The sequence below is a fragment of the Arvicola amphibius genome, chromosome 14, assembly GCF_903992535.2.
Source record: "Arvicola amphibius chromosome 14, mArvAmp1.2, whole genome shotgun sequence".
Taxonomy (NCBI): Eukaryota; Metazoa; Chordata; class Mammalia; order Rodentia; family Cricetidae; genus Arvicola; species Arvicola amphibius.
Window position 1 is genome coordinate 17,630,540 of NC_052060.1, and position 72,089 is coordinate 17,702,628.

Below are 72,089 nucleotides of genomic sequence, written 5' to 3' on the forward strand. Positions count from 1 at the left end.
TAGGCCTGATGAAGGTTTGGTATACAGAGAGAAAGAGAGAGGGCTGAAGATGGCAGTCCAGCTTTTAAAGGCTGCCCGACACATGCGCACAGGGGGATAACGTGGTTATGTCATACGCAGATGACAGAGCTCACCCATGTGTGCAAGGGTTCACGCAGTTGCGTCAGACATAGGTGATGCAACCATGTCACGTGTGGGTCACACAGTGTCCTTTAAGATCCCTGGGGCCATTAGGCACTTCTGCCTGAAGGCTTGTCCTCACATGTGTGGCCCTCGGACCCAGAAATGTCAGCCATGTTGGTTTGGCTGAAATCATAACAAGACCCTTGTTCAATTACATTTTCATCGGTTTTCTGTTTTCAATGGTTACTTATGACTGTCCTCCCCAAAAGCAGGAGGGGTAGTATGCTCAGCACATTCCTGAGGAAGCTTAGAGGCAATACTTCTGGGAGAATTCATAAACAATTCAATTCATAAGAAATTTTCCATCAGTCCAATAACTCTAAGTTGTACAAAAATCAAAAAAGTTTCCCAATTATGCAAAATGTGAAAATCAAAATCAAAATTGTCACTGAGGCCATGTGACTCAGATATTTTGAATTTTTGTCAAACACCTATACTGGCTTTATGATTTTTACCATTCCTATCAGATACACCAACCTGTTTCTACTTTCCTGTAGATTTTGTAATTGTTTATAATCACATGCATACCAGATTGCAGAAAGGTTATTGACATCTAGCACACTCATTTACCAAGATGCTGACAAAGTAAGGTAAAGCAAAATACGTTAAAGCACTTGGAAATAGTTGAATAGTCTGAAAATGTTTAGGATTAAAAGATTAGAAATGGACTTCCTAACTTACTCTATAGGAAAAGCTGGAGGGCAGGAGGAAAGTAAGAACAACAAAAGTAGGTTGATGGTAACAATCTCAGGGTCTGCTCCAATCTTCAGCATCCTGATTGACAATGAGATTCCAGTCACCCCTGTGGGAGATTTACTGCATTCTTGAAAACCTGCAGATGTTCAGGCAGAAGACATTTATTCTTGGAATAACTTCCTGCTCTGGAACTTTGTTAGAGGCTGTGGAAGAGTTTCTTCTGTTTGCACTGAACTGGTAAATTGCCATCATAAATGATATTAAAAGGAGATGGATCAGCAATTAAGAACACTGGTAGTTCTTCTATTAGAACCCTGCTCTGATTCCCAGCACTGACATGGCACCTAATAAATGTCTGTAACTACAGTTACAGAGGATCCTACAATGTCTTCTGGTTTCCTTGAGACAAGCTGTACAGCTGTACAGGCAGAGAAGCAAACATACACACATTAAATAAGTTATAATGTTTTTTAAAAATTAAAAATTATTTGAATTTCTTCTCCTGTATCAAAGTCCTTGGGCCTTCTCCTAAACATCATCTATAATCTGTGGGGCTATGGGTGTGTCTGCTCTGAAGAAAATAACAATCTTCAAGGGCTACAATGTCTACCTTAATTTGAGCAGAGTACAGACAGATAAAAATTCAAACTAAGGATTATATAACTCATATGAATTTCAGAAACTAAATATATGTTGTTTACATATTGTCCTCTTTGGTCACTTGTCATACTCTGTTACCTATGATGTCATTCAAAACGTGATGGGGAGACACACAGTATAATCCATCTTTCACTAGCAGCATATCATTTGACTTTTCAGAAAAGGGAGTCATCATAATACAGATCAACTACTTAGTATAACTTATAGCTAAACTAAAAAATATAGCATTGCTTCAGCAAAGACTGAGAAGAGATGGGGCTATGGCTGAGAAGCACATAGGGATAGAGTTTCAGTTTGAATGACTCCCCCCCCCCCATCAAAGGGATTTGGCATCCCTATCATCAGTGCTAGCCTTCCAAGACCCTACACAAAACAGTTTGGGCTCTTAATGTGTTGCATGTTATTAGGTTCTCTGTATAATACATGTCAAATTTTATGCACAGAGGTGAACAATAGTCATTTTTAGAGAATTTGCTGTATTTGATATTCCTTGTCTTGTACCTACCTATTCTAAACAATGTTACTCTGAGGGCTAAAACTTTTCATTGCGCACATCTGTACTTAATAAAAATATGAAAAATAGTAGTACACAATATCCCTTACAGTAACATATATAATTTTATCATCATATTTTTATTAAGTGAGTTCCAGGACTGTTACACAGAGAAAACATGTCTTGAAAAACAAACAAACAAAAAGCTTCATCTCTACATATTGCTTTCCAAAATTCCAGCAAGGAAAATATGGGTAAGATATGAAAACTAAGAAAATAGCAACAGTTAGGTTTGTGTCCTTGTGGCCACTTGACCTTGGGCATGTCTCTGAATTCAGTCTGCATCATGACAAGGATTGATAAGAGATTACATTGCCCAATGTTATGAATCTTTTTACAGATGTTATACTTATTTACAAGTGCAACATTCAGGATGCAGAAGCAGGTATACAATTGTTTTGAATCCAATATACTATACATTGCAATATCTTCTAAATATTGAGGTTTGTTCAATTTTATGTCTGTTATTATTTATCAAATATTAATGTCTTCACCTTTAGATAAATACAACTTCATGAATCTTGGAAACATTCAGGAAATGTCCAAAGAATATCAAGGCAGGAATATGTTGGCAAATACAATATCTGTTGGTCAATTCCTGTGAGGTTATTACTTGAGCCCTGTGTTCCAGGAAATGATTCTGAGTTTCCCTCTGTTCTTAAACCAGTTAATGGCTTAAGCAAAACATCTTTTGGTCTGCCATTATCTGGATCATCAATGTGGATTATTTCTCCAGATCTTTCTATTGGCAGACAATTTCCCACATTCTTTCTCTCTGAAGAAGGCTTCAGCTTGTATAATCTAAAGTGCCTACTGGGAAACCCCAAGGGATGCTATGTTACTTTACAGACACAAATACAGTCAAAATACATGCACACATTCTTTTCTAGTATTTTTTTTAGCACCATTGCTTAGAGGATCTCTTCCCTTTTCATCTCATTGCCCTTGGCTGTAAAAGAAAACACAGCCTTCCCTTATCCAGCAATTCCATGCCGGGAGCTTTCACTACAATGGTAAGCCAGGTCACCCTGGGATATTTTGCAGATTGAATAAGACTTAATTTGGTGGAAGTACCGTGCTTAGTTTCCATGTAAAAAAGCCTACTTTTCTCTGATGCTTTTCTTCATAATATGTTTCAGTTTTACCACACAATGACAGTTGTATGGCTGGGGAAGACTGGGGCCCCTGGCAGTGAGACCACAGTTTATCCCTACTGAATGTACTGGCTTTCTGGATCCCATTTTCTATGGAGGGATACCTTGTTCAGCCAAGATATAGTGGGGGAGGTCCTTAGTCCTGCCTCAGAGCAATGTGCTAGACTTGGTGACTTCCCATGGGAAGCTTTACCCTCTCTGAGGAGTGGATGGGGGTGAGGTTGGTGAGATTGGGAGTAGGTGGAAGAAGCTGGAGGAGGGGTGGGAGTGGGAACTGGAATTGGTATGTGAAATGAGAAAAGATATTTTTAAAAAAATAATTAATTAATTAAAAAAGAAGTAATGCAAACTCCCCCTACTAACTCAGTACTTAATAGGTAATGCTACAAGTAAAACTTCCTTGATGGGATTTCTACTAGACATTGTGTAATCTTGTAAATGAGAATGAAACCATCAAGTACTACTTATTCTTGAGTGATTACATGCATTGAACTTGCAAACTTATTCAACAAATGAAACTCTCTGGACTCATCAGAACTTTGCTAAGGAGTCTATGTACCCTAAAAAACACAGATGTATTTTCATTAGCTGAGTATAGTGTATATTATCAAGTTAACACCATACACAAAATATAGACAATATTACCTAGAAACATTAAGAGGAAAATGCTAGCAAGGGGTGATAAAGAGAGAATCTGAACTAGAGTATGAAGAATTAGTATGATTGGGATTAGGACAGAAATTCACAATGGCTCAAGTGTGCCATCTAGAGGAATGACACACAGAGGACATTTGAGTGTAGTAAGGGTACCATTTTATGGATTTTGAAATTTAATATGATATTCTAGTAGCGTAGAGGGTTTGGAGGGCTAAATTGGAATGACTTTAAAGCACAGAAGTCAAAAAATGAGTGGCCAATGTTCTACAGAAGGAGAAAATTTAAGATTCCCATCTCTCAGTATTAATAACTAGGAATAGTTTCTATTACTTTGTTGATGTCAGCATACACATAGAAAACTAGAGGGTTTTTAGCCATTCTGACAGGTGTAAGATGGTATCTCAGCGTTGTTTTGATTTGCATTTCCCTGATTGCTAAGGAGGTTGAGCATGCCCTTAAGTATCTTTTGGCCATTCGGACTTCTTCTGTTGAGAATTCTCTGTTCAGTTCAGTGCCCCATTTTTTAATTGGGTTCATTAGCATTTTAAAGTCTAGTCTCTTGAGTTCCTTATATATTTTGAAGATCATTCCTTTGTCTGTTGCGGGGTTGGTGAAGATCTTTTCCCAGTCAGTAGGCTGCCTTTTTGTCTTAGTGACAGTGTCCTTTGCTTTACAGAAGCTGCTCAGCTTCAGGAGGTCCCATTTATTCAATGTTGCCCTTAATGTCTGTGCTGCTGGGGCTATACGTAGGAAGCGGTCTCCTGTGCCCAAATGTTGTAGAGTACTTCCCACTTTCTCCTCTAACAGGTTCAGTGTGTTCAGATTGATATTGAGGTCTTTAATCCATTTGGACTTGAGTTTTGTGCATGGCGATAGACACGGATCTACTTTCATTCTTCTACAGGTTGACATCCAGTTATGCCAGCACCATTTGTTGAAGATGCTTTCTTTCTTCCATTGTGTGCTTTTAGCTCCTTTATCAAAAATCAGGTGTTCATAGATTTGTGGGTTAAGATCTGGGTCTTCTATTCGATTCCATTGGTCGACTTCTCTATTTTTATGCCAATACCAAGCTGTTTTCAATACTGTAGCTCTGTAATAGAGTTTGAAGTCAGGGATGGTAATGCCTCCAGAAGTTCTTTTATTGTATAAGATTGTTTTGGCTATCCTGGGTTTCTTGTTCTTCCATATAAAGTTGATTATTGTCCTCTCAAGATCTGTGAAGAATTTTGATGGGATCTTTAAGGGGATTGCATTAAATCTATAGATTGCCTTTGGTAGTATTGCCATTTTTACTATGTTGATCCTCCCAATCCAAGAGCAAGGGAGATCCTTCCATTTTCTGGTGTCCTCTTCAATTTCTTTCTTCAAAGACTTAAAGTTCTTATCAATGATAGCCTTTGCTGGAGAGGATGTGGAGTAAGGGGTACACTCATCCATTGCTGGTGGGAATGCAAACTTGTGCAACCAATTTGGAAAGCAGTGTGGAGGTTTCTCAGGAAATTTGGGATCAACCTACCCCAGGACCCAGCAATCCCACTATTGGGAATTTACCCAAGAGATGCCCAATCATATTACAAAAGCATCTGTTCAACTATGTTTATAGCAGCATTATTTGTAATAGCCAGAACCTGGAAACAACCTAGATGCCCTTCAGTGGAAGAATGGATGAAGAAAGTGTGGAATATATACATATTAGAGTACTACTCGGCGGTAAAAAACAATGACATCTTGAATTTTGCATGCAAATGGATGGAAATAGAAAACACCATCCTGAGCGAGGTAACCCAGGCCCAAAAAGAGGAACATGGGATGTACTCACTCATAATTGGTTTTTAGCCATAAATAAAGGACATCGAGCCTATAATTCGTAAAAAATCCTAGAGAAGCTATATAAGAAGGTGAACCCAAAGAAAAACATATAGTTATCCTCCTGGTTATTGGAAGTAGACAAGATTGCCGAACAAAAAATGGGAACATGGGGGTGGGGTGGGATGGGGGAATTGGGGGATGGGGAGAGAAAACGGTGAAGTGGAGGATGGGAAGAGCTTGGGGGAATAGGATGGTTGGGATATAGGAAGGGTGGATATGGGAACAAGGAATTATATATCTTAGTTAAGGGAGCCATTCTAGGGTTGGCAGAGACTTGACTCTAGAGGGGTTCCCAGGTGTCCAGGAAGACGACCCCAGCTAGTTCCTAGGGCAGCTGAGGAGAGGGTGCCAGAAATGTACAGATCCTATTGTCATACTCATGAATATCTTGCATATCACCATAGAACCTTCACCTGGCATTGGATGGAGAAAATGACAGAGCCCCACATAGGAGCACCGGACTGAGCTCCCAAGGTCCTGATGAGGAGCAAAAGGAGGGAGATCATGAGCAAGGAAGCCAGGACCGCGAGGAGTGCTTTTACCCATTGAGACGGTGGAACAGATCTAACGGGAGACCACCAAGTCCAGTCGGAATGGGACTGATGGAACAGGGGACCAAACCGGACTCTCTGAATGTGGCTGACGGTGGAGGAGGACTGAGAAACCAAGGACAATGGCAATGAACATGAACTCTACAGCATGGACGGGCTCACTGTGAGCCTTGTCAGTTTGGTTGCTCACCTTCCTGGACTTAGGGGGAGCTGGGAGGACCTTGGACTTAACATAGTGAAGGGAACCCTGATGGCTCTTTGTCTTTGGAGAGGGGTGGAGTGGGGGTATGGGTGGAAGGGAGGGGAGGGAAGGGGAAGGAGATGGAAATCTTGAATAAAAAAATGAGAAAAAAAATTAAAAAAATAAAATAAAACAAAAAAAAAAGAAAACTAGAGGGTACTTGGGAGCTGAAGATGTAACATACCTGGTCTCACACATCCTTAGGAGAAATTGTCTTCTAACCTTACCTTGAAAACTTTCTTTTTTTAATTGATTTTTATTGAGCTCTATGTTTTTCTCTGCTCCACCCTGCCTTTTCCCCTTCAACCCTTCCCCAAGGTCCCCATGCTACCAATTTACTTGGAAGATCTTGTCTTTTTCTACTTCCCATGTAGATCAGATCTATGTATGTCTCTCTTAGGGTCCACATTGTTGTCTAGGTTCTCTGGGATTGTGGTTTGTAGGTTGGTTTTCTTTGCTGTATGTTTAACAAACATTATGAGTGAGTATATGTGATAATTGTCTTCCTGTGTCTGGGTTACCTCACTCAAAAATGTTGTTTTCTACCTCCATCCATTTTCCTGCAAAATTCAAGATGTCATTAATATTTTTCTGCTGTGCAGTACTCCATTGTATAAATGTACTACATTTTCTTTATTCATTCTTCAGTCAAGGGGTATTCATGTTGTTTCCAGGTTCTGGTTATGATAAACACTGCTGCTATTAACATAGTTGAGGACACATAGAACCAGAGTTAACAGAATATTTAGAAAGTGGCCCATAAAGTGAGAAATTTGCTCAGTCACTGACCTTAAGACTTTCATGTGAATGACTGAAGGAAGTAAAATGTTTGAAACTGATTAACAACTTACATGAAATTATATTATTTTTTTAGAATAAGAATTTCTGCTTGGTTAAGGAGGAAGTACACACAGGAAAAATGAGTTGCTGTACCTAAAGAAGTGATTCATGTCTTGGAATTGCCAAAATTATCTAAGCTAAAAGGTTGTTCACTGGGGTTATGGTCTCCACCCACTTCTAGAAGACATGACAAGTTTATCCATACAGGTCAATAAGGTATTGGCAAAATACTAAGAGAGAAGTCAGTAGTGTGGATCTATTGAGTTAATAATTAGCCACCTATCCACATCCTGGTGAAAACTTTCCACTGAGAAAACTCTATGATGACTGAGGTTTCAAATGATATAAAAAGGCAACTAAATGGAACACTTCTGTAGCAGTCCTGAAGGCACCATGGCCAAGCTCATTCTTGCCACAGGTGAGTTGGTACTCAGACACAGAGCCTCAGTCTTTCCTGATGCTTTCCTCACAGGATCTGACAAGAAGCAGTTTTGACATTATAACTCTATGCTTTGCCATTCTTCATTTGTCACTGAAAATTTCCTTTCTTTATTCAGTCTTTCCCTTGCTCTCATAAGTCCATAGTTGAAAGGATACTTTTTCCTCACTACTACCACAGGCATGACACTAATGTCTCACTTTGTTTGATGCCTCTTTTGCTCTTCTTTTTTCCCCAGTCATTTATTGCCCTGCTCCTCTCACTGTTCCACTTGCCTGAAGTTCACAATCTATTTATTTTCATGTGGTCATTCTGGAACAATTTTTTGACAGATATCACTAAAATCTGAGATAGAGCTATCCAAGTTTCTTTGCTCTTCTTTTTTTTTTTTCAGAATTATTTCACATCTCTCCTCTCTTGTCCTATTTTATTGATGACTTAAGTTGTCACATTTAGCCATTTGGGAATTAGATTTAGGTGTTTTAACCCAAATTGTTCACAATTTACCAGTTGCTGCTTTAAATATGTGCCCTACATACTTTTAAAGACTCATAAACTTAGTCAAATTAAGACTAAAGCTCAATGTGTAATAGGTTCACAGCAGAGATGCTCTAGTTATATGATAATGCTCAAATCCAAAATCTCAGTGCTTGAGAGGCCCAGTCAGAGTATTCTTCTATAGAAGGCCAGCCAAAACTACCTAATGAGAGACCCTGACTCGAGGAGCAAAGCAACACAAACAAAAAGGAAACATTCTTAAGCTTAAAATGTTCCTTAGCAGTTAAAAATGGCATATGAAGCAAAATGTTTTATATCCTCTGTCAAGAGCTCTTAGTAGATGCTTCCCAATAATGGCCAAGACTCCAGAAGATACTGAATTATGTACTTTTTTTAGAGGTTTTATTGGTTGGAGGGGTAAAGTTCTGCTCATTGCAGCCCTGGGAACTGAGGATCATGAACATATATGCTCACTTAGTAGAAGATATTTTGAGAAATTTTCATTCACTATCACTGGTAGAGGTAGTAGATTTCAAATTTAATAACAATTAGGACACATAAGATGGAACAGAAAGACATTACCACGTTTTACTAATCGGTGTAGAGGATTTTGAAAAACATTATAACTCCAAGATCCACACCTTGTAAAGCTTCAAAAATTTGTTTGGGGTAGTAGGATGGGCCAGAGGAACTGAGGATTTGATCCTTATGGTTCTAGCAACTGATCCAGACTAAATGTGCCTTCTGTCTCTCTAGGTTTAGCCATTCTGCTGAATATTCAGTTGGGTGAGTTATTGGCAAAAACATTAACATAAATCTCTAGTCCTGATTAATTTTTCCTAATGCAATCATCTGTCTGTCACGATTCATTTTAGTATTCCTTTCTCATTTTTGTTTATTGGCAAAAGATGTCATGAGGTAAGCTACTTGGGGAAAATGTAGGAGTTGACTTTGTGGGTCATAGACTCATGTCAGTTTTCACTGTTCTCCTCTCTTGTGAGATGAATTAAGAGTTTTGAAACTAGTAAATTCTGGGTTTCAAAGGAAAGGTATGTTTGTTTTCTCAAGAGACTCCAAAGGTTAGCTATGATTTAACCATGAATCTATATACTTTATGAATCAATGCACAAGTATTAATTTGAATAATTCTTTTTAGCTGCTGTATGAATAACAGCAAGGGAAAGACGAAAGGCAAAATTATTAGCATGTTCATGCAATCTACACAAGGACATTGTTCTTCCGATAACTTTCCACAGGCTCTGCCTACCAGTTGATGTGCTATTATACCAGGTGGGCCAAGGACAGGCCAGACTTGGGGAGTTTCAAACCTAATAACATTGACCCCTGCCTGTGTACTCATATCATCTATGCTTATGCTTCAATGCGGAACAATGAGATCACTCCAGTAAGCCCCGAGGACTTGAAGGAGTATGAAGCTATAAATAATCTGAAAACCAGGTAAGAGAAAGACCAGGTAAGAGATTCCTGGTTTGGTACATGTGTGTAAATAGTTGTTGCCTCTCAATCTTTCTTTAAATGTAGCTCAGAATTAAAGAAATTGAGCTGACAAACTGATGATATATTTTTCTTGAATTGTAAATTGAGACAGACTGCCTTTATTGTTTATAGCCTTTGATCACTGCCTATAGTACAGAACGACTCACAACCCCATTAGTGTGCGGGTTAGCTCACCTACTTACTTATATTGAACATGGTAAGAGTTCTTCTTATCCAACATTCTGTCATATATTCTTCGTATCTTATTAATTTTGATGGCCTTTGTCCCATTCTTTCTTTTCCTAATATTTTTTAAGATTTAACATTCTAGCCGGGCGGTGGTGGCGCACACCTTTAATCCCAGCACTCGGGAGGCAGAGGCAGGCGGATCTCTGTGAGTTCGAGGCCAGCCTGGTCTACAAGAGCTAGTTCCAGGACAGACTCTAAAAAAGCTGCAGAGAGACCCTGTCTCGAAAAACCAAAAAAAAAAAAAAAAAAAAAAAAAAAAAAAAAAAAAAAGATTTAACATTCTATTTTTACATTCTATGAGTCTGAGCATTTTAGTTTCCACTGGTAAGTCAGACCATATTCAATTTGTCTGTCAGTCACCTTTTGCACTTGATTTAATGTCCACCTGACTCACAGAGTTGCAAAAAGCAACCTTCATTCTTTTTATGGTCAAACAGTATGGCAGGGTTTATGCATAGCACACCATTTGTCCATCCATTCAGTGTCATTTACTTTCGGTGATAACATGTATTATGTTCTGTAAATAATGCTACAGTACCTGTCATGTGTTCTCATCCTTTGGGAAGAAAATGATTCCATGGAATTTAGATATAAACCCTGTGGTAGTATTTTGTTTGTGATGTAACAAATAAAGCTTGCCTGAAGATCAGAGTACAGAGCTAAGCCACTAACTAGCCATAGAGGCCAGGCAGTGGTGGCACATATCTTTAATCCCAGCACTTGGAAGGTAGAAGGAGACCAATTTCTGTGAGTTCAAAGCTACCCTGGGCTTCTCAAGATTAATCCAGTTTAAAAGAGAAACAGAACCAGGTAGTGATGGCTCACACTTTTACTCCCAGTACTTGGTAGTCATAGTTTTAAACTCAGCACTAAGAAGGCAGAGACAGGAAGGGTTGTGACTGGATAAAGAGAGGAATAAAAGGCAGGAGGAGACAGGAGCTCAAGCTATTCAGTCTGAGGATTTATGGAGACAGGATTCTGCCCCCTTTGATCTGAAAATTCAGATCAAAGGGGGCAGAATCCTGTAAAAAGTCTCTTCAGTGGCTGACTTCTATACTTCTTTCTCTGTTCTTTCTGCATTTACCCCAATATCTGTCTCTGGGCTTTTATTATTAAGACCAATTAGAATTTGTATCACAAAACTAAGCAGTGTGGTTGCTGGGGCATATGGCAATTTTATGTTTCTGAAGAATTTCCATAGTGCTTTCTCATGTGACTCTAATAACTATATTTTCACCAATGGTGTACAAGTGTTTTCTCTATTCACATCCCTGACAAAATTGGATATTTTCTTTCTTATTTTACCAATTGTGATGGACATGAGATGTTATCTCAATGTGGTTTTAAATTAAATGTCTGTCTTAGAAATAAATGTGTTGGATTGATTTTTATTCACTTGTTAGGTTTCATTTTTGGAGAAATGTCTACCTCAGAACTTTCCCCACTTTTTCAAGAATGATTCATATTCTTGATATGTAGTTTATTCCATTGCTGGTACATATATTCAAATTAATTCTTTAACATTGTATAATTTAAAGTATTTTCAACCAGTGTAGTGTACTCTCTTTATGCATTTGACTTTTCTTTTCCCTGATTCATAGGAGAAATCTTTTTCTTTTCTTTTTGATAGTAGCCTATAAATTTAGGAACATTTTCAAACAGTGCCACTTCATAGATGACTCCAATGGATACTTCATCATTTTCTTACAATAATTTGATAGATTATGTTCACATTCCTATTCCATTATTGGTTGACTTTTGCCTACAGTGTGAGACTGGGATACAATTTCTTTCGTGGCATATAGAGAAGGCTGATTTTCTAGTAACCTCTTGCTGACTGATGCTGCCACTCATAGTTTAGAATCATGTCAATTGCAAGGAAGTACACACTACTTTACAAATCCTGATGTGATCACTATGGTATCATAAGGGATGAATGTCTTCCTTTCTCTCTTTGGGATTGCTTTTGCATTGGAAGGGTTAAAAAATGGAAGAAGATTTCTAAGCTTTCTAATTTAGGAAGTAGGAGCTGAAGGTTATTAGAATTTAGATAGCACTACTTCCCAGAATCAGAAAATTTGATTTATTCGGTTACAGTTTCCCTTTGTTAAATAAGGCATGCTCTCATATTCCACAAACTGCACTTTTTAGCTTAGCCATAATACAAGGAAAACTCACGTGACTTCTACTTTCAGTAATGACACTTTCCTTAAGAATAATCAAAGGTGTGATTTCTAACTGAAAGTAAATTCATCTAAAGAAACTCCCTTTACTTTTGTAATTTATATTCCTTGCATCAAAACTAAACCAAACACTGAAAGCCATCCCTGACCCCATGTCAGATTACGGAATCTGAATCTCTAAGGAAGGGACAAGAAGCCTCTAACTCTGTCTTCCCACAACTGCTGATCATAGTTATTTGGAAGTGTATGGCTCAAAACAGCTATTCCCTTGAAGATGTACACTTCTAGCAGAATTTATTTGTATTTGTTTGTGGAGGTTGAGAAATTAATAAAGCTACAATAATCTTTCATTTTATAAGATCAGGAAGGCTGTGGGATAACCATGGTTCTAAGTTACTAGCACAGAAATTGCAGTCAGAATACCACATGGAAAACTTGTGTTGAGACCGTTACTTTAAGGACCTTGCACTAAAAGTGTAACAACAAATTTTGGTGCAAAGTTTTTAAAAGCAATGGAAAATTATGCTGAGCTGTAGTCTTTTTCATGGCATGACAGCACCAAATAACATGAGGAACCTACAAATCACACTGCTATTTTATATAAAGGAAACCAAGGGATTTTATGTTTCTCTTTTACTATTGACTTTCAGGAACATGGAGCTGAAAACTCTCCTGGCCATTGGAGGTTGGAAGTTTGGATCTATCCCGTAAGTTCTGTATATAGACTATTACTCTTTGCTAGTGTGGCAGCACAATCTTATTCTTCTGTTAGTTCTCATCTTTAGAAAGGTATTAAGAATATCCATTGAGGACTTATGTTAAGTCCTGATTTATTTCACTAGAAGCTAAAGTTGAGCAGAATGCACTCTTTATAAGCCCACATGTGACTTTCACAAGTTCAAATTGCTTTGGGAATTCTGGGCTGGCATCCTCTGTGTGTTAGTTACCAACTACAAAGAGCTATTTCTTTTTTTTTTTTTTTCCTTGAAGGGCAACATCTGATCCCTCATTTATTCCCCAAACAGTTTTTATAGCATCACAACAATTGAGCGGGGGGGGGGGGGGGGGTGGTGGGGGTGGGTGGGGGGGGGGAGGGACACATTGGGCCGTCTCCTAGGTAACCAGGTGAATGGCATTTTGTCAGGTCTGCATCCACCTGTCTGCTAGCCGTCTGCTAACCTGTTTGCTGGCTAGTCTGCTGGCTGTCACCTAGGCCATGAATTAGCATCTCTATAAGACAGCCTCCAAATTACCAAAGGGAGGAGCCCCAAACGTCCCGGCTCAGCTTCAGCCAACACCTCCCCTCAGGCGATCTCCATTAATAACAAAAGAAAATAGGAGCAGCAGAACCAGGCTGTTGTCGTTGGGCTGAGCCGGCTCGTCGGCAAAGCAATCCCCCAGGTCAGAGGAGTGTCAGGTACTTACTGCTTCTTTCTGCTATTTTAGCAACTGGATTGAGGGCTCTTCATACAGAAGAAACATTCTTTGCATGAATATGAACTGGAGAGTATTTGAAGGCACTAGATTGTTTAGCTAGGTTGCAAAGTTATTAAAAATTAAAGGGCAAAATAGTAGTTAGGGCGAGGTTCACTAATCTGAACAGCCCTGAATCAGATATTATCTATTAATTGTCTTATTCCAGTGTGGTAATTGGAAACAAAACTTCATTCGTCTTTTTTTGGTCCCCTCAGGTTCAGTGACATGGTGTCTACTGCTCAGAATCGTCAGACTTTTATTTTGTCAGTCATCAGATTCCTGCGCCATAACAAGTTTGACGGGCTGAACCTGGACTGGCAGTACCCTGGGTCCAGGGGAAGCTCACCTAAGGACAAGCATCTCTTTACTCTCCTGGTGAAGGTGGCGAAGTCAGGGAAAAATGTCTTTAGTCCTAGAAGATTCAAAGTCTCTGCTTTCCAATGAGGGTTGGGTTCCTTTAGAGTAGACAAAATTTGAATTCATAATTATACATTTTTAGTATTGCATAGGCCCTGAAATATCATTCATTGATTCTACCACATTCGAGTGAAGAGTGATAATGCATGTTCATATGTTGTCTACGGTGTGAGTTCCAGAGTCATTATGATCTTTAGGTTACACACAAATAACTAATATATAGAAAGGGCTTTAGTAAATTTGCCTGAGTCACTCAGATAATAGTATCATATCTGCCAGCTTTGTTTCAATGCAGAGTTCTAACCTCATATCAATTTCACCAGAACATCTACTATTACTGAGTACGGTATACTCAATGGTAGTTAATGGGTACAGGCTGAAGATGAAAATAAAGCAGAATCTTTTGCTTCAAATAGTTCTCATCTGAGGGATAACACTGTAGCCTAGGAAACAATTGAAGTGCATCTTGGTAATGGCAATGAGAGGGGTCAACAGGGTGTGAAAGAAACTCAGATGTGCGAGTAACTAACTGACTGTGTTTGAAGGAGGATTAGAAAGAGCTTCTGAGAAAGTCATGCTTGAATTTAGTCTGGGAAAAAAGTCTGTTGTCATAAAATTAGGTAAGGATGGGTCTGTCACAATGAAGTGATAAAAATTAATAAGCAAGTTACTTTGTGAGACATGTGAGTTTACAAAGGTAACAACTTCTGACAATGTGAGAGCTTTAGTCTCAGATAAAGATATACAATTCTCCTGCAAAAACATGGGATACTTTGAGGACTTGTAGATAGTGGGGAAATATGACAGAACTTGGACTTTTGAATAAATTAGAGTGAGCAGCCAAGAATTCATTGGAAGCTGTTGAAGTGAACTGTGGGAACTGTGGTAAGAAATCACCAACGATTTTACAAGAATTGCGGAGGGCATGTAGACAGAGAACGTAAACAGAACAGGGGACCATTTTCTGTTAGATTTGACAAAACATCCCACTTTTTAAACATAAGGTTAATATCAGAATTTATTACTTTGTTGAGAGTAAAATAGAATGACAGCTGATTTGTAGTAAGAACAGATTATTTTATCTTTGAACATACTGAATATGAAGTATGTATGTGAAAACACACACTGAAAGAAGGTTAATAATAGATTTCATGTTCTGAAGTTCTCAGGAAGAGTGGTAATCTTCAGGCAAAAATCAAAAGAATATTAACCAAAGATTGGAGGTTTTAAAAATGTAGTCCCTTCTATGATACTTGTATAAAAAAGAAAAAATTGATTAATTGTATATTTAATTTTTGATGTATTGATCTACAACTGATCTACCTAGCTATATAATCAGCAATAGATTCTTTTCAGTAAGATTTCTACCACTATATATTTGCCCAACTTCTGAAGAGTATCAATACTTTATACTTATTAAATGACAGATTGCTTCTATTGAATAGGTATGGCATAAATAATGGTATGAAATAAATTTCTAGGCACAATTAATAACTTCCAGCATTGATTCTAGGTGATTTCTCTTTAAAAGCACATGATTAAAGCAATCATGTTGCATTTATGCATTTACTATTTGGAGACAGCTAAAACACATTTCTTCTTCTGCTTCTTTCACCAGTAAAGTGATCTTACTATTTGATCCACTTGCCCATGGAAAATTCTGGAAGTTTTCTTTAGAAACAGTTTTTAGAACACCAAAAAAAAAAAAAAAAAAAAAAAAAAAACATTGATAAGAGATAACCCAAGTGTTGAAGATGGGAACAGAGTCACATAGAACCTAGGCAGATTCCAACAGGCACAGAATCTGACCTGTTACACCGTTCTTACCACCTTCCCAATTCATCAAATCAGCATATCATTAGACAGGATGTTCAGTCTGTGATCTAGTTCATCCAGTTTGCAATGGCAGCTGCTCTCAACAGGACTGCAAGAGGATACAGGGCACCGATGAAAGTCATTTCCAGAAAAGTGAATATTTCCAGAGAACAGCTCTGACCATATATTGGGGCCTGGATATTGATCACTACAAGTTACTAGATGTTTGGCTTGGTGATGTTTTAAAATGTCTATGAATAATATTAGGGATGCATATGTTTAGTAATAGCATCTAATCTCATGAATTTGTTGAAGTAACAGTGCATACCAAATTAAGAAAAAATAAGAGAATGTGTATTACAATAAATTTAAGTCTATATTGGTTTATTGTAAAAAGAACTGAAAAAATTGAAATGAAAACATCAAACAATTTTTTTGTAGGAAATGCGTGTAGCTTTTGAGAATGAATCCTTAGAACAACACAAAACCAGGCTGTTAATCACGTCCACAGGAGCTGGTATCATCTCCATCATCGAGGGTGGCTACAAGATCCCTGAACTGTCACAGTAAGGAGGGATCCATTTTCACAACTTCTGTGGATATTTACACAGAGTGCTTACTCCTGGTCTTTCTTGCTGCTCTAAGACTCTGATTATAAGCCTTGTAAAGGGAGTGTTTTGCCTAAATTGGCAAGAACAACAGCACTCAAATGAACTGAATTTGAACTGTTAAATAAGGTCGTTATTCGTTCTTTCAATATTTCATACATTTGTTTAATGTGTTTTGATTAAATTTATCCACCAGTGCCTCCCTCCAAATTCTTCTCATGCCTTACCTTTATCCCATTGAATTCCTTATTTCTTGTTTCAAGCTGTTTATGTTCTACTTTTCTTGTGTCTTTTGTTTGTTTGTTTGTTTGTTTGTTTTCCAAGGCAGGGTTTCTCTGTAGCTTTGGACCCTGTCCTGGAACTAGCTCTTGTAGACCAGGCTGACTTCGAGCTCACAAAGATCCACTTGCCCCTGCCTCCCAAGTCCTGGGATTAAAGGTGTGCATCGCCACCACCTGGCTTGCTTATGTTATTAATAAGTACCTAATGCAATGAGTTTTGCTCATGGCTTTGGGGTTATTCATAGCTTCACAGACATGCAATTGTTCCTGAGGGAGTTTGAATTTGTTTCCCAAAAGTAGCCTTTAATCACCAATAACATTTTCACCAAGTTTGTCACATGGAATAGGAACTGTCTTAAGTTTAGCTGATGCTATTGGTTGGACTTGTGCGGGTAACCACAGCCATTGAAAGTTAATGTGTGCAACAATCAAATATTGTCTGACTTATGTTAGCATTTCACAGTCTTTCTCCCCAGTAACCACCAGCACACAATATCTTTGTGCTGGTTCTTCTGTGATACACATTGAACCTTCAAGTAAAGAGGTTGTGATATACATATCTGTTCCACAGTTGAGAGTTCACAGTTACTTGAGTTCTGTAATTTAAATAATACTGAGTGCATAAATTAACTACTACACACTAAAGAGAGCAAATTCTCTGAGTTTGATAACACCCTGGATGTAAGCATGAATATTTAAAAGATAGTTTGACAGCATGACCATAAAGCAAACAATTTTGGTTCCTGCTTGTGTCTGTGAGTTCACTGGGTTTGTACATTTGTCCAAATTTACAGTGTCAGGCATGAGATCCATCCCATTACCGGGCATCTTATGCAATCAGTAAATGGTTATCATATCTATAACTATTATATCTGTAGTGCACAACTTGCCAAGCAGGGAAATTTTGTAATGTGCAGGGTCTAGCACTCAGTAAGCCTATGGTATTTTCTCCCCTACCAGATTGCATTTTTGGAAATGATGTAGGCCTGCCAACAGGAAAACAGTTTGTGTTGCCATTTCCAGGTTTACGCCTCTATATTTCAAGTTAATGTGTGTCCTATTCAACAATCGGGTTGTTTAAGGTGTCTCTGCACCTACATGGCCAATAAACTCTAGGGAGTTCTCTGTTACCTGAAATGGACTTACTCATTTAATAAACTAGGGCTCAATAAGAGTAGTTTGTATCCATGCTGGGTACTTCTCCTCAAACTCATTTTTTGGGGGTATGGTTTATTTTTAGCTAAAATACTAATTAGTTGGTTGGCACACATCTTCTTTCTATAATTGTATTTTTCCTAAACCACTGTTCACACTTTCCTCTCCCAAATCGCAATTTCAATTTAAAAACATTTAATATAGAAACCAAAACCCTTTCAATTCCTCTGTGTTTTTTTTTGGTTTTTTTTTTATATTTAAAAATTTCCATCTCCTTCTCTCTTCCTCCCCCTTCCCTTCCCTCCCCTCCCCTTCACCCATACCCCCCTTCCCTCCCTCTTCAGGCCAAGGAGCCATGGGGGTTCCCTACTCTATGTTAAGACCAAGGTCCTCCCAACTCCCTCCAGGTCCAGGAAGGTGATCAACCAAGCTGAGAGGGCTCCCACAGAGCCTGTCCATGCAGAAGAGTCAAAGCTCAGTGCCTTTGTCCTCTGTGTTTTTTATACTACTGAATTAATTTTTCAGTTGAGTAGAAGAAGAATGCAATTTTCAACATGGGATTTTCCAGAACCTTTCATTATAGATAAAATGAAATTAGAAAAGGAAAGTAAACAGGCATGAAATTTGAAGTCTTGATGGGGTGGGGACTGGTACAATGAAAGGCTTTCAGAAATTTAATTGCAAAAAAAGAATTATTCTTAAAACTTTCCTTTTTTCAGGTACCTTGATTACTTTCAGGTTATGACATATGATCTCCATAGCTCCAAGGATGGCTATACTGGAGTTAATAGTCCCCTCTTCCAAGGTCCAACTGACTGTGGCATTAGTGCCTACCTCAATGTGGTAAGACCCCAGACAATTTCAAATGAAATGAGAAAGATCTAATATCTTTGGAGATTCAAGGACAAAATAAATGCTAGCTGAACTTATGTAGTCTTCTTAAGCCACTTAGCATATCTGAAAAACCAAAGTCAGCAATATATTTTGAAAAGAGATCTAATTAATTTTCTATTACCATCACATATTTTTGCTGTCAGAGTGGGGGGGGGGGTCTAACCTTAGTAAGCAGACATTACCAGATCTTTTGACTCTACATCTAACCTTCTGTTACTGTAGGAAGACATCATGACCTACTGGAAGAACCATGGGGCTGATCCTGAGAAGCTCATTGTTGGATTCCCAACCTATGGACACACCTTCACTCTGAGTGACCCCTCTGACAATGGAATTGGTGCCCTTACCATTAGTTCTGCCCCACCACGGAAGTACACAGATGAAAGAGGATTATGGGCCTACTATGAGGTCAGTAAATTTTTATAGAGTGGCCTATGAATTGCAGGCTCAGTTCTTTAATATGAGCGCTAATATCTGCTGTAAATGAATGTTCATTATGCCCAATGCCTACATGACCTAAACTGAATGGCCATTCAAAATTGTGTTACTTTTATGATATTTCATTATTAATAATATACAAGATTCCTTGATGGGAGAGATCAGTGGTACTCAACCTTCCTAATGCTGTGACCCATTAATGTAGTTCCTCATGTGTGGTGTGGTGATCCCCGTAAACAAAAATTATTTTGTTGCTACTTCATAACTGTAATTTTGCTACTGTTATTAATTATATTTGATATGCAGGATATCTGATATGAGACCAATGTGGAGGTCACAAACCACAATTTGAGAACCTAGACCATACCCTTAAATCTACTAGCAAGACTATAGATATATGGCAAATAATTATCTATCATACCATATAGGAATTTATAGGATAATGAAATTACAGTGCAAAAATATGAACAACATATCTGTATATGAAATATCCATATCTTTACCATTTCTTTTTAGGTCTAACTTTGTTTGATGAACTTGCTCTTGTGTTCAGTTTTTAGTAGTATATATAAAAAGCAAAATTACATGCTACAAATATATACCATGTGTATTACTGTGATCCCTGGTTCCTTAAACTTGGAATCTCAGCTTGCAGGAGTCTGGAGCAGGAGAATTGCCAGTTTAAAGACTGTCTTAGGTATATATTGAGATTCTGACAGAATATAAAAATATAATAATAATAACTAGATATAACCCAGCTGGAGATAATCTATAAAGCCTGGGCAAAGTTCTGTATGTATGGCATGCCTAGCAGAAGTAAAAGAGAACAATATGTCAATTTTCTTTAAAACAAATAAAACTCATAAGAAAATGGTGGAAAACCCCACAAGAAAATGTAAAGGAATAAAAACAAAGTGCATGCTATTTTTCCTTATTGGTATTGATATTTAAATATTTGAATCTTCTGAATGTTTAAAGATTTGCAACTTCCTGGATGATGGAGCCACGGAGAAATGGTATGCCTCCCAGGAAGTGCCCTATGCTTTTAAGAACACAGACTGGGTTGGCTATGATAATGTCAAGAGTTTCAAGATAAAGGTAAGTTCAGTCCATTGGATGTGATGAGATCTCATTTCTGACTCACAATAATCAAGTAACTCACATCCTCTGTTTAAACAGGTCCAGTGGCTCATAGAAAACAACTTAGGAGGTGCCATGGTCTGGCCCCTGGACATGGATGACTTCACTGGTTCTTTCTGTAACCAGGGAAAGTTTCCTCTGACCTCTACCTTAAAGCAATATCTCCATGTCCAGAGTCGAAGTAAGTGACCACAGTGTTATATTGGTATATAACGGCCTTCATCAACTCAAAGGTAGTCTTGACAGTTCCACCTCCAATTCCCAGAGAATTTTTCCATTTTATCTCTGGTAAATTTGCAAGATGAGAGACTGTTTTCTTACCTTTCCAAACCCTTTTCTTCCAAAAATCTTTATTACATACTTATTGGAAAACAGGCCTAACTCTTGGGTTGTTTGGGATGTTCCATGTCTACTAAATCTTCAAGGCATACAATCAAGGTATAAGAGTCCATAGAAACTTTAGTCCTTTTCAGGTTTCAAATAGTCCACCCTTTATAGGTCTTCATTACAGTATATTTCTACTCTTTGTGGAGTTTTATTAGAAAGACTTCAACAGTGCTCCAATGAATTCTTGTATCCATATACTCTCTGATAAGTAGTACACATGGAGACTTTTGTTTTCTCAAGTTCAATTACTCACTGAGTATTCATGAAGCATTTCTAAGGTAAAAGAAGTAAATCTAATTACCAGTTCAACATGATTTCTGGTCAACAATGAAGACTTGGGAATGTAATAAATACTGGATTTCTGCTGGTAACTTTCCCTAACAGCTAAGTCTGGATTTGTTTACTGATCTAACATAAGAGGTTATAAAGTTATTTGCATCTTTAGTTCATTTGATAGTGTTAGTCCTTCTCTTTACTTCTAGGTATAGTTTGCCTTTTATCAAGGACCACAACTTTGTCTTTGTGCTTTATCTTCCAGGTTGTAAGCCAACCAGTCGTGAGGAGCTTTAGCTTGTAATTGGTCCTCAAATCATGAGAATAAATACGAGATCAGCAGCTCTGGGGCAGTCAGTTCTATGTGAGCCTCCTATGGGAAATAACAGAAGCAGCTTCTGGTCCTGCCTGAATTGAATGACACACCAGCACAACTGTTGAGAGGGTCTTCTCCTCAGCATCACTTGTGACGCAACCAGGCATGGTTTTCACGTGTCAGCTTGTCCATGCTCTTAGAGACACAAGTGTCTCTGCCTTCCTAGTGCTGGGATTAAAGGCATGTGCCACTACCACCAGGCTCCCATGCCTTTAAAAAAAATCAACCTATTTCCTGCATAACTTTTAAAAATAAAATTCACTGTGTATCTCTGCATCTACTTACATCATTTACTGGGTGAAGGCTCTATGATGACAGTTAGGGTAGTGACCAATTTTATTACAGGGAATGGCTGGTTCGAACACTCCCTCCACTATTGCTAGGAGTCTTAGTTGAGGTCATTCTTGATGGTACCTGGGAGCTTCCCTGGCCCCAGGTTTCCATGAAAGACTTTGGATGAAGGATATGGAAGAGACAGATTATGAAATTACATTATACTCCTAAATGTTTTTTGTTTCTTTTCTTTTTAATTTTGTTTAAATAACATTTTTTTTCATTTATTTTGCATACCGACCAGTTTCCTTTCTCTTCTCTCCTCTGGTTCCCTCCCCTTTCCCATCTGACTCCCTCCCAATTCACTCTTCCTCTTACAAACACCAGACCAAGCTCAGGGTATTGAATTGAAGAAAGGGAGGAGGGATTATATGATCAAGAGGGTTTAAGATCACAACAGAGATACCCACATAGATAGATGACCAAAGCTTGTGGAAGCTCACTGACTCTGTACTGATTGCTAGGGAGCCAGCTTGGAGCAAGGTAGGCCCTCTGCATTTGGGTTACAGTTGTATAGCTTGGTCTTTGTAGGACTCCTGTAAGTGGAAGCAGGACCTAACCTGCATGAGCAGTGCAAATTAGAGTCAGTGGGAAATAGTAATAATAGGATTAAGAGTTCAGACACTACAGGGTAATGAAAGGATATTTTTTTAACATGTTGGGTTGAGCAGTTGGATATGTATATGGTCAAATTAAATTGTAGGCCTGAGCAAATAACTTGTGAATGTAATTTTTTATATTTAAGAAATAAGTCCTTATTATTTAAAAAGTAATTTGAGTTCTCAGAGAATTTAGGGAAATGTTACATCTTTTTTTTATTGGTTTTTGAGACAGGGTTTCCCTGTAGTTTCTAGAGCCTGTCCTGGAACTAGCTCTTGTAGACCAGGCTAGCCTCGAACTCAGAGATCTGCCTGCCTCTGCCTCCCGAATGCTAAAATTAAAGGTGTGCGCCACCAGCGCCCGGCGAAATGTTATATCTTAACAAAATTATAGTACAAGTCATCTTCATATGTTTCTACATCTAAGCATAGAATATGCATTACACTTTGTATTCTATGAAGGATTAATTAAGGTACAGAAATACCATAAGTAACTCTCCTAAAGTCATACACCTATTAAGTGTTATAATTACCAAACTTCCTAGTTACAAAGTCTACTTAAGATAACAAAACACTGAACTCTCTATTGTTAAAAAGAAACTATAGATGTAATTTAAAATGCTAATAATGCACACTCTTATATTGGGATCATACTGAAGTATAAGGGGAAGACTGAAACATAATGAACTATTGCAATCTATTTTTTAAAAATGTCCAGAAAATGCCTACAGAGTGCAAAAATAACCCAGTATGTTTGTTATGGGAACAACTAGATGTTCAGCATGTTGCAGAGTAAAATAGCCCTTGGAATTCTGTATTCATTGTTGAAAAAATTGGAAATTGGAGAATGTTAGCATATTCAAGAGCTGTTAATAAGGTGATTTAGCCAATGGGCTCTCTATAGTCTGGCATTATTTAGCATTCTATATTGTTTAAAGAATAGCCCATTACTATTTAAAAGTTTGTTTCTGTCTAATACCCCCATACCTTTGATCAGACACTGTAAGCTATAAATCCTACTTTGCCCCAAAGCTTCCTATACCCTGTGACCTCAGAGGAACTCTGAAACACAAACTATCACTACATAGAGAGGACCAAGAGAGGAACTCTGAAGCACAGGCTATGACTGTATAGAGTACACAAAGACAGTGACCCAAGAGAGCAGGCCAAGAGAGCAGGGCTAGAGAGATCCCAGTGACTCCCTGAGAAGCATACAATGACAGTACAGAGTAGACCAAGAACAAAAGACACAGACAGCTACAACAAGGATTGGATCAAGAGGCAAAGACAATTTCAGTATCAATTGAAGAAAGAGATGTGTAGGCATCAATGCAAGAATTTATTCAACAACCTAAAAAGCAACATAGCAACACCAGAAACCTAGTCGTCATACAACAGAAAAACTTGATTATCCTAACCCAGAAGAAGCAGAAGAAAATGATTTTAAACATAATTTTATGAGGATGATAAAGAGCTTTAAAGAGGAAGTGAAAATTCCCTTTAAGAAATGGAAGAAAAGACAAAAATGAAAAGAACTCAATAAATCTCTCAAAGAAACCCAAGAAAACTAAGAAAAAAAAAACAATCAAACAGGTGGAGCAAACAGTTCAAGACTTGAAGACTGAAATAGAGGCTATAAAGAAAACACAAACAGAGGTAATTCTGGACATGGAATATCTGGGTAAATGAACAGGAACTACAGAGGCAAGAATACCCAACAGAATACAAGAGATGGAAGAGAGAACATCAGGTGTTGAAGATACTATAGAGAAAATACATTCATCTATAACATGAGGGCCTGCTTGTTGGTGTTTCTGTCCTGCCCTTTTCCCACAGCTGGTAAATCCCAATGAAAAATCACACAGAGTTCTCCATATGTTATAAACTGATTGACCCATTAGCTCATGCTTCTTGCTAACTCTTATAACTTATATCAACCCATTATTCGTATCTATGTTAGCCACATGGCTCAGTACCATTTTCAGCAGGGCAGGTCACATTCTGCTTCTTCTGTGGTCTGGGAAGGACTGCAGAAAGAGCTTCCTTCTTCCCAGAATACTCCTGTTCTCATTGCCTCTACTTCCTCTCTGGTTGTTCCGCCTATACTTTCTGCCTGGCTACTGGCCAAACAGTGTTTATTTAAAACATAGTAGACAGAATACAGACTTGTCCCACACCATCCATCAGTCAAAGAAAGTATTAAACCCAATAAATTTTTACCACAATCAAAACCCAAAGAAGGGAAACATATAAATACTACCATCAAAAATAAGAGGAATTAGCCGGGCGGTGGTGGCGCACGCCTTTAATCCCAGCACTCGGGAGGCAGAGGCAGGCGGATCTCTGTGAGTTCAAGACCAGCCTGGGCTACAAGAGCTAGCTCCAGGACAGGCTCTAGAAACTACAGGGAAACCCTGTCTCGAAAAACCAAAAAAAAAAAAAAAAAAAAAAAAAAAAAAAAAAAAAAAAAATAAGAGGAATTAACAATTACTGGTCATTAATATCCATAAATATCAATGGATTTAATTCACCTATAAAAAGACACAGGCTAAGAGAATGGGTATGCTATCAGGATCCAGCCTTCTGCTCTGTACAAGAAACATATCTCAACCTCAAAGAAAAACATTACCTCAGAGTAAAGGGTTGGGGAAAGGTTTTCCAATTAAATGGACCTAAGAAACAAGTGGATGTAGCTATCCTAATATCTAACAAAAAATTGTTTCTGCAGTGGTAGAGCTAGGTTCCACATCGTCAGTGTCTTTAAATGCTGAAATATGCAGTTAATTTGATTCTGTACACAGAGAAGGATTTTTGGTGGTCAGACTATCAGGGAACCCAGAGATCTTGAGCCATGAACATAAAGCATATGTGGGGCAGGTGGTGTGTGGGGCCTGGGTGCCAGTTGGAGAGGTTGCAGTGGCTGGTGGGCTGGATAAGGTAAGGATTGCTGTGGGGAAAAACATTCTAGGGCTGGCGGGCCCTGGGAAGACGCCAAGTCACAGCACTGGCAAGCCAAGTGGGCAGGGGTACCTGCTTCACCCCACATGGTTCATGGCCCATCCTGCTCTACCCACATTGGGGGCTAGATGTAGTGGATCTCAATAAACTAGTCCCACAGTAGCTCAGAATTGAGTATAAAAAAAGGTTCTTTATTTAGGGGTAGACTCGCAGACCATCAGTCCTCTTCATGAGCAGGGAATAGGAACCAAATCTAGCCACCAAGAGAGAGAATGTATGTTTCTACATCTGTTTTTAAACTACCTCAATACCATGCCCAAAGTGGTCCAGCAACTCCAAGGCCATTGGCTGAAGAAGTTCACACAACAGATGAGATCTTCTCTTTTCCTTCTACACAATTCTGTCTCTGTGTCTGTGGAGGAGAGCCTTCAGAAAAAACTCTCAGAATACACTCCAGTGACCAAACCCAGAAAAATGAAATTTATTATATAATTGATTTTATCAGTGACTAGTGGCTACAAAGGAATGTCATTAACTCTATCCCTTCTGAAATTCAAATTTTCATATTGATTCTGAATCTAACCATCTCTGATATATAGATGCAGCTATTCTTCTATGTTTTTCTCACTCCATCTCACCTATTCTAATCTAAAAGTCTTTGTCTCTAATAACCTAAAGCACACTCTTTTTTCTTTTACTCAAAAAGTTTTCTATCTCATACAATATATCTTGGCTACAATTTCTCCTATCTCTTTTCCTCCTCCCCCTCCTCTAGCTGTCAATTCATGATCCCTTTCTACACTCATTTTCATTCTTCTTCCCACATTGTGAGTAGTTAGTTCACATGGGAAGGATATTGTTCTTTAATGTTCCTTAAATTCTATACCCTGGAGGGAAGGTCCTTATTGAGAATATACAATAGTTCATTAGTACCAGCCCTGAGTAGAAGAGAGGCTTCCTTTCAATCTACCCATAGTCAACCTCTGTAGATTTTCTTTGACTATTGAACTGTAAATATATGGAGAGCTCCTTCTGTGATGTACTTGTTCTCCTTAATGCTGCTGCTATCACTACAACAGGCAAAAGAAAACTGTAGTTCCTTGTCACATGCCTGGCTTCTAGGAGAATGATAAAGAATATCTTTCCTAAATGTTCTTAAAGAAAAAAAAGTCTCTAAACCTAAATTCTTCTAGCCCTTTCTTGTCTCAAGGCCAATTAATGCCTTGTAGATAGTCATATCACTTCATAAGTTGGTCAGGACCTTGTCCCAAATCTCAGGAAAGGCACTGATTATGTGAGTACACAAGAGGGGGTTGATGTTTTCCAGGGTTAAATGTTCTAGTTCTTGCTTGGGGATCTTGTATCAGATGGTGGGCAGAGCTTGTAACTCAGAAGATTATAACAAAGAAAGTTGTGTAGGGATTATAGATTTCTTAAGAAACCACAGATTTCTAAAGAACTTTCCTGGTTGGGGGTAAGAAAGAAGAGAAGAAAACATGAGAACATCAGGCATAAACTTCAGTAAGAAAGACTGGGTACTCTGTGATAAAGATCTCCTTAGACATACCTGAATCTTTACAAGAGAAGCAATTAATTATGCTAAACTTCTGCAGTACTGCAGTTTGTCCACCCAGGTGCCCTGATCTCACAATCCTATGTGTCTCTGTTTCTGTTCTTTTTACTTTGTTCACTGACCAGCTAGATGAATCCCTGAAGCCATGAACACCTTGACATGTATGCATGAACACACATGTATGCATGTTATATATGAATTTTTAACTAAGCTTATAAATAATGTTTCCCTGTGACTTTTTCAAATGTCTTTGGTGTTACTTATCTCTCCTTAGTCCCTCTACTCCCAATATTGATTCGTCATCCATGTTCAACTATCTCCCTCTCTAAGCTCCTTCTCCTCACTTCACACCCATGTTTTTGGCTTCATTCCTGGTTTCTTTGCTTCAGATTTATATTCAAATCTAAACATCCAGAAACAGAAACCGCAAATCAAACCAAACAATACTCTTTCTGAGTCTCAGTTTTCTTCCAGTCCATCAATTTGCTTTTAATTTTCACGATTTCAATTTTCATTACACTTTAACAGAATTCCTTTTTTGAAATATTCCATGTTTTAATTATCTATTAACCAAGAAGTAGACATTTAACTTGTTTCCATATACTCTCTATAGTGAACAGAATGACAATAAGAATGGCTGAGGAAGTAGATTGGTCATTCCTTTGGTATATGACAAGGTATACCTGGATCACATGGTAGATATATTTTTAGCTTTCTCCCCACTAATTTGCCTGGCTGCTCATTGGTACAATTTCTAGCCTTACACTTGGGTAGGACTATTGTTTGCACTAGTTCTTTGCACTACTATTTTTTTAAATAGCTGGGGTAGTTTGAAAGAAAATGGCCCCCAAGAGGAGTGGCACTGTTATGAGGTGTGTTTTGGTTGTAGTATGTATGACCTTGGAGGAAGTGTATCAATATGGAGGTGGACTTTGTGGTTTCATACATGCTCAAACTTCACCCAGTGTCTTGGTGACACCCATTTCCTGTTGACTGCAAGATACAGGACTCTCAGTTCCTTCTCCAGCACAATTTCTACCTTCATGCCACCATATCCCACCAGAATGATAGTGAACCTCTGAACTGTGAGGCATCCCCATTAAATGATTTCCCTTGTAAGAGTTGTCATGGTCATGGTGTTTCTACACACCCATAGAAACCCTAAGATAATAGCCATTTCTGATATTTTGAGAACTACTCCTTAGGGAAGAGGCTTCCATGTCAGTACCAGCTCAATTCTTTGAAGTCCAGTGTCTAAAATGTGGCATCTCCAGCAACAGGGTCTAACTTTGAGGTTCTAGAAATCAACAAAGGACAATGGCAAGAGCCTCTATTGGTTTGGGAGTCTCTAGGATCCCTTTGGCAAACAACTTGAAGGGAGGTTTCCTATGTCTGTCACACAAGTTTTATTAGATAAGCTGTGGCTCTTAGGGAGAGAATTATTACTTCTTTTGACATAACTACACTGTGTGTGTGCTCATAAGTGTATATATAAAATATGCTTCTTAAGAAAGTTTATAAAATAATTTGCCCTATGATTTTCAAAAACGCTTAATGTTTTATTTTGCTTTTCCAAAATCCCCAGAAAAAAAGTCCCATTTTTTGCCCACTTCTCCTGAATAACATATGTGTTCTGCTATCCCCATCTCTAGAGCTCCTTAATAGCTGTCAATTCATGATCCTTTTCTACATTTTTAGCTTTTGCAGTTACTTGGGGCTATATGCTCAAATGCATGCAATATATAAAAACCCATAAAACACATTAAGTATTAAGGAGCTATTTTATTTGAGCAAACCCAATGAAAAGTAAGAATGATCTCAAATTAAATCCTAAATTATGACTTAAGGAACTAAATAAAAATAAGAATTTATGAAAGCAAAAATTAACTACTTCAAAATATTTTTAAAGCCTTGTGTAAAATAGCTAGATGTAGAGAAAATAGAAACTGAGAGAAAAGAATTAGAAGGTTAACATTAGTAAAGAAGGGACATTACTATAGGAATCCTATGGATACATAAAAGTTTATGAAAGATTAAAAATTGAACAAATTGGGAGAGCTTAAAGAAATGAACATGTTTCTAGAAATTTATTACCCACACAAGTTAATGATTAAGCATAAGACAGTAAAACTATAACCACTAAAAATATAGGACCTGTGATCAGGCATCTCCCAACAAAGGAAAGTTCTGGTTTTTATTTTCCTCTATGGAAATTCAACCAAATGTTAAAGAGTCACTATCAATTCTTTTTAAAAGCATTCAAACACTTTAGTGAGAAACACTTCCTAACTCATTTCATGAATCCAGCATTATCATGACATAAAAGCTGATTAACAAAATGGAGAGTTTATACTTGCTGAGTAAGGGCTACTATGGAATCAACTGCAAAAATTAATAATTAGTGCAAAAATGCTAGTTATAATCTGACCAGAATCTGTTTGCTTTCTAGTAAGATCCTGATGCAGTTCAAGGAGAACCTGTTGTCCAAAGTCACCATATCATGTCCCATGATAAAGGAAGGATGTGGAAGCAAGGGAGAGTTCTAATGAACTGAAGAAAAGTTTATACAATTAGAGAGGATAAAATGGATACAGGTAATTTTGAAGCGTCCTCTACTGTCTTGAAGAGAGGGATGCCTGGTCAGTAATACACGTGGGGGAGTGCAAATTATGCAATAAGCAATGAGTTCAAACAAAAACCAATGCCCACACCACTGTTGTTTCTCTCTACAAGTCCCTTTCTCAGAGATGAAGAAGAAGGGGGGAGAGTAAGAGATAAAATAAAGAGTAACTCACCTTAATCTAGTCTCCAGAGGGAATGCTATCAGCTTAGTCTCAAGATAGGGACAGGGTGCCAGCAATTACTTGCCATAGAGTTAGGAGTCTAACTTTTGCTTTCTGTAATTTATTTTAGGATGTTTTGTTTTCCTGTTTTTGTCAGAGTCAAAGATCCAGTCTGACCTAGGACATGGGTATGAAGGACATATTAAGTCAGACATGTGAAGACCAAATCCCTTATTCTAGAGTCAACTTCTTGTCTGAAACCACATGGGAGACTTTGGCATTAGTGACTACTCTGTACTGATGCCCAATAAGCATCTGAGAAAGAGTTTAGCAATAAGGGTTAGAACAGTGGTTCTTAACCAGTGGGTCACAAACACTTTGGGTCAAATGACTTTCACAGAGGTCACATATCAGATATTCTACATAGCAGACATTTACATTATAATTCATAGCAGTAGCAAAGTCACAGTTTTGAAACAAATGAAAAGAATTTTGTGGGTGGGGGTCACCACATGAGGAATGGTATTAAAGGTTATTAAAGCATAAAAAAGGTTGAAAGCCACTGGTTTAGAAGTTTAAGCTTGTGTGCTGAATACAGTAAAGTAAGGAGTTAAAATAGAGAAGAGGCTTGAACTTGTGAAACAGTTTCAACTTTTTACCATTTTGTTTTGTTGATTTGTGCAAGGCAGTCACCATCCAACCCCCAACCCATCTCTTACCATTGGAAGACACTTTTTCCTGAACTAGACTCCTGTGACCACCAACCTTTGGCCTCTCAATGCAGCTCCTTCAAGAAGCCAGCAAGAGTGAGGGCCCTCTGGAACTGCTGTGCCACAAGGCATTACTGGTCAAGTCACTTGTTCAGGAGTTGTTGATAGTGTTTTTTTTCCTACTACTCCATTTGCCTACAAAATCCCTTGCTATTGTAGAAACAATGCAGAAAAAAAATACATTGTCAGGGGACTCAGATTCACTCAGCTTACAGAAATAAAGGGTGGAGGTTTCTAACAAGGGATCTAATAATCCTAAATATGATAAAAGGGGAGTTTTTTTAAACATTACAGTGTACAAGTTGCTTTGTTACAATAAAACCAATGCACGCACACACACACACACACACACACACACACACACACACACACACACACACACACACCGAAGCTGCTTTCTTATCCCAAGGGTTTTTCCTCTATTATTTACTTATTTATTTTCTAATTTTTAATCCCCCTGTCTGTTTTGGAGAATATTGTCTGAAGCAACTTTGCTCTCTAGGTCTAAGCGATCTCTGATGAAATTCTACAGCACAAATCTATCAACAGGAAACCCATTTTGAACTCATAGGTGATATTTTGTATTTAAACTTTCACATACAGTTTCCCATATCTTTAAATTTACACAGTCTTCTGTAGGGAACCAAGGAAATATTTTTTGAATGAAAGTGAAAAAAATTCCTTAAGGTCTTTAGCAATACATTACAGGAACAGAGGTGAACAAGACATTTGGAAGGAGAAAAGTGGTCTTTGTAACCCGACTGTCTAATGAGTTACTTATGCTTGTTCTACCATTTCTCTTCTAACAGGTGGCTATAAGACTCAGTATATGTATATATATATATATATGTATGTATATATATATATATTATGGTAATACTCGCTCTTTATAATTTCTCCTCAATTTGAGCCCCAACTTGGGTATCACCTCACCAGATGTCACAGGGATAAGGGTCCTGAATGGCAGAGGTGCTGAAGGAGCGGTAAGACCAGAGAAGAAAAATAAAGAATTCAAAAGCAAAACCTAGGACAAGAAAGTTTTTCATAATCTTATGGATTATTCCAAACAAGTTTGAATAAATGTACAACATCATATATACTTCTTTCTAGGGAAGAATAGGCCAAGGTCAGCAAAGAGCTGAATCAGAAATTGTTGACAAAAACAACAAAGGATACCTAAGAAACATGACCTAAGGAAATAAACCAGAAAATACAGCCACTCATATAGGGGTTCCCAGTTATAGAAACCTTTACTACTTTGAGGCCCTGACCCCAGCTGCCAACCAAACCTTATCAAGTCTGTCCCTGGATAAGGGTCCCTTCATCATTTAATCAGGATCTTGGAGAAAGCCTTGGGTTGGTCTGACCACAATAAATGGAAGGTATAGGGTTGAAAATGAGTACACCAAAACTAAAGATATATGAAGAAACCACCAGTTTATAAATGAAATGTAAAATATTATATTTAAAGAAAGTTTGATCAATATGCATGAACAATATTCATCCCAGAAAGCATGAGTTATTTAATGAAAATCTCAGTACTAAGCATGTCGTCTCTTCCTATGAGTTACTGGTCAGGGATGTACCAAAGCACCACAAACCATATAGGCTATTACAATTGCTCTTGGATGCTCACCATAACTAAATGGAGTGCTAAGATCCTATTGCCAAAATACCCACTTTGGTTGTGGGGATCAGTATAAGACTAATCAGGAAACATTCACCCTGTTAGCTAGATCTCATAGCACTTGAATGTGCCAATCATGCTGATGGAAAGAAAAGACACCAGTGGTCCTCCCCAGTGCTGTACCCTGCATGCTACAATACCAAACTACCAGGCAAGGGGTACCCACTGATGCAATTATAAGCACAAATGACTTTTTGGTTGTATTTGAGGCCTATACACAGGAGGAATTTTTTGTTTGGTATTGTAAATCTTATCAGAAGCCCATCATTGGGTCAAGCATAGACACAAGGGTGATCCTACTGGTGTTGCTTCTCTAGTCATATGGTCAAACTGCCTTCCTAATGTTTATGCTGATACACAGATAATTGTGTTCCTTTCCATCTTCATCAGAGAAAAGCAGAGATGAATTAACTGGCTAAAGTGCTGAAGAAAAGCATCACAGTGAGTGATTAGATGTAGAGGGGATATCTGTCTTAACATACTTCTATATGAGACTGAAAACTTTGTGGAAGAGTAGGTTAAAGAATGTAAGAGCTGGAGGGCTAGAATTATAGCTATGACACAATGACTTTTAGATATGGCATTGTGCACATCTGATAAAAGCAGCTATGGTTGTCTGTACCAAACCTGCAGAAGATCAAGATAATCAAGCTTTCATGTGGATGTGAGAAGGTATCTGGAGGCCCCACGTTTCATGGAGGAGCAATCAGTATAGTTTATGACTGCTGACTGACAATGAATCACTTTCATAAGGGTTATGGTAGCCAAGAGGTTGTTCATCTTCCAGTGAATAGTACATTTCATAGGATCAGATCTAATTACAGTCAGGGAGAATTAAAATAATAGCAACCATAAGAAAAGAAGACATGGGATCAGTAGTGAGAAAGATTAGTGGGACCCAAAGAGAATGGGGGACAAGTAATGTGGCATGGATGAGATCAAAACAAATTGTATAGATCTATGTAATTATCAGATAAAATAAAAATATTATTTTAAAAAGAATAAATAAATATGAGTTTCTGTTAAATTATCAAATAACCAAAGACACTCATGTTCCGACTGTTGATTTTATTTTAGTACATTGGGTAGAATTAAGATGATCTTAGAAAGGGGCCGGGAAAGAGTAGCAGATTGTGTTCATGTTTAACTCAGAAGTGTTGACTGGTCTTGATGAGATATTCTGTCTGGCAGTTCTGGACTATGATTTCATTGAGGAAGAAGCATATGGTATTTCTGTTACTTGCTACTGAGTAGCAACACAGGCTCCAAGGTCTCAGAGCTGCTATCCCTTCTTCCAATCACACTAGTTGGAGCAGAAGTTACTTTGCAACCTAAAACATATAACATAAGAACAAATGAAAACATGATCTGACTGCTTTGAGACTTGAAGAGAACTGAAATGGGGAGGGATGGATTATGGTTACAATTAACCAAAGGGTCCCTAGGGTGAGATCACATATTGCAAACAGTAATTATATCAAGCCTTTCTAGATCACGATTTCAAAAATCACCTCCCGTTGCTGGATAGTTTTATCTCAACTTCAGACAAGCTAAAGTCATCTGAGAGGAGAGAACCTCATTTAAGAAATTGATTCCATAAGATGTTGCTGTAGGCAAGCATTTTAACTAGTAATTTATGGGGTATGACCCAGTCCATTGTGGGTGGTGCCTTCCCTGGGCTGGTGGTCTTGCATTCTATAAGAAAGTATGCAGAGAAAGCCATGGGGAGCAAGCCAATAAGAAGTGTTCCTCCATGGCCTCTGGAACAGTTCCTGCTTCCAGATTCCTGCCCTTCATGAGTCCCTGCCCTAACTTCCTTAATGAACAATGATGTGGAAGTCTAAGCCAAAAAAATCCTTTCTTTCTTAAGTTGTTTTGAGTCAACCCTAACTAAGACATTTCCCACATAAGTCATATAAGAACTACCCACTGACCATCCAGTGTATGCAAAACCTTCCTGGGGGAATGTGGATACAAGTAATAAACAAATGCACTTTAAGAAAAACTTCGGAAGTTAATATAAACATCAGTAATTTCCATGAATGATAGTTCAGATTTGTTAAAGCACTGGATAAGGCTTCCTATTGAATATTTATAAGATGGTAGCTAATCTAGAAACAAACAAATCCTAAGTAGACCTGACTTCCTGTAGAATATAAAATTGCTGGCATAGTGATTAGTAGTTGGGGGAAATGGTAAGAATATCACCGGGAGAGAGCATAGGCATGTCAAGGCTTCCTTTGAGTTGGTGAAGGAACACTTACCTACCCTCAACGTGCTTTCCCTGTCACTTACTTGCACTGTGCACTTGGAGGGCTTTCTTCAAGGTGGAGGTCAGGGGGAATGTGCCCTGACCACAGAAAGAGCCAGTGAAGTCATCCATATCAATGGCCCAGATCATGGCACCCCCAAAACTGTTATTCTTAAGCCACTGAGCCTGGTTAAGAAAAAAGGACAGCAGGAGTCACTTGGTTTCCTGGGACTCAGAGTCAGAGTCAGGGCCCAGCACATCAGTACCACTTATGCCTTACCTTGATATGAAAGCTCTTGATATCGTCATAGCCAACCCACTCATTACCATGGTAGGCATAGGGCACTTGTTGAGCAGCGTTCCAGACCTGAGTGGCGCCATTGTTCAGGAAAGTGCAAATCTTAAAAAAGTTAAGAATTTCAGATCCTTTAAATATTAATTCCATGTAAGAAAAAGTGCGTATACATAGTTGTTTTCCTTCCCTGTCTTATCTCCACAAGACTTTCCCTAGGTCTCTAATTGATTACATTTGTAGTTAAGAAGATTCAGATGTGTTTTATTTTGTGTACTGGATATCACACCCAAGGCCTTGCCAATAATAAGTGCTTCATTCTCATTTGTTTTTGTTTGTTTGTTTGTTTGAGAGAGGATCTCAGTCTATATAGCTTATACTCACTTCAAAATGGTGATACTTCTGCTCTGTTTATCAAATACAGAGATAATGGGTATGAGGCACCATGCCTGCCAAATATATGAATAATATATCGCTGTGTAATATAAGCCCATTTTTATTTCTCCGATACTGGAGACTGAAGCTACGACTATATATGTCCTAGGCAAGAGATGAACAACTGAGATATATCTCCATCTTAAGCTACTTTTTAATTGTTCACAGATGATCAATATTTTAATTTTGTCAATTTTTAGTTCTGGAATTCATAGTAATCTGAGACTTTTCGATTGTTTCCATATTTATTTATTTATGGAAATATACAAATGTTCTTGAGAATATGGTGTGTAAATGGGAAGGACAGTGTGTTACTAACTTCTGATCATTTTTGGTTACTTGGAGACTATGGTATAAAACTTTAAGTCCTTAAAATAAAATTCTGCTTAGTGCAAGTAGGAGATAAAATGAAAGGGTCAGACTATTTTTCAGGTTATGTACAAGAAATTCTCAGGGCACATTAAGCCACCTACTGACCTCATAGTAGGCCCAGAGTCCAGTTTTCTTTGTGTAGGGCCCTGGATGGCCACCACGATTGCTAGGTGCACCAATTCCAGTTTTAGAAGAGTCACTCAAGATGAAGGTGTGTCCATAGGCTGGGAATCCAACAACCAGCTTCTCAGGTGCTGCCCCTTTGTTCTTCCAGTTGTCCATGATGTATTTCTACCATGGCAAAAGTTAGCTGTAGGACCCAAGCCACTGAACACCTATGCTTAGTTATGTTAGCTCTTCCTTCTATCAGTTCAAATTTCTCCATGTTAACTTAAAAAGTGATTAGGTAGTTTCTTCTAAAAAATTCAATAAATATGAATTTATAGTCAACGAGACATGATTTGTGACTTAGGAATGTGACATTTGTATTATTTGTGTTGATTTTTTTTTTATCTAAATCTCGATATGGTCTGTCTCTTCACTTATCTGAGTGTTATCTTACTATGTTGTGGAAGGCCTCGATGCCAGTTTCAGTTGGGGATCTGTATAATGGACTGTTTTCTCCAGTGTAGCCTTCCCAAGCTCCATGGAGGTCATATGTCATGACTTGAATATAGTCCAAGGACCTAGGTAAAAGGAAGATTCTTAAAATCATTTCATATGGCTATTCTCCATACCTATGACAGCAAAACACCTTTTCCTAAACCTCTGAGCAAAGACTTTGGGCAGCGAGACATCCCAAAGAAGAGAAAACTCTGCTCACACTATAGTAGTACAGGACAATGTGCATCACTCACTGTGACAGGTGTGGGACCTCATGGCCAGATTTGAATGTGGAGATGGCACCATCAACTGCGGCAGTGACCAACAGTCTGGGCTTTTTATTCTTACTCACCTCCTTCTCAAAAGCTTTATGAATTTCCTACAGAATAATAAGGTATAGAATGATATAATTGAAATTATTAAACTCCTTAAGCAAAATGCATGTTAAAGTGCTTTTACATATTTTATCTTAGTTTAGTATATCAGCATATAAATGAAGTCATGAGGGTAGATGGTGTTAATAAACTTTACAGATGCCTAATATTCACAGGTAATAGAGATTTTTCACAAAGTCCCACAGAAAGCTAGTAGCCATTTAAAAACCAAGACAAAGGTCTTAAACACCAGTCAATGCACCCCAGCATCATCATGCTCTGGAATTACACTTGCTTTTATACTCTGGACCCAGCTTTCATTTGTGATGCACTACTCGATGGCTGTAGCAATATGTCATTAGAAGTCACTTTGTAATTATGTTCACTTAGTGAAATGATTGTAGTCTGATGTCCCTTAGGGGATGTGATTTATTTACTCAGGTTTTTGGCTTCAGAGACATTGTCAGGGATGGGATCTTTGGAAAGAGAAACCTTTGAGTTTTCAAAACCTTTGAAAGAGTCCTTCCTTCCTTACCTGTATCAGGACAGTAAAGAGATGCTTGTCCCTAGGAGGGCTTCCATGACAGCCAGGATACTGCCAAAATAAGTTCAATCCATCAAAGCCATACTTGCGCAGGAATTTGATAACTGAAGTAATGAAAGACTGCCGACTCTCAGGAGTAGAGACCATGGTGACAAAGCTACGGAATATCCAAAGTAAATCATAGTAATGCTTCAAGACTCTGAACACACTAGAAGACAGATGTTTTATTGATGAATAGCTGCCTCTGAGCCCTTCCTACAGAGTCAATCAATTCTGTGGGTTTTTCCAAACATCCTGCTCTAATGCCTGCTCTTGGAAGACATTTCATTTATTTTATTCTTACTTGTTCTAACTTTCTTTGAAAGTGATCGTATTGTTTTGAAAGCAACTAACACAGTTCAACATGCTTGGTCTTCAAATTGTTCCCAAGTTCATATATTCCTAAAAATGTCATATTGCTTAAGCACCTTCATTTCTTTTCCCTTCTTTTGAAAATAAGGAGCTAAAGTATGCCAGTTGTTCCTCTTGCTTTGTATTTGGAGATACTTTAAGAAGGATGTCGGTTAGCAATAAGGTGACTAAAGCTTAGGGGATGGAGTAGCACAATATCTATCCTAATTTAACTATGAAATACACACTAGTCTTTTAGTTAGTATTGAGGTTCCAGTATAAACATTTCTTTTCTTTTCTTTTCTTTTTTTGGATTTTCGAGACAGGATTTCTCCGTAGCTTTTGGTTCCTGTCCTGGAATTAGCAGACCAGGCTGGCCTCGAACTCACAGAGATCTGCCTGCCTCTGCCTCCCGAGTCCTGGGATTAAAGGCATGCGCCACCACTGCCCAGCTTAAACATTTCTTTAGTTAACATATTTACTTAGTGGAAACCCTACGTAATTTTTGGAATTACGTAGGAAACAGAGATCACGCTGTGATAGTTTGTCTTTAATAGTAAATGAATGAGAATCTCTCTGCAGGGTACTTACGGGGCAGCTCCAAAGTTCCAGCATCCAAGGGACAGGAGTGTTTTCAGCTGGTTGTTCCTTTAGAGCAACAGGAAAGAGGAAACTCAAATCCCAAGGGTCCTTCTAGTTAAATGGCACTGTTCATAGTACTGAGCCTTTTCATCTGATTCATTTTCATCTGATTTATTTTGCATGACAAAATAAATCTGTGAACAGTTTTCTCCACTACTGAAACTTTTATTATAATTATTTTTTGCATTGCCATTATCCTATAGAACATCAATGCCACTTGTACAAATCTAACATAAGGTACAGATTATTGTAAATTCATATTTTTATTTTTGATGTTATAATATAGCCAGGCAAAGGTGGCAAATACTTTTAATTCCAGAAGTCATGGAGGCAGAGGCAGGCACATCTTTGTGAATTTGAGGCTAACCTGGTCCACAGAGTAAATTCCAGATAAGTCAGAGATACATAGAGAAACCCTGTCTCTAAAAACAAAACAAAACAAAAGTAATTATAATATAGTTACATTTCCCCCTTGTTTTTTTCTCTTTCTAGCTCCTCCCATATATAGCTCCCCACTCTCCTTCAAATTTGTGTCCTCTTTTTCACTAATTGTTAGTGTATTCACATATGTGTATATATGTGTGCATATTATATATATATATATATAAGAATTTTATACATGAGCACTGTATCTACATCTCTCCCATTCTTTTCTCTCTGCACTCCAACTCCTCCCAAGCTCCTCTTCCAAAATACTTGCAAACAATGTACTGTTCGATATTTCTAGTGCTCACAACTTAATAGCACAATTATCTCAAATCCTGTCCAATGAAATAAAATGGTACATCTTAGTTGAGATATCGTGTTTTCAGTATTGCTGACACTTAACACAACTTCAGTGAGTTGGAAATATATACATTCTTGGGAATAGTAGTTTAAAATATTAATTTCCAAAGTGCAAGGTTCATAAGGAGACAACACTAAACTTTTAAGTACATTGATTCTTCCTCCTCAGAATCCTAAGGAGAAAGGAAGATTATGCTGGAATAGGTACTCACATATTATCAAGTTATCTGTGATGCAAGAAATATAAGAGGTTTTTTCCATTATAAATAATAGCTTATATTCTTATAGCTGTATGCAGGATATTATCATTAATCATGGTAGAAGTTGCCTGTCTTCCTTGTCTTACATGTTAATTGATATACTTAATAGATCTGTAAATTACAAGTTACCAGGAATTGTTTCATTTTCCACAAAAGATTATTCTATTAGAATGTAGAAAACTCTTCTTATGTGGAAAGCCCTTCTGTATGCTGTAAATATGTCTTATTACCATTGGTGATTTGGCCAATAAACAGACAGAATAGAGCCAGGTGGGAAATTCAAATAGAGAGACAGGGAGAAAGAAGGCAGAGTCTGTGAGTCACCAACAGCCACTGGACAAGCAAGATGTGAGCAACAAGCCATGAGCCTCATGTTAAATATAAATGGGTTAATTTAAGATGTTAAACCTAGTTAGTAGGAAGCCTGTGTCATTAGCCAAAGTTTTTAAATAATATGAAGCCTCAGAGTGGGTATTTGGGAACAGGCAGACAGGAAAGAAATCTCCAGTTACAATCTTCTGATTGTTGAGCTATTTCATGTTTCTAATTTATTGGATGTTCGACCTCTCCCTTTCTGATAAAATTAATTGATATCATGGTGGTTGGTTCTGAGCGATTAAAAACACTAAGAAAGGAAAAGTAGCTAATTTTTAAACACTGAATGGACTAGGTGATATAAGTTATATATATATTTCTCTTCAGGTAGAATTATGAAATTGCACCACTACCTCATATCAAATGTACAAACCAAACCAATGCAGATTAAAGACACAAACATAAGTTGTGAAACTATAACACTCCCTGAAAGGAGCATGAGTAAGTCTGCACAAATTTGGCCTGAACAGCGATTTTTTTTAGAAAGATCTCCAGAACAATGAGAAGAGAAAGAAAGATTTTCACTGGGATTGCCTCACAGCACATCTCAGAACACAGGAGACACAATCAGCAGACTAAAGAGACAAAACTGGAGAACAAGAGGAAATATTTGAAGACCATTTATCTGGTAAAGGGTTACCATGCAATATATGTCATAAACCAAAACCTCCAAGAATAAACAACCTGAGTGAAAAATGGGCTAACATCATGATTGGACATTTTTTTAAAACAAATCACTTGTAAGTATATGAGAAAAGTACTTTAAGTTTATACAAACCAGAAATAATTTGATTAAATAATATTGAAATATCACCTTCACCAACTAGAATGACTATAATAAGAATAATAAAACATGACAATTTTGTCAAAGAAATTTATAAAGAAAACATTTAGATGTTATTGGTACAGGTATAATTTAATGTAGCCAATAGAGAAAACAATCTAAATAATCCTTTAAAAGTTACAAATCCAGAAAATTGACATGTTGATTTCTTTCCAACAGATATGAAATCAATGGGTTGACAAGATAGTACTGATACTATGAATTTCACAAAAATGTAAGATATAAAATCCCTTATTGTGTCCTCAGGTGAATAAGTAGACAGAAAAGATATGCTGTATGTAAGCACTGAAGTTTAATCATACAAAAAATGAGAAATTTGTCCTATATAACAGTGTGCATGAACATGGAGGAGACATTGATAAACAAAATACATAACATACAGAAAAACAAGAAGTGTGTGAGTGGACTTTTGAATATTTAAACTCAGATGTAAGAGAACTGGTACTTATCACAGCCTGGTCAGAGAAAAGAGGATTAGGTTAGTAATACATACAAGTTGTACAAAATCTAATTGATATAGAAAATGCAATTTCAAGATATCACATTTATTCAATGTGTTTCTTATAGTTAATAAATAGTAAGCAGCATTTTAGAAACTATCAATAGTAGATTTGACTATTAAAAGTAGGTTGTTCAAGGGCAGGGAAGATGTCTCAGTGGATATATGTACTTGCCATCAAGTCTGATTACTTTAATTCAATTCCAAGTGCCCACCAATGTATTGACAGAGCTCATCCTAAAAACTGTCCTCTGACTTCCATATGTGACATGCCTGTGAACATTCATTCACATCTACAGACGCAATAAATAAATATAATACATTTTATACATGTGTTTAAGGCAACACATATATTAATAAACACAAGAAATATTTTGTAATACATAAATGTTTCAAGCTATTATTGTTTTAGTGATAAAGTATGTCATTTTGTGGAAATAAAAGGCATCAACTGGACAACTGAGTCTCTACCTCAAATCCATCAACTCTGTACTGTTAAGAAGCATTGACATGTGGCAATTTTTGACCTCACAGATACCAAATTACACATCATCTCTTTCCCTTACCTTTTCTTTAAGTTATTAAAGTTTTTGTAGTCATCTAAGTCTTTCTTTTTGGTCATGGTGATATTGTTTTTCCAAATTCCAGCAAAGGAATAGATTAGGTGAGTACACAGACAAGGATCAATGTCATCAGGCTTAACGCCTTCCATATCTGACTGATACTGAGCCCAGTTGTTGAAGTAACACATCAGCTGGTAGGCAGAGTCTGTGAGAGGTGAGGAATAAGAATAATAGGCTTTCATAGAAGCTGATAACCTGGGTTCATAGTTTGTCCCTGCTTCCTTTCTTTCCTATACCCCAGAAGCCTGATTTCTAGTTAGAAGTGATTGTTGTGAGAACTCTCACAGACTGACACATAACTCCAACCTAGGAACAGCAACTGATTTAAAGTAGGTTATATTCAATTTGGAAAAATTCATTGGAGCAGTTTGGTTTCCTTAGACTTGTAATAATAGGGATCCAGTTGTCATGTGGAGCTAAGCAGATATCAGTTTATGGCTCTCTAGTGATCATGCCATGTGTGATAGCAGAGATAACAGAACAAATAGTGGACTTTCCACAAAGTTAACCCATTTCCTTCTGTATGTCATCTCTTGGTCATGTTTTATAAAATATAAATATTATAATTAATAATCACCTATATTAAGAATATTGGATGATGAGTAATTTAGGGAGATCTGAGGCTTTATTAATAATAAAACATAGAGCCACTGACTTACTCAGATGGGCATTCAGTAGGAGGTTGAGACCTAGGAACAGAAAACACATGTTTAGCTGCTGTTCACTAAGAACTTATTCAGAAGCTCATAGGCTTTCCTGATTATTACAGATTGTCACGTCCTCAGTACTACTTTTCAGCTATGCTAAGTAGCGATCAATTTAGCAAATACATGCCCGTCTCTTATTTCACTGCTCAGAATGAGCCATAGGCCTGTCTTCTACCTTCCACGTTATACTTTTATTGAATATAAAGACTATAGAAGATGGTTGAAAATACAGTGAGAAAAGAAATGTCAGACATCTTTATACAGCAGCTAGTGTGCATTTAGCCAGAAAGCAAGGTGGCGGTTTCAAGAAAAGAAACCATCTCAACATTTACACAGAGAAGTATGTTCTTGGCCTTCAGAATAAGACCTAAGCTACATGTGACTGCTTCTCTCTTGCCTCTGTTCCACATGATTATTTGCTAAATCTGTCATAGATGCATACTTTACTCGGTACATTTAAATACTTCTTTGGGGCCCCTCGAGAATTCTTTCAGAATTTCATCAAAATGCTAGTTTAAATGGAATCGTTCCTTATAATCTCATAGAGAGTAACACTATTCAAAGGTATGGCTTTGTTGGAGTGAATATGTCCTTGTTGGGTAGCTTTGAGGTTTCCTATGCTCAGGATACCACCCAACGTCTCATTGACAAGATGTAGAACTCTCAGCTCCAGCACCTGCCTTCATGGCGCCATGCTCCCTGCCATAATGATAATGGAATGAACCTCTGAAACTGTAAGCAAGTCACCCCAATAAAATGTATTACTTTGTAAGGGCTGCTGTGGTCATAGTGTCTTTTCAAAGCAATAAAAATGCTAACTAAACAGCCTGTAACTCTAAAAATTTCCTAATCTGTCTTGAGTCTACTGCCAGAAAATTATCACTATGTTTATAACATCAATCTGAGAATATTTTACCAAACTGCTTACTGAGCCTAGTGCTAAATTGGTCTTTAATGTCTCTTTCTCTCCTCCATGATGTTTTAAAAACAATGCACTATTTAAAGTGTAAAGGTAATGATGTTTCTTCTTTAGAAATCATTAAGTGGGCTTAATAAACATTGGAATGATTTATAAAAGAAAAAATAAAATACAAATTCACTCTACTCAGGGATCACATGTTCAAATCTGCCTCTCATTTCAAAGACTGAATGTACCTAGCCTTGTAAAATACAAAGCATCACCTAAAGCAGAGAATTAGATTTCTTCTGAAGCCTTGAGATGTTTTATATGAAGCCTTGAAGCGTCTGTGAAAACCCGATGAAATTACACCAGAGTAACAATGATTTAAGACTCAAGATGCCTCTACTCAGATTAAACACAGTTCATTTTCTTATGACAATATCTCACCATGGAACTTAGGCTAGTTGTGGCATAGTTCCTTCTGTCTTGGTAACTTGAGTGTTGGAATTATAGGCTTGAACCACCATCAAGCTGAACAGACCACTATTGTTCTATTTAACAGATTAAGGTTGATGTTTCTATCTTAAAAATTTCTGAATTTCAGCAAAGTTTGGAAATTACAGATTTAGCACAGCTAGTATATTTTGGGATTACCTAAAATATCTAAAAATCATACCGTGTGAATGATTTAATTGCTAAGGGTTACACTTTATGTCATCACTGACTTAAAAGACTATACAGGGTGACTAAAGAATAATTCTGAGTAACTTCTTACATAGTTTGGTAACAGTACTGCTTCATCTTAGACAAAGCTATTCTATGGACATAACCAATAAATAAAAATAACACCAAGAAAGAAACTTAGTTCACTCACCAGAGGGAAATCATGCCAAGAAACACAGCCAATTACCTAGGGCTAGTAAAGTCTTGGACCTTGGAAAAGAATGTCAAGTTTCTACCTTACTATATCAGCATATCTCCTACATACATAAAAATATTTAACCTTCTACCTACAGTTAAATATTGTTCTTACCTCTCATTAAACAAACATCTCCTTGAAGCAGAATGAGACTATTACATAAAAGCACAATTGGTAACTGATCAAAATTCAGAGAACAATTGACTATGTAGTGTTCCAGCCATAACTGATGCATCAATAATATAACTCCTATGTCAAAGTCTCAAGGATAATAGTAGAAGATGTGGGTAGAAAGATCTGAAGAGCTACAGGACCAGGGAGATTTCTATGAGATTTTTATCTCATAAAAATATGAGATAAGCCACACCTATGAAGTCTCAAAAGCATTGTGGCCAGAAAAGGAGTGCCAATATCAATGTTAACATAAAAGAGGGTAATTTCACCTGCTCTCAACCCTACACAAAGAACTATGGCCAACTAGTAAATGTTGAGAGTAAGAAAAATAGTCTTCCCTTACTGCTCTTCGAACTGGAGAGGGAGGGGGAGGAGAGTGGGGGAAAGGGGAAGGAAATGGGAGGAGGTAGAAATTTTTAATAAAAAAAAAGAAAAGAAAAATAGTCTTCCCCAGGGAAAGTCCTGAAATTGGTAATCCAATAGCAAGCACTCAGCCCAAATATCACATACATACCAACAGCATTATAAAAATAATAATAAAGAAACCAAGTAAGAAGTCTCTAGATCTGATTATATACTCACCAATGATGAGAATGAGCTTGAACATGGTTGCCTTCAGTACTGATCCAGCACAGTCTTGATTAGTTTTATATAATATTTTTGTCCCTATTAATCACAAAGGTTTTCAAAGAAAATGTTTATTAGACTATATCTGTGGCTAATTGGTAAATCAACAGGTCCCTACTACTGATTCTGCTTTTAATGCCATGCCTCCTAGCAGGAGGTAGAGTACACAGTAACAAATAAGCACTGTGATGCTTAAGAACCTTTCCCCCACATCCCAAGGCTGGTAAACATCTATTAAGATACTGCCATCAGGTTTTCTTTCACAGAATTTTTATACCTGGCACCAAAGTATGTTTCTATTGGCAGGTAAACAATAAAAACCTTTGGAAGTTATTAGCTTTGCTTGAATAATGGTTGGTTGTTCCTAGAATAATTCATGTGTAATTTATATGGTCAGTGCCAAAAACTTTCCTTTTCCCTATTGAGGGGCCACTTTTCTCAACATTTACTTCACATTTGTTTTTAGGAATGGGCAAGATTTGGGGGATTAGGGATTCCAAAGAAAGAGCTACATGTACTGGGACAGTAGATATGAAGTGCCAAGAGGTGGAGGGAAGAACCCAGGCTGAAAGCAGGAGTTAAAAATAGACATTTAGGAGTCATCAGAATAAAGCGTACATTTAAGAATATTTAGTGAAGCCAGGATGAAAACAAAATAATTGTCTAGACTGAGCTCAGGAGCCCTCCCATGTTTAAATACCAGAAAGATGAGGAAACAGACAAGGAACTGATGGACATTCAAAAATAGAAAAGGACGAAGTGATTAATGAGAGAAGATTTTAAGGAATGAGGTAATCAACCACGTGTTGGCTCACACCTCTAATCCTTGCAACAGGAGGCTTAGGAAAATTTCTATGAGTTTGAGTCAAGCATGGACTCCATAGTGAGTTCCAGGGGAGCTTGAACTATAGTAATATCTTGTATCTAAAACAAAGAAGGAAAAAAGAAAAGGAGGAGGGGAAGAGGGAAGAAGAGAGAGAATCTGGTGTACCCATAATGTTAAAAGTTAGTGACTGTATACTATTTATATATCAGTACATGGTCTTTGAGGTTAGAATTCATATCTGGCTTATAATTATTTTGAAATGTTTCATATGAAGAAAAAAGCATATGAAAGCTGAATAAACAACTGAAAAGGAATAGTTGGAATCACTCACAGAGCATCATCATACTCTCTGCTTCTTCTTTGCCCACAAACAAGATGGCTGTCCTAGAATAAACTGAAGGAACAATCACAACTTCTAAAGTTCTCATATTGGCAGAATAGTCATGCTGAGAAGTATCACTTCATCTATCTAATGTCATCCTTATAAACTTCTAGGAAGAAGAATTTCAAAGATTAGACGGTTGAGGTGAAAGTTTAAGGAAGCAAAGAAAGCCAGGCAGAAAAAAAGAGATCAGAAATTGTTTCTTTGAAAATATTAAAAACATGGATGAATCCTAAGGCAGATATACAAAAAAGGAGAGTGTGAGAAGAATTGCTTGAATAAAAATAAAGTATATTCTTTACAACCAATTCCATGGAAATAAAATCATGATATTCACCCCTCAAATATTTTACCAGAACAGCCCCATGAAAATAAATAGATTGCGAATCTCAGATTGAACAAGAGGTCCAGGTAATGGTAAAAAAGAGCAAAAGGAGCACTAAATACCAGTAATATTAGTGAGGGCAAGGTATCCTGTCAACTATGGACTTATGAAAGAAAGGGGAAGAGTGAATAAGGAAAGAAAATTTTCAATGACAAATGAAGAATGGCCAATGTAGAGTTATAATGTCAAAATTGCTTCTTGTCAGATCCTGTGAGGAAAGAATCAGGAAAGACTGAGGCTCTGTGTCTGAGTATCAACTCACCTGTGGCAAGAATGAGCTTGGCCATGGTGTCTTCAGGACTGCTACAGAAGTGTTCCATTTAGTTGGCTTTTTATATCATTTGAAATCTCAGTCACCACAGAGTTTTCTAGTGGAAAGTTTTCAGCATGATGTGTGTGTGTGTGTGTGTGTGGCTAATTATTAACTCTATAGATCTACACTACCAATTTATATTTTAGTGTTTTTCCAATACCTTTATTGCCCTGTATGGATAAAATTGTCATGTCTTCTAGAAGTGGGTGGAGACCATAACTCCAGTGAACAGCCTTGTAGCCTAGATAATTTTGGCAATCCCAGACATGTATCACCTCTTTAGGTACAGCAACTCATTTTTACTGTGTATACTTCCTACCTAACCAAACAGAAATTCTTATTCCAAAGAAATAATATAATTCCATGTTAGTTGTTAGTCATTTTCAAACATTTTTACTTCCTTCAGGTAATCACATGAAAGTCCTAAGGTTGGGGACTGAGGGAAATTCTTATTCAAAAGAAATAATATGAGCTGTTCCTGTGCTGAGCAGATCCAGAGAGGTGAGTGAGTGGCCGCGTGACCAGATGGTCCCAGGGAACTGAGTACAGGCCCCTCCAAGGTATGTTCTCTACTGCTGGTTTTCTTCACCACATTCCACCCTGCCCCCTAGTATCCCTTTTCATCTGCAAAGTTCTTGGATCCCCCAACTCAGCCTGCTTCAGGACTGAGGGGTCCAGGAAGCCAGTGAAGAGTGTTCCTACTGCTGGGGCTACTTTGGGGCCACCCTGCCTTCCAAGCCTGGCTTTTTGTCTGCCAGTTCCTTGGAGCCCAGCAAGAGGCCCTGCTCTGTGCTGAGTGGATCCAGAGAGGTGAGTGAGTGGCTGCTTGGCTGGAAGGTCCCAGGGAACTGAGTACAGGCCCTCTCCAAGTCCCTAAGCTTTTCTGGCCACCCAGTGGGGTGTGTTCCTGTCTGCTGGCTTTTTTTTTTTTACCCCATTCCACTCTTCCCCACAAGTGTGCCTTTTCATCTGCGGGGGTCCTTGGATTCACTAACACAGCCTGCTTCAGAGCGGAGGGGATCTGGGAGCTTGTTCCAGTGCTGTGGGGACCTAAGAGAGGGTAGACCGAGAAAAAATCCCAAGTACACAGTCAGCCACAGCGAAGATTGAACCAAGATGCCAAGACTGCTGGCCTCATTGGAAGGAGGAGATGGGCAGGTGCCAGTGCAAGAATTCCTCCAACATCCTGAAAAGCAACATGATAACACCAGAATCCAGCGAACAGGCAACAAGAAGACTTGAATATCCTAACCCAGAAGAAGTAAAAGAATTCGACTTTAAACATATCCTTAAGAAAATGATGGATACCCTTAAACAGGAAGTGAAAAACTCCCTTAAAGAAATGGAAGAGAAGACAACCAAAAAGTTAGAAGAAATTAATAAATCCCTCAAAAATTCCCAAGAAAACCAAGAAAAAGCAATCAAACAGGTAATGGAAACAGTTCAAGACTTGAAGACCAAAATGGAGGTAATGAAGAAAACACAATGTTTTAGATAAATATCACATACCAAAATTAAATCAAGACCAGGTGAACAATTTAAATAGACCTATAAGCTGCATGGAAATAGAAGCTGCCATAAAAAACCTCACAACCCAAAAAAAAAAAAAAGCGCATGACAAGATGGTTTTAGTGCAGAATTCTACCAGAACTTCCAAGAAGAGCTAATACCTAAACTCCTCAAAGTATTCCACATAATAGAAACAGAAGAGACATTGCCAAACTCTTTTTATGAAGCTACAGTTACCCTGATACCAAAACTGCACAAAGACTCAACCAAAAAAAAAAAAAAAGAATTACAGACCAATCTCACTCATGAACATTGATACAAAAATTCTCAATAAAATACTGGCAAACTGAATCCAAGAACACATAAAAAAAATCATCCATCATGACCAAGTAGGCTTCATCCCAGAGATGCAGGGCTGGTTCAACATATAAATAAACTGAAAGAAAAAAACCATATGATCAATTCATTGGATGAAGAAAAGGCATTTGCAAAAATTCAACACCCCTTTATGATAAAGGTCTTGGAGAGATTAGGGATACAAGGATCATATCTATATATAATAAAAGCAATATACAGCAAGCTGACAGCTAACATCAAATTAAATGGAGAGAAACTCAAAGCCATTCTATTAAAATCAGGAACAAGACAAGGCTGTCCACTCTCTCCTTATCTCTTCAATATAGTGCTTGAAGTTTTAGCTGGAGCAATAAGGCAACATAAATAGATCAAGGGGATTCGAATTGGAAAGGAAGAAGTCAAACTTTCGTTATTTGCAGATGATATGATAGTGTACATCAGTGACCCCAAAAACTCTACCAAAGAACTCCTACAGCTGATAAACACCTTCAGTGATGTGGCAGGATACAAGATTAACTGAAAAAAATCAGTAGCCCTCCTATACACAAAGGATAAAGAAGCGGAGAGGGAAATCAGAGAAACATCACCTTTCACAATAGCCACAAATAGTATAAAGTATCATGGGGGTAACACTAACCAAGGAAGTGAAAGATCTATTTGACAAGAATTTTAATGCTTTGAAGAAAGAAATTGAAGAGGACACAAGAAAATGGAAGGATCTCCCTTGCTCGTGGATTGGGAGGATCAACATAGTAAAAATGGCAGTTCTACCAAAGGCAATCTATAGATTCAATGCAATCCCCATCAAAACCCCAACAAAATTTTTCACAGACCTTGAGAAAACAATAATCAACTTTATATGAAAACAACAAAACTGGGATAGCCATAACAATCCTGTACAATAAAGGAACTTCCAGGGGTATTACCATCCCTGTCATCAAGCTCTATTATAGAGCTACTGTAATGAGAACAGCTTGGTATTGGCATAAAAACAGAGATTTTGACCAATGGAGTTGAATTGAAGACATGGATATTAATCCACAAACCTATGAACACCTGATATTTGACAAAGAAGCTAAAACTATACAATGGAAGAAAGAAAGCATCTTTAACAAATGGTGCTGGCATAACCTGTAAAGAACAAAAATAGAACCATATCTATCACCATGCACAAAACTCAAGTCCAAATGGATTAAAGACCTCAATATTAATCTGACCATATTGAACCTGATAGAAGAGAAAGTGGGAAGTAGCCTGCATCATGGGCACAGGAGACCACTTCCTATGTATAGCCCCAGTAGCACAGACAATAAGAGAAACAATGAATAAATGGGACCTCCTAAAACTGAGAAGCTTCTATAAAGCAAAGGACACAGTCCTTAAGGCAAAAATGCAGCCTACTGAATGGGAGAATATCTTCACCAACCCCACAACAGACAAAGGTCTGATCTCCAAAATATATAAAGAACTCAAGAAACTAGACATTAAAATTCTAAATAACCCAATTTAAAAAATGGGGTCTTGAACAGAACAGAGAATTCTCAACAGAAGAAGTTCAAATGGCCAAAAGATACTTAAGGACATGTTCTTCTTCCTGAGCTATTGGGCAAATGCAAATCAAAACAACTTTGAGATACCATCTTACACCTGTCAGAATGGCTAAAATCAAAAACACCAATGATAGCCTTTGCTGGAGAGAATGTGGAGTAAGGGGAACACTCATCCATTGCTGGTGGGAATGCAAACTTGTGCAACCACTTTGGAAAGCAGTGTGGTGGTTTCTCAGGAAATTGGGAATCAACCTACCCCAGGATCCAGCAATTCCACTCTTGGGAATATACTCAAGAGATGCCCAATCATACTACAAAAGCATTTGTTCAGCTATGTTCATAACAGCATTATTTGTAATAGCCAGAACCTGGAAACAACCTAGATTCCCCTCAATGGAAAAATGGATAAAGAAAGTGTGGCACATCTACACATTAGAGTACTACTCAGATAAAAAAAAAAAAACAGTGACATCTTGAATTTTGCATGCAAATGGATGGAAATAGAAAACACTATCAAGTGAGATAACCCAGACCCAAAAATAGAAATATGATATGTACTTATGTACTCACTCATTAGTGGATTCTAGCCATAAACAAAGGACATTGAGCCTATAGTTTGTGATCCTAGAAAAGCTAATAAGGTGAACCCAAAGAAAAACATATATAGATCCTCCTGGAAATTGGAAGCAAACAAGATCGCCAGGCAAAAGTTGGGAGTGTGGGGGTGGGGTAAGGGAAGGGTAAAGGGGGAGAAAGAAGGGAGAAGGGGAGGTTTGGGGAGAGCTTGGGGGAGTGGGATGGTTGAGATGGAGGAAGGACAGATATGGGAGTAGGGAAGAAGATATCTTAATTAAGGGAGCCATTTTGGAGTTCGCAAGAGGCTTGGCTCTAGAGAGGTTCCCAGGTGTCCACGGTGATGACCCCAGCTAGGACCCTGGGCAGTGGAAGAGAAGGTCCCTGAACTAGCCTTATCCCTTAGACTGATGACTATCTTGAATATCATCATAGAACCTTCCGTCTGGCGACAGATAGAGATAGAGACAGAGACCCACACTGGAGTACTGGACTGAGCTCCCAAGGTCCAGTTGAAGAGCAGAAGGAGGGAAAAGATGAGCAAGGAAGTCCGGACTGGGAGGGGTTGGTCCACCCACTGAGACAGTGTGCCTGAACTAGTGGGAGCTCACCAAAACCAGACAGACAGGAACTGAATGAGCAGGGAATCAAACTGGACCCTCTGAATGTGGCTGACAATTGGGGCAGACTGTGAAGCCGATAATAATGGCACTGGGATTAGTCTCTATTGCATGTACTGGCTTTTGGGATCCTAGTCTATTTGGATGCACTTTCCTAAGCTTGGATGAAGGGGGGAGGGCCTTGGACTTTCCTCAGGACAGAGTACCCTGACCTCTCTTAGGACTGAAGGGGGTTGGGGAGGGTGAGTGGGGGAGTGGGAGGGAAATGGGAGGAGGGAGGGGAGTGGAAATTTTGAATGGTATTATTTATGCCATTCAATAAATTCAATAAAAGCAATAAAAAATAAAATAAATAAAAAATTAAAATAAAGAAATAATGACAATAATTTTATTCTGTTGTGTCCTGAACTCATTACTGGAAAATTTCTGAAGGAAAGTTTTTTTTATTGTGCTGAATTTATAAAATAGTGAGCCTGTAAGGGAAAACGAAACCCAAATTATGTTCTCAATTCACATCATGTGTACCATCAATAAAGCCTTTTTCATCTTTAGTAATTCGAGTTTGGCCATTTGTTAACCTTTGCTCAAGAGAGGTCTTCCAAACCTCCACTTTGTTTTTAGTGTCTTGAGCCCTGACCTATGTTCTCCTCAAGAGAAGGTTATCTTTCTCCAGCCTTCCTGTTTAACTTCCAAGCCTTCAGTTTTATTGGACATGGGAATAACACTTGTTTATTTATTGGTCTTGAAGAGGGCCCAGTTGAATTCCCAGCACCCACATGGTGGCCACAACCACCTGTAACTCCAGTTTTAGGGGAATCCAACATACATTTCTGACCTTCATGGGCACTGGGCACACAAATGGTGCATATGTAAATATTTAGGCAAAGTATTCACATACATGAATAAATCTAAAAATTAAAAAAATAACATTTAGTTAGAAATTATTGAGACAAGTGGTGTGTGGAAGAACTTCATGGCACAGAGGAAGAAACATTTTGGCTTTACAAATATTGTATTATGTTCCAAATTGAATGTAAATTGGTCCTTTGGTCAACTTCCACATCTTTGGTCGATAAATCTTACAAATGTAAAATAAAGTTGTCCACTCTCCTGTGTTTTGCTGTTGCCTTGGGAAAGTGAAAACTTTTTTTTAAGCATTAATGTTATGAAAATCCCCGAAGCTTAGTCTGTCCAAAAAAAAAAAAAAAAAAAAAAAAAGACACAGGCAAAAGAATGGATATGAAAACAGGATTAAGCTTTCTGCTGCTTACAAGAAACATACCTCAAATCAAAGACAGATAGTACCTCAGAGTAAAGGGTTGGGAAAAGGTTTTCCAATCAAATGGACCTAAGAAACAAGTGGGTGCAACAATCCTAATATCTAACAAAATTGATTTCAAACTAAAATCCGTTAGAAGAGATGGAGGACACTTTATACCCATAACAGGAACAATTCATCAAGCTGAAGTCTCAATCCTAAACATCTATGCACCTAATACAAGAGCACCCACATGCAAAAGAAACATTACTAAAACTTAAATCACACATCAAACCCCACACACTAATAGTGGGAGACTTCAACACACCACTCTCACCAATGGACAGGTCAATCAAACAGAAACTTAACAAGGAAATAAGAGAGCTAACAGATGTAATGAATCAAATGGACTTAACAGACATCTATAGAACATTCCACCCAAACACAAAGAATATACCTTCTTCTCAGCACCTCACTGAACCTTCTCTAAAATTGACCACATGCTTGGTAACAAAGCAAACCTCCACAGATACAAAAATAAATTGGAGTAACCCCCTGTGTCTTATCGTATCACCAGGGATTAAAGTTAGAATTTAACAACAATACTACTTTCTGAAAGCCTACAGACTTATGGAGATTGAACAGTCAACTACTGAACCACCCTTGGGTCACAAAACAAAAAATAAGAAAGAAATTAAATTAAATTAAATTAAATTAAATGAAAATGAAGGCACAACTTATCCAATCCTATGGGACACTATGAAAGCAATGCTAAGAGGAAAGTTCATAGAATTAAGTGCCCACAAAAAGAAAATGGAGAAAGCTCATATTAGTGACTTAACAGAACACCTGAAAGCTCTAGAACAAAAAGCAGACTCACCCAAGAGGAGTAGAAGAAATAATCAAATTGAGGACTGAAATCAACAAAATAGAAACAAAGAAAACAATACAAAGAATAAATCAAACATAGAGATGGTTCTCTGAGAAAAATCAACAAGATTGACAAAGCCTTATCCAAACTAAGCCGTTGACAGAAAGCAGCTTTTTTTTTTTATTAACCACTGGTTAATATCAAAGTGTTTTTTTTATCATAAGATAATGGTACCTTGCCTGGGTTCATGAAAAGCCACATGATTTTCTTGTTTTAAAATAACTTGAAATTTAAATATATCTAATTAATCTATAATAATTGTGACTTCACCACTTGGTCCCCATTCATGGGAGTACACAAATTAGGTAGAATTCAGAATGCTTATCTTGTAAAATTATCATACATGTGGGCAAACCAAATAATCCAATTTAAAATGGAGTGCAGATCTAAACAGAACATTCTTAACAGAGGCATGTCAAATGGTGGAGAAACACTTAAGGAGATGGTCAACATCCCTAGCCACTAAGGAAACACAAATCAATAAGACTCTGAGATTCAATTTTACACATCTCAGAATGCCTAAGATCGACAAAAGTTCATGCTGGAGAGCATGTGGAGTAAGGAGAACACTCCTCCATTGCTGATGGGTGTACAAACCTGTACAGCCACTTTGGAAGTCAGGGTGATGGTTCCTCAGAATACTGGCAATCAACTGACCAGAAACCCAGATATACATGAAGGATGTGCAATCATTCCATAAGGTCACTTGCTCAGCTCTTTTCATAGCAGTGTGATTTGTAATAGCCAGAACATGGAACAACACAGCAGTCCCTCTACGAAGAAATGGATAAAGAAAATGTAGTACAGTACACAATGAAGTATTACTCAGTTGTATGAAAACAAACACACCGGGAAATTTGAAGCAAGTGGATGGAACTAGAAAAAAATTACCCTGAGTGAAGTGACCCTAGACCAGTGAAGAAAAACATGATATATACTCACTTGTAAGTAGACAGAATACTTACGCTCCAATCCAAAGACCCAGAGAGAGGAGGTAACAAAGAGTCTTCATGGGTGGGCACCCAGATCTCTTTGGGGAGAAGAAATAGAAGAGATTTCATGAGTGAACTGAGACAGGTAGGATGGGAACATGAGTGATCAGATTTGGGGGCACATTGGGGAGTGCTGAGGTGGGTTGCTGGGGGGGTTTCAGGGTCTGATGCAGAGAAATCTTCAAGGAGTCTATGGAGAGGACCCCAGCTTAGACAGCTAGTAGTAGTAAGTAAATAGCCTGAATTGGCTGTCTCCTTTGACCAGATTGTTGCTTGACCCAATTGACGTCTGAATGGAGCCATCCAGCAATAGATGGAGGCAGATGCAGAGATGAACAGGCAAACATTAGGCAGATTTCAGGAGTCCTGCTGAGGAGCAGGAGAAAGCAGTGTAGGACAAGAGGGGTCAAGGACACTACAGGAAGGCTCACACAATCAACTAACCTGAGTTCATAGGGTCTCACAGAGACTGAACCAACAACCAGGAAGCCTGAATGAGACTGACCTAGGTACTCTGCATATATGGTACAGTTGTAGAGCTTGGTCCTCTAATGAAACTCCTAAAGTGGAAACAGGGGCTGTCTTCACCTCCAATTCTTTTACTGGCTTTTGGGACCCTACTCCTCAAACTGGGTCATCTTGCCCAGCCTTCATACACTGAGGAGTCCTTTGTCTTACTGCAACTTGGTATACCATATTTTATTAATTCTCATAGGAGATCTGCTCCTTCAGTAAAGAAGGAAGAAGAGAGTTTGGTGGTATGAAGGTGGGAATGGAGGAGAAGGATTGGGATGGAACGATTGTGTAGGGAGGCTGTGGCCAGGATGTATAATAAATAGTAGGATAAAAATACCATATCATAAATATAAATTCCAAAAGCACTTGTACCATATAAGAATAACTATGAGGACTTTATGTCACTGTCTTATATAGTTTTTGCACTTCTGATTAAATGCTCTGATAAAATGCTACAGAAGGCAGGAGAGGGTTGTTCAGCTTAAAATTGCAGGCTACATGTGATTATTGTGACGCACTCAGGAAGGACCTGAAACACCACCTCTACATTCAAGATCTTAGAGAGTATAAACATATGGATCCCCACTTATTCTTAACTAACCAATTCTTGTCACTTAATATTTAGGAAACTCTGCCTAGATAAGTGTGCCCCCATAATACGCAGAACAGAACATTCTTTCTTCAACTAGCACAATGGACACCACTCTTCACAGGTAAATACAGGCTCTGTCAGCATGAAAGGCAAAGCTAAGCAGTAAAACTCTGTTCATCTAGACAGTAACTATAAACATATGCATACTAGTAACAATGTTCAGGTTGAGACGTTCTATTTATGTACTGAGGAATATATACATGTATATATTGGTGTAGGAGTTCCTTCTGTTTGTGTGTTGCTTTCATTGGATAATGAATAAAGAACTTGCCTTTGCCTAGTTGATAGAGCAGAACTTAGGTAGGCAGAGAAGACAGAACTGAATTCTGGGAGAAAGAAAGCAGAGTGAGAGAGCTGCTGTGGAGCCGCCAGAATCAGACATGCTGAATCTTTCCCAGTAAACCACGACCTCGTGGTGATATAGAGATTAATAGAAGTGGGTTAAATTTAGATGTGAGAGTTAGTCAATAAGAGGCTAGAGATAATGGGCCAGGCAGTGATTTACCTAATACAGCTTCTTTGTGGTTATTTCGGGTGTAGTTTTCTTCTTTCTGCAGTTACTCCAGGATATGTAATCCATCTTAAGATATAGGAGTAGGTGCCTCAAATAAAAAAGGCTTTTGAAGAAATAGGTGTGGATTTAGATAGAAAATAATGCCCCAAATTAAACACGCTAAAATAAATAGTTTAAGCTGAACTGTTCTTCCAACATGAACAAAGTAAGCAAAAAAAAAAAAATCTCACAGCTTTGAAAACAAAACACAAAAAACCCACGACCACTGTTAAATACCACCAAAACTTTGAAGAAAAAAGTAATACTAATTGTACACAGACATTCCTTAAAATATCGAGATTGCTCGCAAGCTATTTGTTATGAAAAGAGTGTTATCCAAAATATGTCACAGCAAGAAAATGAAAGTATGCATGACTATCTGCAATTTACATACCTATCAGGTGTATTTCCTTTTGGGGGGATATTTTAATGTCATCCATGTATTAGAGTAAAAACACTACCTGTCCTGGTGCATTATGACTATCATGATACTGACAAAATGGTCACGGGAACTGTTATGAGCAATTAAAGATCCTATACAGCAGATCCGCCATTACTTGTCATTTCTTAGTGCAATGCTGTGTGGAAAGAGTTAATTCAATAATTAATACCTCAAGACCTTTCTCTGGAAGTCAAGAGTTGGGTCATTTCTGTTTCTGAGCTAGAAAAAGAGCAGTGTCAACAGGATTGAAGGCTCTGTCTTAGAAATAGTATTATAAAACAGGTGTTAGGCAGAGCCTGTTCCCGGAAGAGAGTAAGCAAATCTAACAAAGAAAGTGTGCCTTGGTTGTTGTTTTCTTAGGGATCTCAGGGTTCCAAAGAACTTGTCAAAAATGTACTAACATGTTTATGCATAGGTTAGCTCCTGTCCTGACAGCTCATACTGTGTGATGCTAATGGCAAATTAATATGACCTGTCTTACAATGAATATCGTTGAATTTCATAATAATGTAAGTTAAGTGGCTTAAACTCCTCTAGTGTTTGTGTATGATTATCCCAAGACATAAGCAATTTCTCTTTGCCACTTCAGTCCATGGAGATTCTTACCACACTGAGGAAGGCATGAATGCCAAGGTCAGTCCAAAATCTGTAGTGGGGACTATTTTCTCCAGTAATCACCCTGGGAACTATAGAGATTATATGTTGTGACCTGAATGTATTCTAGAGTCCCATAGACAGGGAAAGTCTTAAAATTATTCTTCATTTTGATTAAAATCCTGCAAGCCCTTCATTGTGGCTTTTTCTCTCCAAATCTCAACCCTTAAATCAGTCTTCCTTCCTGACGTATTCCAATCCTCTACTTTCATTTTATCTACAACGAAGGGTGTTGTGACAAGCTATGTGGACAATTATGTTCTTCCACACGAGATAAAAATTTTAATTCAAGCAGATATTAGAACACCAGTTAAAATGAATATGTTAGGGGTTATATGGCTAATAGATTTATATTGGCATATAAATTCTGAGAGAGCAGAGAGTGGCTTAGTGAAACATAAATTTATATGGGAGAAAGCATTTGTCAATCCATGGTAACTAAAATACAATAATTAAACAGGTGTTTGATTCTGCATAGACACATCCTGATTTGAGAGCACATGGATTCCTAAACAAAAGTGTTAGTTTCAGGCAGAAACCCTCCCTGCCCACTGGTGGTCATACAGGCACCAACAGTTCCCAACATGATCTGGCATTTTCACATTTCACTGTACACTGATGCTAAGACATTGTATTTGAACACAAGAATCATTTGTTCTAGACATAGTGAAGCAAACGGATACATATCTTGTAAACACTATTTCTGTTGTCAAGCCTACATCATGTCAAAAAAAGTATTATGCATCCCTGTGAGGGAGACAGTACATCAATAATCTTAACTATTGCTATATTCTACATATTAACATATTGTCATGCCTGTCAAGTTGTACCGTAAAGACATGATAGTTATGGAGGTAATCAGCAGTTTACTGATTCGATACGAGACATGCTCTCGGGAAGATTCATAAATCTGGCAATAGTTCTTATCTGGGGGAAAGTCAGGCTCAAGGGCGAACCACCTCTTGTTTTGCAGGATGGCCCTGTATTTAACTGTATTAAATATGTGTGTTTATATCCTTAGGCATGTGGCTCTCAACGTATTTCAGAGAATCTACTTTTCAAATGATAGTGGTTTATACCAGCACTCATTTTTGGTTGAAATATAACCGTCAGTCCTGATCTGTGCTAAAATCATCTATATGAACATGCCTCATGTTTAAGACACAAAAACATATCGTAGAATAGGAAGTGCAACGAACTTCTTGCTGTTGAAGGGAAGAAAGAACACTGTGAAATGCTGACTTCCTGACCAGATGTGGAACCATTACCTCCCAGCAGCTCTGGTTACCTTCACAATACTGCAGGAGACCAAGGCAGCCTAAATTACAGCACAACTCAGGAAGTTCCCTGTTGAGGAAATTATTATTTTCAGGTGTATTACTTTTGTTTGGACTGCATTTGTTTAACTCTGTAAAGCTGTGATTCTTTGCCTGTCTAAAACACCTGATGGTCTAATAAAGAGCTCAATGGCAAATAGCAAGTAAGGAGCAAGAAAGGCAGGGCTGGCAGGCAGAGAGTATAAACAGAAGGAGAACTTATGAAGAGGAGGAGCAAGAGAACAAGGAGAGGAGGACTTCAGGGGCCAGCCACCAAGTCACCCAGAAATCCACGTAGTAAGAGTGAAAGTAAGATATTCAGAAGTAAGAAAAAGATAAAAGCCCGGAAGCAAAAAGTAGACAGGATAATTTAAGATAAGAAAAGTTGACTAGAAACAAGCCAAGCTAAGGCCAGGCATGAATAACTAAGAATATGCCTGCATGTGTGTGATTTATTTTGAAGCAGGATGGTGTCCCCCAAAGAGTCAAAAAGAAAACAAAAGAGAAAAGCATCACACAACAGTTCCCTTTCCAAGTCTCACACTTGGTGAAGAATCTCTTGTTGCTTAGTGTCTTTTGAGGGAACCCGATTCAATCTTCCTTGAGAATAAGGAAATTATTAGATTTCTATAAGCCAGTGGACGACCTCACAGGCATGCACATATAAGCATGACCTGAATTCAGGAGTTATTAACAACATCATCAACTAAACTCAGAATACATGTAGCTCTGAGGGGCATAACTATAAGTTATTAGGATGACTTGGGGAAGGCTCTCATGAATGCATATAATGAAAATACATTGTGTTATGTGTAAAATCTTTAAAGAATAGATAAATGCATTATTTTAAAAGTAAACAAAAGCAAAATAAAATCCATCTCAATGGTCATTTGTAATACCTGTGTAGTCAACACATGCACACATCAATACCACAAACAACATCGTGCATCAGCAAAGAAGTCCATGAATAAGTTCCCTGTGCCTATCTTCCAACAAGATTCCTAAGGATGGATCCTCATTTACTAAGACAGTTCAGGGATATAGTGCCAGATTTAATGGTAGCAATGATATCAGCCATTGTGACAGTGTCTAACAGTCGGAGCATGTCATTCTGAATGGATTCTTGTTCAAAAGCATCACACATTCCCTATCAAAAAATTATGCAAAATAAGTACAGCACAAATGATTTCAGAACTTTTCATAAAAAATGTACTACTCATATAAAATTATTTCAGTATACCTATACCCATTTTGTTTTGCTCTATTTTGTCAACATCACAGTAAAGCCAATAGACTAACATTAATTAATTAATGTTATGAATATCTAATATGAATAGAAATTTGAAAATATGAAATGGTCAACAGTTAGTATGCTGTGATATCCCTAGCACAGGCCCCAATGTCTGGTCGGCATTACTCCTGAATGCAGAATGCTGGATGAGACTCATATTAGAGCCATACATCCTCATACAGTATTGCAGAGAGTTTTACCGTAGTTCCATGAATGAAACATCTCCTAGACCTTCTGTTCTCATAATGATATATTGAATTGTTTGGCTGTGAAGGCGTTGAGTTGCATAGCAAGTCAAACTCAGTACCTGATGATGACTAACTTCTAGTTGTGGCACCCTACTCTTGTCTTCAGAACCAAGGTCAACAAGGGAGGAGGGAGCAGAAGTGGAAACAGGGTTTGGACAACTGTGAGGATGAAGGAGAAAGCCCTCTTGGAGATGGCTTTAGTGAATCAGCTCAGCTCTATTCCAGAGTGTGAAAAATTTAAAGATTTGGGAAGCCTATGGGAAAAACTCTAATTTGCATTAAGTGGAGTGGTCCTATCGTAAGGCTTTTTTATGTGTCAGCAGGGCCATATAACAAAAATCCTAGTATAAACCTTGGTTACCATATGCACAGCAGGAAAGACTTCTTGCAGGAAACTGTGCCAAGGGCCACCCTAGACAAAAATCAGGCATCCGTGCTTAGAGACAGCTCTCAGAAAATGTCAGTCCTCTGGGCGTATGGACATTCTCCAGATAATGGCAGGATTTGATCAGGAAGTTTCACTGGCAGGGAGAGAGTCACATGTCATCAAGCTTTGGAAAAATCATCCAGGCCATGATAGACTGCCACCTCTGACTAGCAAGGGATATTTTCTTAATTAGTGATTGGTGGGGGAAGGCACAACCCGTTGACTGATGCTGTCCCTCAGCTGGTGAGGTGATCCCGATTCTAGAAGAAAGCAGGCAGAGCAACTCATGGAGACCAAGTCAGTAGGAACCACTCCTGCATGGCTTCAGCATCAGCTCCTGCTCCAGGTTCCTGCCGCGTTTGAGTTCCTGTCCTGACTTCCTTCAGTGATGAACAGTGATAAGGACGGCTACACAAAATGAACCCATCCCTTACCAACTTGCTTGTGTCACGCTGTTTCATCACATCAATCTTGGCCCTAAGACACCTACTCAGAACCGCTCTCATGTCCTTCACCTACAGCCAGTCACTCACACTATTAACTTTCTTTTTGACTCCGTTGCTTACCACCTTTAGCATGGCAGTTATTAAGATGTCTCCATTGTTGTCTAGGTTACAGTGTTCTACCTCAGTTATGTACATGTGAAGCAAAAGATTCTTTGACTTATCCCATTTAAGCCTGTACCCAATAACTGCTGTCGGATATACAATCCTCATAAAAGTAAACAAGCTTCTGTAATTGCTACAGAGATTGATCTTTGTAAACAAGCAACACAGGTAGTTTTATGGTACTTATTAGCTGTTTTATCCCGAGAAAGTTACTTATACCCTTTCTGTATATTAGTTACCTGTTTTTAACACAAACATCACCATGGCTCTGGGTCTTACTTCATAGATAACATTTGAAGATACGATGCCCTAAACTCGCATTTAGAATAATGTCCCACTACCTGGCTAAACAAATTAATGATATGTTAGGACTTTTGTAATGTTAAGATCCTATAATTCTAAACTCAAGTTTGAATTCTTGATTTTACAAGAACCTAGTAATAGTTGGAAAGTACAACATTTTGACACTGGTCACCACCAGGTCGTGGTCATCTTGCCAGATAGTAAGTTTTCAAGGTCTGTAGACTCTCCTACTGGGTATCGATCTTACTTTGTCCCAATATTACCTTGTTGTACCCCGACTCCTTCCTTTTAGAATGGGAAGGGTAACTCTGTGTCATTTATGCTTCCCAATATATGGGAAGTATAAAATTTTGATTTTATTGGGGCTCACAGTTAAAAAAACATTTCCTTGAATCTCAGAAGCAACTTTGAACTTTTGAACTGTGCTTAAAAACTGTGGGAGACTTTTTGAGTAAAATGAATGTATTTGTATTATTTCATAACCATGAGGGAGTTTCAAGAGAACAGAGATAGAATGCACCAGTTTAAAGGGTTTCAGGGAATTTTGGAAGAAAAAAAGAGAGAAATTATTGAATAAATAACACCAAAGACTTTTCACATATTTTTTTTGGTTTTCAAGACAGGCTTCCTCTATAGTTTTTGGAACCTGTCCTGGAACTAGCTCTTGTAGACCAGGCTGGCCTCGAACTCACAGAGATCCACCTGTCTCTGCCCCCTCCCCCAAGTGCTGGGATTAAAGGTGTGTGCCACCACCTCCCAGCACATATAATTCTTAATATGTGCACAAGGAGCTGTTTTCCCTCAGGGACCTCTTACTAATCATTCTGTACATGCTTTCTCTAGAATAATACTAATCTATGATTATAAGATAATTTCACCTTTGAGTCACCAAATGATCCCTCTAGTACTCCAAGATACTGTTTTGTTTCATCTATTGTCTGGCATCTAGGAGATGCTAAGATAGATTTCTAGTTGTCAAAATGTAAACATAATGGTGATATAGAAGCATCTCCTTTCCTGCAAATAATTGCTACTTGATAATTCCTGAATTCTGTGTGTAAAATCAATTATTTTCTGCTCTTTCTAATCCAGTACCATTACCTCATATTTCTTCTTCAGTAAAAATGACCTATTCTTTGCCCTTTAACACTCTGCAACTCTCTGTTCAAAATATTATGCCTCTCTTCAATTCTTACTCTCTTCCCTAACCTTATCAATTCTTAAAAGTCCATATCAGATCTTTTTGTACCTTTACACTATCTTCTATTCTTAATTTTTAGGTATTCTAGAACATATTATCTATACATCCTGTACAGTGTTGAACTGTGATGATAACCAGAAATTAATATATAGATGTACAAGTGCCTATTATGTTATTTTGTCATCTTAGCAGGGTTATTGTGAGTTTAGGCAGATTTTTCAACTTATTACATTTATAGATTAAGACATTTCTCTTCATTCTATAATAATTAGGAATTGACTGCTTTGTTCCTATCCAAAGAACCTGACAATGCACAATAGAAATGCTTTCATGAAATAATTCAGATAAAAAAATTGCATCACCAAATACTATAAGCGCATACTATGTACCACAGATTTCAACATATTCCAAACAAATTTGGGACATTGGGGATGTTCATACAATCAAAGATATGCACATAGAGTTTGCCTTTGATGTAACAAATGTTAATTCTTTCAGTGAAATAGCATAAAGCAATTGAATAAAGAAAATCCAATTTTGTTTTCCACTCATTAACAAGTTCACTGAAGAATCAATTCCCGAGGAAGTAACCTTGTTGTGTAACACCACAAATTTGTTAATGAAAGCACAGCATATGTGTATTTACATTTCTGACAAAAGTGATCATAACACAAAATTCAGATAGAATGGAAAATAAAAAAAGAGTGATAGGGAAAAACCAGGATTCTCATCACAAGCTCTACTTGACTACTTGTTTTAGCCAATAAAACCTTTTCTTACTAAAATACAAAGTTAGGAGATAAGATAGTCTACCACTATTGAGCAGCGAATCCAAGACACAGCACACATACAAGCAATCTGCCTCAATCATGAAAATCTTGTGAAATCTATGATACAGTGCCATCTTGTGTTTACAGGGCAGGTTTGTAGCTAAGGCAAAATTGACAAAGGCATTTCCTCCTCTTGTATAGATTGGATATTGTTGGTACAAACAGCCAGGATTGTATCAATCGAAAGACACAGATTTGTGCAAATTAATAAGTCATAATATCTATGTTTATGACAATCATAAGCTATAAGTTTTAGCTACTTTTACATTTAATAAAGCACTTCCTATTGAATTTGGAAATTCTGCACTCAGGTACATATTAGACATAGATAAAACTTCTCTTCTCAGGTGAAGGTTAAGGCTCACAGTGAGCCCGTCCATGCTGTAGAGTTCACATTCATTGCCGTTGTCCTTGGTTTCTCAGTCCTCCTCCACCGTCAGCCACATTCAGAGAGCCCGGTTTGGTCCCCTGTTCCATCAGTCCCATTCCAACTGGACTTGGTGGTCTCCCGTTAGATCTGTCCCACCGTCTCAATGGGTAAACGCTCTCCTCACGGTCCTGACTTCCTTGCTCATGATCTCCCTCCTTTTGCTCCTCATCGGGACCTTGGGAGCTCAGTCCGGTGCTCCTATGTGGGGCTCTGTCATTTTCTCCATCCAATGCCAGGTGAAGGTTCTATGGTGATATGGAAGATATTCATGAGTATGGCAATAGGATCTGGACATTTCTGGCACCCTCTCCTCAGCTGCCCAAGGACCTAGCTGGGGGCGTCTTCCTGGACACCTGGGAACCCCTCTAGAGTCAAGCCTCTGCCAACCCTAGAATGGCTCCCTTAAGTAAGATATATAATTCCTTGTTCCCATATCCACCCTTCCTATATCCCAACCATCCTATTCCCCCAAGCTCTTCCCATCCTCCACTTCACACTTTTCTCGCCCCATCCCCCCTCCCCCCATCCCACCCCACCCCTATGTTCCCATTTTTTGTCCGGCAATCTTGTCTACTTCCAGTATCCAGGAGGATAACTATATGTTTTTCTTTGGGTTCACCTTCTTATATAGCTTCTCTAGGATTTTTTTACGAATTATAGGCTCGATGTCCTTTATGGCTAGAACCCAATTATGAGTGAGTACATCCCATGTTCATCTTTTTGGGCCTGGGTTACCTCACTCAGGATGGTGTTTTCTATTTCCCTCCATTTGCATGCAAAATTCAAGATGTCATTGTTTTTTACCACTGAGTAGTATTCTAGCATGTATATATTCCACACTTTCTTCAACCATTCTTCCACTGAAGGGCATCTAGGTTGTTTCCAGGTTCTGGCTATTACAAATAATGCTGCTATAAACTTAGTTGAACAGATGCTTTTGTAATATGATTGGGCATCTCTTGGGTAAATTCCCAAGAGTGGGATTGCTGGGTCCTGGGGTAGGTAGATCCCAAATTTCCTGAGAAACCTCCACACTGCTTTCCAAAGCGGTTGCACAAGTTTGCATTCCCACCAGCAATGGATGAGTGTACCCCTTACTCCACATCCTCTCCAGCAAAGGCTATCATTGGTGTTTTTGATTTTAGCCATTCTGACAGGTGTAAGATGGTATCTTAACGTTGTTTTGATTTGCATTTCCCTGATTGCTAAGGAGGTTGAGCATGCCCTTAAGTGTCTTTTGGCCATTCGAACTTCTTCTGTTGAGAATTCTCTGTTGAGTTCAGTGCCCCATTTTTTAATTGGGTTGCGATTCAAAGTGTTCCACATAATAGAAACAGAAGGGACATTGCCAAACTCTTTTTATGAGGCTACAGTTTTCCTGATACCAAAACCACAAAAGACTCAACCAAAAAAGAGAATTACATACCAATCTCACTCATGAACATGGATACAAAAGTACCCAATAAATTACTGGCAAACTGAATCCAAGAACACATCAAAAAAATTTATCTACCATGATCAAGTCAGCTTCATCCCAGAGATGCAGGGCTGGTTCAATATACGAAAATCTATCAATGTAATCCATCATATAAATAAACTGAAAGAAAAAACATATGATCATTTCATTAGATGCTGAAAAAGCATTTGACAAAATCCAACATCCCTCTTGATAAAGGTCTTAAACAGATATCAGGGATACAAGGAACATATCTAAACATAACAAAAGCAAAATACGGCAAGCCAACAGCCAACATCAAATTAAATGTAGAGAAACTCAAAGCGATTCAACTCAAAGCGGGATCAAGACAAGGCTGTTAAATCTCACCATATCTCTTCAATATAGTTCTGGAAGTTCTGGCTAGAGCAATAAGACAACAAAAGAAGTCAAGGGGATTCAAATTGGAAAGTAAGAAGTCAAACTTTCATTCTTTGTAGATGATATGACAGTATACATAAGTGATCACCCTGAGAAGGGGAAATAGATGAGATATCCCAGGTAAACTTATGGTATAGGGGTAAAAGGGAGCAGATGGGAGAATGGGAACATGAGGAACAGGATGGGTAGGTTGGGAGAGGGTCAGGGTGAGATAGCAATGGGAGAGATACCTTGACAGAGGAAGCAATTATGGATTTAGGGAAAAATCTGGTGCTAAGGAAATTCCCAGGAATCTACAAGGATGACCCCAGCTAAGTAGTAGGGTGCCTGCATTGGCTTCCCCTAGTATCAGATTGCTGAATACCCTAACTTTCATCTTAAAACCTTCATCCAGTAACTGATGGAAGCAGTTGCAGATGTAATTATAACTTATTCAAAAATTTAGTGATTAAAATATTTATGCCTGATATAATATACCAGAGAGTATATATACTACAATGATAGGAACAACAGTGTGCACTGCAGAATTGTTTGGACCTTATTTAGAGTATGGAATCACTCTCAAGTGAATCCCATTAATCCTCACTGTGAAAACTGAAATATATTCTTAAGAAAAGAATCATATAGAAGTAGGTTTGTATACTGACTGTGAGCATGGTACTTCTATCAGATGAAGTCTCATTCCATATAAAAGCCAAGGTAGCCTAGGTTTCCATTGTAGTATAAAAGCCCTGCAACAGAGTTGGCTGACTGAAAAATTTTTGCCCACTTCCCAGGCCAGGGTCAATAGAATAAAATTAGAAGAATCCCTTTGAACAATGGAGATAAAAAATTAGAAGAGAAATGTGTGTACAAATTTTGTCTACATTTGTGTCCATAAGGTGACATCTACATACACTTGGATTTCCAAGTTGGAACATGGATTATATAAGCTTAACGCTTCTTCAGATAAAGAGAATGGGAGAATTTCTCTGCTGATAGAAATAATTTATTTCTGTGGTGCAGGTTATGACATCTGCAAAGATATTCTGCTTAAGCTACTTACTCATTTTTTAAAAAGGGGGACAACTTAGAATCATTTGATTTCCTGGAACACAAGGCTGAGATTGTGACCTCCAAGGGGTTGACCTCTTGATGATGCCTGAGCCTATACACTCTTGCCCTGATAGTCTTTGGACACTTCCTCAGGAAAAGAAAGAGAGTATTTGGGTGTGGTAGCACACATCTTTAATCCCAACACTTGGAGGCAGTTGTGACTGAGCCACAGAGGAAGCAAGATGTGACTGCCTCACTGAAAAAGGTACTAAGCCACGTGTCTAACATAGACAAGAATAATGGGCCAATTTAAGATGTAAGAATTAATTAATAAGAAGTCTGACCTTCTTATTATCTTCTCAAGGATCCCGAATTATAGGCGTCCTTTAATTATGGCTAGAAACCGATTATGAGTGAGTACATCACACGTTCATCTTTTTGGGTCTGGGTTACCTCACTCAGAATAGTGTTTACTATTTCCATCCATTTGCATGCAAAATTCAAGATGTCATTGTTTTTTACCACTGAGTAGTATTCTAACATGTATATATTCCACAGTTTCTTCATCCATTCTTCCACTGAAGGGCATCTAGGTTGTTTCCAGGATTTGGGATCCTTGAGAAGATAATAAGAAGGTGAACCCAAAGAAAAACATATAGTAATTCTCCTAGATATTGGAAGTAGACACGATCGCAGGGCAAAAATTGGGAACTTGAGGGTGGGGAGAGACGGGGCCAAGGGAAGATGGGGAGAGAAAAGCGTGAAGGAGAGAATGGGGGGAGCTCGGAGGAATGGGATGCTTGGAATACAGGAAGGGTGGATATGGGAGCAGGGAAGCATATATCTTAATTTAGGGAGCCATCTGAGGGTTGTCAAGAGACTTGACTCTAGAGAGGTTCCCGTGTTTCCAGGGAGACGCCCCCAGCTAGTTCCTTGGGCAGCTGAGGAGAGGGAGCCTGAAAAGGCCAGTTCCTATAGCCATACTGATGAATTTCTTGCTTATCACCATAGAACCTCCACCTGGTGATAGATGAAGAAAATGATTGAGCCCCACATTGGAGCACCGGACTGAGCTCCCAAGGTCCTGATGAGGAGCAGAAGGAGAGAGAACATGAGAAAGAAAGTCAGGACCGTGAAGGGTGCGTTCACCCATGGAGACGGTGGGACAGAACTAACGGGAGATCACCAACTCCAGTTGGAATGGGACTGATGGAACATGAGACCAAACCGGACTCTCTGAATGTGGCCAACGGTGGAGGCTGACTGAGAAGCCAAGGACAAAGGCGCTGGGCTTTGATTCTTCTGCATGGACGGGCTCTGTGGGAGCCTTCTCAGCTTGGTTGATCACCTTCCTGGACCTGGGGGGAGTTGGGAGGACCTTGGTCTTAACATAGAGTAGGGAACCCTGATGGCTCCTTGGCCTGGAGAGGGAGGGAGAGGGGGTATGGGTGGAGAAGAGGGGAGGGAAGGGGGAGGAGGAGGGGAGGAGATGGAAATTTTTAAATATAAAAAAATAAACCCCCAAAAAAGAAGTCTGAGCTACTAAGCCAATCAATTTATAATTAATGTAGACCTCTCTGTGGTTATTTGGAACTAAATGTCTATAGGACCTGTTGGGACAGAAACCTCTGCCAAATGATGTGGCAACATGGGGCTGACCAAATCCACTCAATAGCCTGAGAGTGTAACAAGGAGAGGGATGCTTGTTCATTCCGGCCATCTGGCTAGCTTAGCGCTGAAATAACCACACAGAAAACTGTGTTCATTAAATCACTGCCTGGCATATTAGCTCTAACATCTTATTGGCCAACTCTTATACTTTGATTTAGCCCATTTCTAATAATCTATTTATTGCCATGTGGCAGTGTCTTACCAGGAAAGATTCAGCATATCTGATTCTGGCTATTCCATGGTGTCTCTCTCTTTCTCTGCCTTTCTTCCTCCCAGTATTCAGTTCTGTCTTCCCTGCCTACCTAAGTTCTGCCTTATCAACTAGGCCAAGGTAGTTTCTTTATTCATTAATCAATGGGAGCAGCAAACAGAAGGAACTCCTACACCATGAGAGGGCTTGGGAAGTAATTCTAGGCAAAAATAATAGAGTTAAGCATGGCTTATTGATAGCAGTATTTTCTCAGGTGGGCTCTGTTTGCTACAGAGTGCTCTCATTTAAGAGTCTCATTCCTGACTCAGCTTTAGCTGCAAAACCTTGCAGCTCTTTTAAGAGGCCCTGCCACTTAAATGGTGTTGATGAAAAGCTGATCACATGCTTTTTGGTGGTGGCAGGGATCTTGAAATGTCATAGAGTTGTGGCAATAAACTTGACTCTGGCCAATACCTCTGCCATGAGGCTAGACTCTCAATGAAAGCTAAGGAATCAGGCTGGATCCAGCTGTCAAAGCCACAGCTTTAATCCTAGTCATAATGTTTAGCAAATTAAAGACTCATGTAGTCATAAAAAGAGATATACATTGATGTGGGAGAGTCTTCTGTTTGTGTTGATTTCATTCGTTAATAAAGAAACTGCCTTGGCCCATTTAATAGGCCAGCCCTTAGGTGGGTGGAGTAGACAGAACAGGAAGAAGGAAGTGAGGAAGATGGCTCAGATAATTGCCATGCCTCTCCTCTCTGAGCCAGTTGCCATGAAGCCAGCCACCAGGTCAGACATGCTGAATCTTTCTCGGTAAGACACCACTTCGTGGTGCACACAGATTATTAGATATGGGTTAGTCAAGATGTGAGTAAGAGGATGAAACTAGTGGACCAGGCAGTGTTTAAATGAATACAATTTGTGTGTTGTTATTTCAGGGCATAAGCTAGCCAGGCGGACAGGAGCAGGGCAGCAGGAATGGCAGCCTGCTGCTCCTCACTACAAGATAGATTCAAAGGCAAAGAAAGTCTCTAAATAGTTTACAGTGTGTTTAAAAATATATGTAGTCTTGGAACACAAAGGAAAAGGATAAAGTCCTTAAAATAAGAAAGAGAGTAGTTGTGTATGGTGGCACACACCTTTAATCCCAACACTTGGGAGGTAGGACAGACAGATCTCTGTGAGTTTAAGGTGTGGTGGCACATGCCTTTAATCCCAGAACTTGGGAGGCAGAGGCAGGCAGATCTCTGTGAGTTCAAGGACAGCCTGGTCTACAGAATGAGTTCCAGGACAAAGATACACAAAGAAACCCTGTCTTGAAAAGCCAAAAATTAAAAATAAAAATAAAAGAAATAGAGTTTAAAATAAAGCAATAAAGCCACCAGATGGAAAACACACAGAGAATCTGGATACAATATGTTATTATGCTCTCTTTGAATTGTTTGAATGCTGAGAAAGGAGCAATAGCTGCTAAAAAATATTTGTTTATAAATGCTGCTGAATTAATCCAAGATAGGTATTTTGAAAATACCTTGACTTCAAAATTAAAGTCAAAAGATATGTTACTTTGAAGAAGAGGTTTTGCTTTTGTTTCCACAGGAAATGAGAGGCTGTGGATTCATTCCAGGTTAAGAAAAGTCAGGTTTGATCAAGGAAGACCCCCCCTGAGAAATCTCTGATAGGAACAAATGGCCCAGATGTCTGACCCTGTAAGATTATCAGTCCCCCTAATCAGTAGGAAGTAGTCTGGAAAGCTGTGCCCACATTCCCCCCCAAATGGACTATGTATATCTTCTTTTGTTTAGAATGTTGGTTGCAATTTGTTATGGATAATGGTCAGGAGAAAAGCTAAAAAGGATATTAGATTCAGAGTTTTTTTTAAAGTAAAATAAAAGGGGGGAAGTGCTGTGGGACAATGGTCTTTTTATCCTATCACTTATATTATTTTTAACAAAATGATGATTGGCCAGTAGCCAAGCAGAAATTATAGGCGAGGCAAAAAGGCAGGAAGTAGAGGTGGGTCAATGAGAATTCTGGGAAGAGAGAAGTTTCAGTCTTCAGTCATTACCCAGACTCGGAGGAAGCAAGATGTGACTGCCTCACTAACCGAATGGCTAACTCATACAAGAATTATGGGCTAATGTAAGCTAAAAGAATTAGTTAATAAGAAACCTGAGCTAATGGGCCAATCAATTTATAATTAATGTAGACCTCTGTGTGATTTCTTTGGGATTTAATGACTGCAGGGACTGGGCAGGACAGAAAACTCAGTCAACAAGGGTTTGTTTGGTTTACACTTCCACATCACTGTACATCATCAAAGGAAGTCAGGACATGAAGACCCGGAGGCAGAGACTGATACAGAAGTCATGGAGGAATGCTGATTACTTGCTTGCTACTCATGACTTACTCAGCTAACTTTCTTATAAATGCCAAGGTCACTTGCCCAGTGATGGCACCACCCACAATGTAATTGGCCCTCCTCTCATAAATCAGTAATTAAGAAAATTCTCTATAGGCTTGCCTACAGCTAGATTATATGGGGGCATATTTAAATTGAGCTTCACTGCTCTCTGATGAAGTTAGCTTGTGTCAACTTGACATAAAACTAGCCAGCAAATCATGAGTACTTTCCTTTGACAGCTAAGAGGATTCAGCAGGTCATAGACTTTGTTTGTCAACCTTTTGTCAGGGATCTTAAATATCCTTTGCTCCTTTCAAAGGCCAAGTCTTCTTACCTCCAGTTTTACACTTAAATGGCAATTTTTTTTATTTTAGTCATTTTTGAAATTCTTCTCTACATATCAAATGCCAGTGGTGCACAGGTTAGGGAGGCAGAAGAGAGGCTGTGAGGAATTGTTAGAATCAACTCTTTTATAGTCTTTTTCAATCTCAAAAGAGTGGACACTGAAGATAGAAATTTATGAATATTTGACACGTGGAGTATGATGAGCATTCAGAGGAAAGATCTGTAACCTAGTGAGCACTCTATGACTAAAGGCATGGTGACCAGAGGATATTAGGACTGGTAGCTCTGTTTGGCTTGCTTAGGATTATTAGTTCATTACATTCCACAATTTCCCCTGAAGTTCCTAGCTCTTGTAGTACCTGCAATATAGGCATCTTAGGAAATATTTGTGCAAGGGACACTTATGGATTGCCAGTACATTGCAGAGGGTGACAGGATCTTTATCAATGATCTCCTTGAATAATAATACCAAGATGGGAAATACTAATGTAACATCAATATTTTATAGAACATTGCAATATATTATTGTACAACTGGATTC

General features: G+C 38.3%; 2 protein-coding genes across 3 annotated transcripts; one reads left to right on the top strand and one right to left on the bottom strand.

The window, feature by feature from the left end:
• Positions 1-7,711: 7,711 nt before the first annotated feature.
• LOC119800940 (chitinase-like protein 4) lies at positions 7,712-21,699 on the top strand. The gene is made up of 11 exons (XM_038311331.1): positions 7,712-7,825; positions 9,101-9,130; positions 9,601-9,802; positions 12,924-12,980; positions 13,965-14,130; positions 16,423-16,547; positions 18,745-18,868; positions 19,142-19,327; positions 20,336-20,455; positions 20,537-20,678; positions 21,423-21,699. Exons 1-11 carry the CDS (start codon positions 7,768-7,770, stop codon positions 21,452-21,454), a joined length of 1,242 nt encoding a protein of 413 aa, XP_038167259.1. The 5' UTR covers positions 7,712-7,767; the 3' UTR covers positions 21,455-21,699.
• Positions 21,700-33,472: 11,773 nt separating this feature from the next.
• Positions 33,473-46,734, bottom strand: LOC119800984 (acidic mammalian chitinase-like). Of its 2 annotated transcripts, XM_038311391.1 has the most exons (11): positions 44,810-44,879; positions 42,186-42,215; positions 41,470-41,671; positions 38,089-38,145; positions 37,099-37,264; positions 36,444-36,568; positions 36,149-36,272; positions 35,692-35,877; positions 34,768-34,887; positions 34,532-34,673; positions 33,473-33,567 (listed from the first exon to the last, which is right to left on the bottom strand). In XM_038311391.1, exons 1-11 carry the CDS (start codon positions 44,832-44,834, stop codon positions 33,473-33,475), a joined length of 1,272 nt encoding a protein of 423 aa, XP_038167319.1. In that variant the 5' UTR covers positions 44,835-44,879. The 2 variants fall into 2 exon arrangements, with proteins under 2 accessions (XP_038167319.1, XP_038167318.1); XM_038311390.1 differs by lacking the exons at positions 33,473-33,567; positions 44,810-44,879 and adding an exon at positions 46,710-46,734 and having other exon boundaries at positions 34,524-34,673.
• Positions 46,735-72,089: the final 25,355 nt, after the last annotated feature.

Coding starts and splice junctions, on each gene's coding strand:
- LOC119800940 (XM_038311331.1), top strand. CDS start 7,768: ATGGAACACTTCTGTAGCAGTCCTGAAGGCACCATGGCCAAGCTCATT. Junction 12,981..13,964: donor TGGAAGTTTGGATCTATCCC/GTAAGTTCTGTA, acceptor TGGTCCCCTCAG/GTTCAGTGACATGGTGTCTA. Junction 20,456..20,536: donor TCAAGAGTTTCAAGATAAAG/GTAAGTTCAGTC, acceptor CTGTTTAAACAG/GTCCAGTGGCTCATAGAAAA.
- LOC119800984 (XM_038311391.1), bottom strand. CDS start 44,834: ATGTTCAAGCTCATTCTCATCATTG. Junction 38,146..41,469: donor TTTAATAACTTAAAGAAAAG/GTAAGGGAAAGA, acceptor GTTGCTCTAAAG/GAACAACCAGCTGAAAACAC. Junction 34,674..34,767: donor TCAAGAGCTTTCATATCAAG/GTAAGGCATAAG, acceptor TTTCTTAACCAG/GCTCAGTGGCTTAAGAATAA.